Source organism: Sphaeramia orbicularis, chromosome 14 (genome assembly GCF_902148855.1).
Source record: "Sphaeramia orbicularis chromosome 14, fSphaOr1.1, whole genome shotgun sequence".
NCBI lineage: Eukaryota > Metazoa > Chordata > Actinopteri > Kurtiformes > Apogonidae > Sphaeramia > Sphaeramia orbicularis.
Genome location: NC_043970.1, coordinates 35795044 through 35867132, shown reverse-complemented (window position 1 = coordinate 35867132; position 72089 = coordinate 35795044). Strand labels below are relative to the sequence as shown.

At 37.5% G+C, this 72089-nt stretch overlaps 1 protein-coding gene across 2 annotated transcripts; it reads left to right on the top strand.

Moving 5' to 3' along the window:
* Positions 1 to 31579: 31579 nt before the first annotated feature.
* LOC115433441 (WSC domain-containing protein 1-like) lies at positions 31580 to 69684 on the top strand. 2 transcript variants are annotated; one of them, XM_030154863.1, is made up of 9 exons: positions 31580 to 31833; positions 33163 to 33779; positions 48316 to 48430; positions 53787 to 53971; positions 57033 to 57154; positions 59153 to 59345; positions 63740 to 63904; positions 65315 to 65515; positions 69007 to 69684. In XM_030154863.1, exons 2-9 carry the CDS (start codon positions 33383 to 33385, stop codon positions 69357 to 69359), a joined length of 1731 nt encoding a protein of 576 aa, XP_030010723.1. In that variant the 5' UTR covers positions 31580 to 31833; positions 33163 to 33382; the 3' UTR covers positions 69360 to 69684. The 2 variants fall into 2 exon arrangements, with proteins under 2 accessions (XP_030010723.1, XP_030010722.1); XM_030154862.1 differs by having other exon boundaries at positions 33151 to 33779.
* Positions 69685 to 72089: the final 2405 nt, after the last annotated feature.

The following is a 72089-nucleotide window of genomic DNA, read 5'->3' as shown; positions in this document are numbered from 1 at the left end:
GTAATAATTTCCACAGATGCGTCTGTTCATCTGCTTTTGTAATAAATGTGTTGAATTGTCACAAGACTTTATAGACACCCTGAATAAACACTAAAACACAATCAAAAACCTTCTTTGGTGGTTAAACTCTAGAACACCCATTTCCACACATGTAAAAATGCCTTTTCCTAATTTTTTGCAGAGTGCAGCTTTAATCAAAAGCTCTGTTTAATAACAAAATGGATAAAAATACTCAGACTACAGAAGCTGGTGTTCAATGCTCAGGTCCGGTGATTTTTCAGTTTTGTAAAAACACCACTTTTCAGCACATGCAGCTCCATTATAGTTTAAGAGCAGTCAACCCTCAGGACATGCTTATTACTGACAGTAATCTTTTTTCACCTTCAGGCAACAACAAATACAAACTGCAGTAGTACAGTCCGTTATATAAAAACTATTATATTTAAAAGGACTTACTGTTTACTGTTTACATCCCCAAATCGGCTGTTTTTTTGTGGTTGGGTTTTCATGAAAAGCCTCACATTGTGGGGATGGTAAATGGGGTAAATGGTAAACTGTCCCACCACAGTGAAATCTCTCTTTAAAAGCACCTGGCAGAGCAGATGAGATAGGTTTTCTAGCCAGTCTTTGTATTCTGATGAGTGATTGTGGCGGCGGTGAAGGGATGACCTTTGATGGTGCCAGGAGGAACAGAGGATGGTGAGTCATTATAACCTTGAATGACAAGTAATGCACTGCATTTGCAAAGGCTGATTCAGCCCAAGGTTGAAGAAAAAGTCGGATGAAAAGGAATTTCTATGAATTGCTGCAAGGCCTTTTCTTAAGATTGTGCCTACCGTAACAAGAATGTGTCTATTGTTGTATGAGACTGAATCCTTTAGCCTCCACACTGGCTCGTGATTCAGCTTTGATGTATTCAGTAATCGTTGAACCTGCAAAGGAAGCCTCTACCAGGTGTTTCTACTGTAGCACCCAGTTACTCTCCCATACTCTGAAAAGGTTATGGAGAAAGTGCTTAAATGGTAAGCACCTTCCTGTGCACTCATCCCTCCTCCTGCGCATTCAAGCCTGACTGATTAATTGAAACATCTCGTGGAGTAAAAAGCTGCTGCAGCCCAAGATCATGGACTGATTTAGCGACAGCTATAAAATCCAGCCGTAAAAATAGACTGGAAAAATAGACTTTTGTGTTCCCCACTCCGTCACATAGCTGTTTTTCTTCCCTAGTAACTGTTCCTCTCTTCATTTCTACCTCACCTTTAGTCCTTCAAAGATAAGAAAACCCAAATAGGGCATTTTGAAGTGGCTATGATGTTGAAAAAGGGCGGATAAGTGAGCTGTGGAACGTACTGCCAATCTAGAGGAGTGAAATGTGACGGATTTTTTCACTCAGTGGGGAAAAAAAGAAATGGCTTCTTACTTCAGGCATCTGCTGCACCGAAAGGTGAATCAGGAGAAAAGGTAACGTATATAGGCTGCAATTACACCCAGACATCCACCCATTACACCCGAACCGTATCAATCAGGTTGTATTGTGTTCCTACCAGGCTCCTCAGAAACAGGTCTTTATTGGGCTGCAACATGTCACCAGCTGATTCAATCAGCTGTATATCCTCCCACTGTTTCTGACCCAGGCCATGAATCAGGCTGCTGATTTAGACGACCTCAATATCCCCTCGTAAACCTGGGCCGCGGCCCCATCAGGTACATCATCTGGTATTCATGACAGGAAACCTGCAGATAAAAATAGCCGAGCTCATATCAGGCACAGGCTCCGCTCACAGGTGTGAAAGCAATCCTCACCAGGACAAATAATGACAAATAGTGAAGAAAGTGACATGAAAATAAAGAGAATTTTGCAGCGATTTTCTTTGGTATGACAAGGGAAATACAGTGGCTCAATATTACAAGGCTATCATCAGACTGAGCATTGGCTTGACACAAAACACTTAATCAAAAACCAGAGAAGAGCTGGATATTGAGGAAATGAGAGGCTGGGATAAACATCCTTTATTGCGGGAACATTCTCTTGATGAAATAAAACTCATTCTTTGCTGTTTGTGAAATGGAACTGATGTTTTTTGATATTTAAGACCAAAACTGACAAAAAATTAACAAAAACTAACCAAAATATCCAACAAAATTTTTTAAAAATTATTTTAAAAAAGAATGATTGTCAATAAACTTAACAAAAATGACTAACGTTTTTTTGATGGTTTTCTAAATATTAGTTAATTTTTTGGATTATTTTGTTCATTTTTGTGCTTTTTTCCTTCATATTAGTTCATTTTGTTGATCAGTTTGCTCATTTTTTTTCCATTTCACCTTAATTTTTGTCCATTTTGGTGACTATTTTCTTTATATTTGCTCATTTTCGGGTTCATTTTCTTCAACGTTTTGGTTTATGTTCCTCATCCTTGCCCCTTGTGTGGAATATTTTGTTCCTTTTGTTGATTATTTAGTTACTCTTTGTCCATGTTGTTGATTATTTCTTCATTTTATTGTTTATTTTGCACATTTTAGGTTCATTATTGTCTTATTTGGATAATTCTGCTTATTTCTATCCAGTGTGTTGATTGTTTCTTTATTATTGCCTTTATTGTTGATTATTTTGTTCATTTTTGTTCCATTTGGTTAGTTTTTCCCCACCTTTAAACATTGAAAACATTGACAACACCTTGAAAACATAAAAAAAGTATAAAGTTCGGCTCATATTCGACCTCTGAACGTCTTGATCCTATTTAATTGGACCGTGAGCTCATTACTGCAGAATAATAACATGTCGGAGGAGGAAAAGGTTGAAGATTACACTTTACAGACTCATCATGATCTGATCTATTTTGCCTTTACAGCTTTGTGTTAAATCTGTATGTGCTCACTAGGTCAATAATTTCTGTTTCCCACACCAAATTCTTCGAGATCAACACTAACACAACAAGATCATTGCCTTTGGGTATTTGATGAGCTTCTCTAATGATCTTTTTTACTGAAGTCTGTATGAAATCCCTCTCTGTAGTAAACACGAGCCACAGTACCATGCATCTAACAGTTCATTACGATAATTATTAAATTATATAACATTCAGGAGTTAAAGAATGGTGCTTCCTGCAGAGCATTACTAATTTTTCCATCAGAGGTCTCATTAAGCTCTCTGCAAGAGGGATCGCAATTAATCACAGTGTATTTCTGGTAAACAAACATGTCAGATGGAACAGATATGGTCCAAAAATATAACCAGTCACAGATATTTTCTTGCACTTAAAACCACTTTAAAAATAGTTTATCTGCAGAAACCAGATAAAAAAATCTGAGGGTTCTGTCTGCTATCTGACACTGTTTTGAGTTATGAACAGTATGAATGAGATAAACAACGGAGAATGAGATCTCAACAACAGGTGAATGGATATCAGTCTCCTGGAGAGACGGTGGGGTTTGTGTTGTAATTTCTTCAGCGTAAGAAGAAAAGGTCAGATTTTATGTCGTCACAGTATTTGATGCTATCTCTACGTGGTTTAGTTTCTCACCAGGAAGGAAAAATTATGTGACACAGGTGGAATTATGAAGCTTTTGTGGAAAAAAGTGTCTTCATAAAGGGACAAAAAGAGCATGATTTTAACTTTTCGATCTGAAATGAGAAATATACTCCAATCCTCCTTTCTATTATGATCAGTGACAGACAAGAGAACCCACAAAAAGTATCTAAAAGAACAACAACCAGATCTCAACCAATCAGAACATTATTACCCTTTGTCTAATATTGTATAGGTGCCCCTTTTTCCACAAAAACAGCTCAGACCCAAGGCCTATTGTCAACAATATGAACAAAACTGACCAAAGTTTACAACAAATCCATCAAAAAAACACAAGAAATAGGAAATGGGTCTTTAAAAAAAAAAAAAAGATTTTGTTGACAGTCCTTTTTTAAAAAATTATTATTTTTGGATAATTTTGTTGGTCAGTTTTTCTTCATTTTTCGTTAATTTTTGTCCATTTTCTTCACTGTGTTGACTATTGACTTAATTTTGTTTCAATGTATTCTTTTGCATTCATTTTTAATCATTTTCTTGGTTAGTTTGGTCAGTATTTGTTCATTTTTGTTCAAATACTGACCAAACCAGCAAATAAATAGAACATATTGTTCAATTTGGTGACTGTTTTCTTTATATTTGTTCATTCTGATGATTATTTTCCTCATTTTCAGTTCATTTTTGTCAAATTTTTTTGATCATTTTTGTCATCCTTGCCCTTTGTGTTGAATATTTTGTTCATGTTTTTTGGCTGTTTACTTAATTTTTCTCCATGTTTCTTCATTTTGATGCTTATTTTGCTTGTTTTTGGCTCATTACTGTACTTCTTGTTGCTTATTTTTTCATGTTTTTGATTATTTCATTTATATTTTCATTTATTTTGTTGTTGAGGTGTAATTGTTCTTGCACATCAAGTCACAGTTTTTAATGTTAGATGTAAAATGAGGAGGTGATACCAAACAAATCAGAAGATATGTCGGTTAAGAATTACAAAATGGTTTCAGCGACTAAATGTTCACTTGGTGTTAAAAATATTTATCCCAGTGAAAGGTACCAGTGGAATGAATGAAATATTCAATATCATTACCATTTCTCTGATCGGTGTAAATATGTTAAAACTTAAGTCAAATATCACCAGTGAGTTTTATGTTAATTGTGCATAAAACTAGATGTCTTATAAAATGAAGGATGTAATGCTGGTTGTAGAAATAATTTAAATCCAGTTCAACGGCAGATTCCCTATAGATCCGCCTTCTCACGCTCGGATAATCTCAACAATTTTTCTCCTCTTATCTTCTGTCTCCTACGCACAAAACAGATGAATATGAAGATAAATCACCTGATAAAGGCAGTGCATTTACTGCTTCTGTCTCTCAAGAAGTTGAAAAAAAAAACAAAAAAACAGATGTACTTATTTATATGTTTTTAATATTGTATAAAAGGTCAATTTTATGAATATTCCACAAACTGAGAAAGAAAAAGAAAAAAGATAACAAGCGCTGATCAGTAATACCAACAGCACTGTCTTTTGGGTTGGATATAATATATGGATAAAAGAACTGACAAACCACGCCTGTGAATATCCACTGTTGGATGCACATGGGTGGATACTTTCTGTAAAGCAAAGTAAAATAAAGCTCATTCTTCTCTGACTCTGAAAGGTTTGAAGGGATTTGGAGCTGCACAGATGCATTAAGTCTCATGCCAACACAAATCTAAATTGCAGAGAGTGGGTAAACAAAGAGTGTTTGAAATGTCCTTTGCACTTCCATAGGGTCCCAGAGGCTCCAGGTTTGCATGAACACAGCGTGAACGTCTGTGCACGAGAGGAGCTGGAAAGGTTACACAAGACACAGCAGCTGAAGGGATGCAGACGGCAGGGAACTCACGCTGTGGGAATCCTGAAGATGAATAAAGAGCAGCCTCTTCATGTATAAGTCATGCAGTATGATGCGTAAACACTGGAGGCTATCACTGCAGCTCGGGAGAGCATAAAAGAAGAGCTGAGGAGGGTAGTGAGGCAACGATGAAACAGCAAAGGGCTCACGGAGAGAGATGTTCAAAACATGTCCATCAGCATTCATCCCCGGAGGTCAAGGTGTGACCCAACGTCCCCCTGTCACAGCTGTCACTCACAAATTAAATATTAAAACAAGGCTTTTACGTTTCCGACCGTTTGATATTCGGCTTTAACAGTAGGAAACATTCGGAGCTTAACTTGTGTCTGTTTTTACTTTGGAAAACAGTCATTCAGCATCATGCAAATCCTCACAAATCTGAATAAGTTAACTCCCGAAGGTGAGTTTCAAACTCCAGAAACACTCCCACTAATCTGAAGGGCTGTTTGGTTCTTTTTATCCCAGGTTAAAAAGACAAAGTCCTGGGTGCATCTGTTTTAACGTCTCTGTGGAGTTTAGAAAATATGCTCAGTGTAAGACAGACTGAAATCACTTTGTTTTCAGCATGAAACATGTGCCTAAAAAAAGCTCCAAAAACTAAACTAAGCATCCATTAAAACAGCAAAGTGGAAGATGGGAAATGTATTCAGTCTGGAAATTCACATTTCAGAACAGAACAAAACAGAACATCACTGTAAGTTGAGTTGAAGGTCTGGTCAAATCTGTTAACTTTTACTTTTGGATCAAAATGAAATTAAAAATGTTACAGTTTCTATCTACACTGTTGCCCTTAAAGTTAGAATAGTTTTGTTTTCAGACACATTCCTCTTTTTATTCCTATTTAATTAAGTCCCAGTGTCACTTTATCTATCAAAAATAAATCATATTGTCACAAGGATTTCATAAGACGGTCAAAATGTTTTATTCCAACTTTATGGGCAACAATCCTATATATATGTATATCTATATTATAAAAGCCAAGTGGCCTCTGTGTGTGTGTGTGTGTATGTGTGTCTGGGGACTCACACAAAATCTGTAAAGACCTGACTGCAGTTTAGCATATTTATGTGTTTTTGGTCAAGCAAGACAGTAGCGAAAACAACAAGTTGATAGGACCAATATTTTGGGAGATCGTACTATTTAATGTACGTTCTGTGTCCGTCTGTCCAATCGATGTCTGATCGATGTTGCAGCACAAGAGGGCATTTGCTCGGATTTTCCTCAGCCTTTACAGGCCCGATCGCCGTCAAACTCGCCAAATGAATAGAAACATTACCCGACTATGTACTAGGCACAATTTTATGTCCGTATTCAAATGTTGTGCGGTATGCTGGGCGATTTTAGCCTCTCATGCAATCGTACAATGACACCACAGGTACAATGCTGCTAATATTAGCAATTTTTGAATTCAATAGCCTTACAATCACGTTGCTATACCCAGAATGCTTTGGCGGTGACTGCTGGACAAATGTGGTACAGCATGGACGAATACACAACAGCATAAAAACTAGCACATCTAGAACCCATGGATCCCCACAGGTCAACGTGCTAGTTTCTATGTGTAGTATTAAAACAAAACTGTGGTACATGTTGCACTGTTTAGTGATATCTAATGGTGAGGATGTATATAATGAATAACCAGTGACAGTTTGGACTATTTAATTCTATATTAGACACATTAATTACAACACAAATTTCTCTGAAAAAAAAAAAAAAAAAAAAAAAAAAAAAAGATAATAATAATAATGCCCTTTTACTCTGTAGCTTGTGTCACTATATTTACTTATTACAGAGTTATGACCAGACTCTAGACAGTGTTTATTTTATTTCTGTCACCCATGTTACCAAGTTGGCTTAAGCATCCTACAGATGTTTTCAAGAGCAGAACAAACAGACTCTATACTGTATGACACAGGTAACAAAGTTTCTACATGGGACTGTAGTCTAACCAAGAATGAAACAAATTAACTTTCTGGGTTTTATTTTAGTTTTTAGTCACAGATTAAATTACAGTCAGAGGATTATGACAGACACATTTACTAACGGGTTCTGCACACAAATATATAACTGCATAAACCTCACCTCAACCTCCACCTTTGGCTAAAAACCAAGCGGTTACCTCTGACCTCCAGGGCTGAATACTGAGGGGAATGCAAAAGTGTTAAAATCTGCAGTTCCTTGAATGTCCACTAGAGGGCTGGATACAAAAGTGAGTCAACCCTCATAGTCCTCCATGTTAAAATGAACAACTTTACGGCAGAAATGAACATGTTTGTAAAAGCCCGTATAGGCTATAGTTCATTTCCTCTGTTTGGACAACTGTACAGGAGGTGAATTGTTATATAACACATGCATTTAGATAAACTGAAACCAAAACATTATGCAGAACTACAGTAGTGTCCGTGATTTCCCTTTCATTTGTACATTACGAGCCTTGGCTCATCTGCTTGTATAAAACTGTTTTGTACTGCTTTAAATGTGTTTAAGGATTGTAATGAACTTTACTGGTGATTTAATAACAATAACCAGAGTAACATTAGCTGCATTAGCTGAAGTTCGCATTAATATGTGTTAAATTATATGGTCTGTCAGCTAGCCTGCTAATTAGCACAGGTATCCATTGTTTTTATTATTAGTGTTGATTATTAGTTCATTATTAGTGTTTATACATTTCACAGTTTTGACACAACTATTATTAAAGACAACTATACTGTATGTGTGGATATTAAATAGCTGAATATTAGGCTACTTGATGCTGTTTATTGTTACAGTATTAGTTGATATAGTCTGTGTTTCTAGTACATTCTAATTGTTCCATACAGAGGCTTCAAAAATGCACAAACCAAAAGTTGATATTGCAGAGTTTGCCCATTATTTCTACAGCCTATCCTATATATTAATATATGTAAAATGTATAGTAATATAATCAGAGCTGGTGCTTGGTTTGTTTTTTTCAGGACTAATGTGTAAATATGGCATCATGGTGGTTAAGTTGCTTCATCTGTCTAATAAGCAGCTCATACTAAGAAAAGAAAACACATTGATTCTCATTTTTAGGTCATTACATACTAATAACAGCATAGTTATTAGTTCTATTTTCCATCAACATGTCTAAATCCTGCACACTACACCTTCTAAATGAAAGGGGATGTTTATATTTTCCCCAAGTAAGATTTGGTGAAAAAAGCTGATTCTGAACCGACAGTAAAACTCTTATCGGTGCCAGTATTCAGACATTCAGACTAATCAGGATTAATACAGACTGTCATTATGCATTTGTGGTCAGAGAAGTGTCACAATCCCACTGGCAATAAATCTTGTGTCTGCCTGATATGCTAGCATTTATTGGCGGCATCTCTTCATATATCAGCATAATATATCCAGTTTTTACTTAAGTCAGGATTATTTGTTGACACTATTGTGTGCAGGCAGAACCTCCTCTCAGCGGTGACCCATTTTTCTTCTGTGTTACACACAAGGACACATGAAGCAGCCACAGGGTCGTCCTGAGGTTTTATGAGCGTGTCTTTGCAGTTGTTGTCGACTGGTTTATTGTTGGTGGGCAAACCAACAGGATTTCTCCTTGGATTCTTACAAGGTAATTAGATTCAGACAACTTTGCCAGGTTACAGCTCTGCTGAGCCATAAAAGTGAAAGTGTGTTTGACCTACAAAGTGGATGTAAACACTGCAACAGCAAATGCAGCCGTGAATGTTGCAAAGGGTGTATCTACAAAGACTAAACAAGTGAGAATTTCCCCAAAACATAAAAAGAAGTCGGAGCAGATGGAGCCGTATGAAGTAGTCTGTTTCACATTGCACATGGCGTCATGGATGAAAGTGTGCCAACTACATAATTATCCATGCATAACATAAAATCCCACTTTAAGATCACCAGGAGTGGCAGGCGTGCTTTATGTTTCATGCAACATTAACTGTACAGCAAATAAGGTTTTAAGGCTAATGGCAGCTTAGAAAATATCACTTTTAGTATTTCTCCAGACTCACAGTCACATACCTGATGCTGTAACTGATGTTTAAGGTTTAATGTACACACTGACTGAATGTCAGCGTGTAAATTGTGCAGAACAGATGTGAATCCTCATGTAGGTGCATATGAGGCCCATAAGAGATGCATTATAAGGATCATATCTTCTGCTGTAGCCTCTCCATCTGACTTGCAGAGGGGATATGGGGGGGGGGGGGGGTTCCATTCGTGCAATGATTGCCTGTGGATGATTGAAAGAGGCAAGGCATGTAGAGACATACTGATTGTGTTTGCCATCTCTAAACCTTTAACTGCACAGCCCTCCCAATACCTTAATCCAGTTTATCCCTCTGTGGCTGAAACAGCGAGCTCGCTCATAGTCAATCTCTTGATTGTTCAGTGACCTTGAGCAAGCAAATAATAAGAGTGCTCAGTTAGCATAGGCCATCATTTGGCAGAGCCATATCAAAAAGATGGACACCTGAGAGGAAAAAAAAGGCTCTCTAATTAAAAGTAAAACCTGCAGATGAAATCAGAGGGGTGGGGGGGTGAGAGGAGGAGGAGGAGGAGGAGCCCAATCCTCTATGAAAGCAAGATGGATATAAAATTTAAGAGATGAAAAGCCAGCAGCAAATTACATATTGATATATTAATATAGGAATATATTAAGATCTTGTTTTGTGTGGAGACCCCGCAAGCACACACAACTCACATAGTGCATTTTTAATGTGAATCTAAACTAACAGCGTCTCTTTAAAAAGAATTCGTAAAGACACAGCCAGATTTAAAGAGAGAATCCAGGAGGAGTTAACATTCACTACACATTTGAACATGTCCTTCATTTCTTACATTTACTCATTTCCAAAGTAAGGTCAGGGTTGGATGAAGCTCCTGGAAGAACCTACTGCTGGACATGCACACAACAAGGAGTCTGGCTCAAAGTACAATAATGCTTTATCTGTGAAAAACAGCAAGGAGATCAAAAGCGTTCCTTTTTCCATGAGACAGTCACAGTCAGAGGAGAGGACAGCTCTTGGCAGATATTACAGCAGAATGAACAGCAGAAAGATAGGAGAACCATCTGCATAAAGAATCTGCCAACACTGGTTTTGCTTTACAGAGGCACGTTCGGCCCACAAACCAGAATGCCAATGCAAGTTTTAGTGGAGACACTCAAATGAGCTGCTGGTGAAGTGGGAGCACAAAATATAGAGTTACTGCAAAGTCATTAATGTGTTGAGACCATTTCTCTGCACTCCAGAGTGAAGGGTGGACGTGTCTCTTCTGTGAACAAAGATTAAGTCAAGATTTACTGATTATATACTATTATAGATTCAGAAAAAAGTTTGTGCTAATGATACACTGGCACACACTCAACCATTAAGTTTTCATCTGAGTGAATTGTGCACTCGTTTTGCATCACAGTTCTTCTAATTTCAGGCTTTTCTTCACCTTTCAGCACAGATTGGTCGATAATAAAAACCCTCAAATAACACGGTTTTTAATTCACAGACACAAATGCACAGTATTCTTTCCAGTTAATGCCAAATTTGTCAGTGTCAAAACAGACTCTTGCTAATAATGTAATTCATGCAGGCCTAGAACATGTTCCATTAATGTCTGAGTCTCAAAATAACATTGTTCAAGTGTCAGTCAATGTACTGTGTATGGGAAGTTGTTTAAGTGTGACGCTCAGAGCTGAAAACCACAGCAGGGTCAAAGAACATCAGCCAATGACAGTGTAGCATCACAGAACACCAGCCAAGGAGAGCTCAGCGTCACAGAACGCCAGCCAATGAGAGGGCGGCGTCACAGAACATCAGCCAATGACAGCAAAGCGTCACAGAACGCCAGCCAATGAGAGCTCAGAGTAACAGAACGCCAGCAAATGAGAGTGCAGCGTCACAGAACGTCAGCTAATAAGAGTGCAACGTCACAGAACATCAGCCAATGAGAGCGCAGCGTCACAGAACATCAGCCAATGAGAGCTCAGCGTCACAGAACGTCAGCCAATGAGATTGCAAAGTCACAGAACGCCAGCCAATGAGAGCTCAGAGTGACAGAACGCCAGCAAATGAGAGTGCAGCGTCACAGAACGTCAGCTAATAAGAGTGCAACGTCACAGAACATCAGCCAATGAGAGCGCAGCGTCACAGAACATCAGCCAATGAGAGCTCAGCGTCACAGAACGTCAGCCAATGAGATTGCAAAGTCACAGAACGCCAGCCAGCCAATGAGAGTGCAGCGTCCCAGGACGTCAGCCAATGACAGCACAGCATCACAGAACGTCAGCCAATAAGAGTGCAACGTCTCAGAACATCAGCCAATGAGAGCTAATTGGCAAAGAACATCAGCCAATGAGAGCGCAGCATCACAGAACATCAGCCAATGAGATCGCAGCATCACAGAACGCCAGCCAATGAGAGCTCAGTGTCACAGAACGCCACCCAATGAGAGCTCAGTGTCACAGAACGCCAGCCAATGAGAGTGCAGCGTCATAGAACGTCAGCCAATGAGAGCGCAGCGTCACAGAGCATCAGCCAATGAGAGCGCAGCGTCACAGAGCATCAGCCAATGACAGCGCAGCATCACAGAACGCCAGCCAATGAGAGCGCAGCGTCACAGAACGTCAGCTGGTGGGATGATCATTGTGTTGGTCATAATTAACTATGTACTTGAAGCTTAAGATAATGTCAGAGGGTTGAAATAATGGAATATATAAATAAAATGACCAAAGACTTAACAAACAACATGGATGGACATCACACTATAGCAATATGGCCCCAATCCATATTACATATATAGTATATAAAAATCATCCATTCATCCATATATGTCTACATCCACATTTACCCTTTTCCCGTTCATTTAAAATGACTTTGAAGGTATTCAAAGAGAACAGTTCCTTCATTTGTTGCTCTTTCTGTAGGTTCTTCCAAGAAGTGGATTTTTGACACTATCCAGAAGATAAAATATGAATCCTGTCTCCTCTCACTTTACATCACTCCAGCCAATCATTCTTGTTAAACATGACTCACATCTGTCACCAAGTTATTCTGTTTGCTAATCACAAACATTAGGTGGTTTTTGTCAACTACAGCAACTCATGGATCAATAATACATTTACCCAAATCTCTTGGTTACTACATGAGTACGGTGCCTGTCGTCAGATTGCTTGTACTTTACTTTCCAGCAACACTTCTGACGTGTTAAAGAGCAAAACTGCACTTTGTTTTTTTTTTTTTTATAATAAATGCCTGTCTCCTCATTTAGAGTCCATTTGATGATCCACAATTTGCCCCAAGATAAATTTGGTTTTTAAGAGCTGACTTTCCAGCTGAAGTGCTGCTTAGGAATAATCATTCTCCAGTTAGCCTGGAACTTTAAAAGCATGCCCCCTTTGCTATTCATTCTGTGTTGTCCTTTCAAGCCTTGCCACCCCGCTGCGATCTGAAGCCCCGGTGGAGCGGCCAGGGGGGTGGCATGACTGCTTCCTGTTCGGCTGCAGCCCAGAGGACACCACGCCTCATCAGACATTCACACACACACTATACACTTGTTTTTGCATGTGTGGGCCACATCTGAAATGTTACTGGAGCCGTGACAAAGCAGAGTGACCTGAAGTGAACCCGTGTGCTTCACTTTCTCAATCTCTCACCCAACGGGCGCGACCAAAATCCTTAATTATGCACAAAATCATTGCCAGAGGGAGAGAAATATAACATGACTGGGTTAATTACGCCTCTCTGGAACTTGTAGATATTTTAAAATGTGTGACTAAATATGAGGAAAAACTCAATGTAGCGGAAAACGTATGTGATCGCTAATTACACTTGGTACATGTTGCATGGATGTATGAGCTGATGGGAATATTCTGTTTCACTTGACTGGGTGCAGAACTGTGTAGCTACTACTGGCCTAGATGCATAGCTAATGTGCACAGCCCATTCCTGACTATTTGTCTAAAAATACCTTGACTTGATATATATGACTTTACTGAAATCAATCATCTATCAAAACATAAGCATCGGCTCCAGCGCCTTCTTAAAATAATACCTGCACAGGGAATAAATGCTTAAAGACTAAGGATAATAAGACATGACAGTTTTTTTAAGAGAAGTTTTTTGTCTTTAGCTGAATGATTCTAAATTCTACAAGCTTTCTGTTTAGACCAGGGGTGTCAAACTCATTTTAGCTGAGGGCCAAATTTGGCCCAATGTGATCTCCAGTGGTCTCAGTAAAATAACATCTTAATAACCTATAAACAATAACTCCAAATTTAGTTAAAGTTTTTTGCAAAGAGCAAAAGTGCAATTTCAACAATGTTATGCCTCAGCTTCTTATTTAAACATGTGTATTAACATTTAAAGATCCCAGTGGATCTACAAAGACACAAAACATTGAGTAACAGATATAATATTGTTTAAATTCAGGTTGTTCTTGGTTGTTTAGATTATTCACATTTATTGTGAAACAATTTCCGGAGTTATCAGATTATTCACATGATCATGTGATTAGTATGATCTGATATGATTTATCAGATTTTTGATTTTGCCTTTATTTAAAGTTGAGAACTGATTCTCATTTTCAATAAAGACCACAGAGACAACCAATCACTCTCACATTCACACCTATGGGCAACTGAGATTAACCAATTAACCTATCACTGCATGTCTTTGGATGGTGGGAGGAAGCTGGAGAACCCGGACAGAACCCACGCAAACATGGGGAGACTCCACACAGAAAGGTCCCTGGTGTTGGAATCGAACTCAGGACCTTCTTGTTGTGAGGCAACAGCGCTAACCACTGCACCACCCCGATATACTCGATAACGGCAGTAATCTGATTATGAGAAATCAGATTAACACACCTAGATTTCTCCTGAATACTCTTATGTCTTCATGCATGTATACCTGCTAATCTGATTTATTTTGTTCTTTTACATCTGCACGTGTAAAGATAATTAAGCCTGTTTGAGTCTATCATCACTATGTACGTTCATACTCACATAGAAATCCAACAGTGGACTGAAACGTCTAACCCAGTATTTTTCTATTATCGTTCTGTATTTCTGAAGTGTAAACGTGTCAGATCTGATTACACCCAGTTAATCAAGTAATTTTACTTTTTTCACACTAAAACAAAAAATGTAAAATTTGGAGTTGTCATTATTTGGAGTTCATTATTCTATTATTTTACTATTCTGTGTGTGGCCCTTAAACTTAAATAGTTTACACCCTTGACTGTTATGTTGTATGTTGTTGTATGTTGTGTTGTGTTGTATAAATGTGAGAAGGGGGTGGGATTTAATAAGTTTTCTTCTTCCCACTCCTTTTCGAGCAGTACATATTGAATTTATTTTGTTATTACTAGAGTACATGGCAGTTACTATATTGTCTCAATCACCTTTATTTATTAATGTATTTGCTCTGCTACTAGTTCTTTGTACACATAAAAATGTTTTGTTTTTTCTTCTGTTCGAAATAAATAAATGAATAAATGAATTGTTAATAGCTTCAGTGTAATCTTCATCCCGCAGGCCGCCTTGGAGCATTGTGGCGGACCAGCATCAGCCCACGGGCCACATGTTTAACACCCCTGACTTAGGCATTGACGCCTTTGTAGCAATTATTCTTTACACATACCTCATCTTGCTTTTGGCTATGGTCTGATTCAGCGTGACAGTTCCCTTGCAGAGTGTGCTGAATATATTGGCAGGTCAATAATTGATTCAATATCCAGGTCTGCAGGAAGCCAAGCAGCTAAAAGTGTAACGGTTGCTGTGTTTCATGTCGCAGGCCCTTCCAGCTGAGATAATTCTCCTTATTGAAGGCTGTAAAAGCAAACCAACATCATCTGTTATGCTTATTGCGATCAACAAATAATGACAATAAAGAAGGTGTGCCTTTAAATCTGCATTGGAGTTTTAGTTTCATGCTTCAAGGTCATTATTTATTTTATTGCTCTTATTAACTACGAAGTTTTTCATCTGATGCATGGGTGCAACGTCTGATTCTTTGAGATAATCCAGAATAACTGCAGCCTTGGTCTTGTTTCAGGTCAGAAACATTTCTGTATGCTGCACTTTGCTGAAGAGTTTGTTCATGGTCAGAAGAAACACGCAAATCAGAAAAGGTTTTTTATTTCGTTGTTAAATCAAAGAAGACCCTTTGAATCTTCACTGTAGGTTTTATGTTTTGTTTGTGGCAGGTCAGGAAGATGTTAATGCTCCTGTTTAAGTCATATTATATAAACTTCTAGTTTGATTTCTAAAGCATCCTCTAGATCAGGGGTCTCAAACATGCAGCCCGGGGGCTAAATGTGGCCCACCAAAGGTTCCAATCCGGCCTGTGGGATGAATTTACAAAGTGCAAAAATTCCACAGTCAAGGCTGTCAAACTCATTTAGTTGTATGTATGTATGTATGTATGTATAGTATGTATGTATGTATGTATGTATGCATGTAAATACGTATGTACTGTATGTATGTATGTAAATACATATGTACTGTATGTATGTATGTATGTACGTACGTATGTACATATGTATGTATATATGTATATATGTATATATGTATGTATGTATGTATGTAAATACGTATGTACTGTATGTATGTATGTATGTATGTATGTATGTACGTACGTATGTACATATGTATGTATGTATGTATATATGTATATATGTATGTATGTACAGTATGTATGTATGTATGTATGTATGTACATATGTATGTATATATGTATGTACAGTATGTATGTATGTATGTATGTATGTACTATATGTATGCATGTATGTATGTAAATATGTATGTATTGTATGCATGTATGTATGTAAATATGTTTGTATGTATGTATGTATGTATGTAAATATGTATGTATGTATGTATGTACTATATGTATGTATGTATGTATGTAAATATATGTATGTATATATGTATGTATGTATGTAAATATGTATGTACTGTATGTATGTATGTATGTATGTAAATATGTATGTATGTATGTATGTTTGTATGTATGTATGTAAATACGTATGTATGTATGTATGTAGATATGTGTATGTGAAGATGAGAAGTGAGGTTAACTGATCCAAGGGACTCAATTTTTCATATATTACATTGATAGGAAGCTAAACGATAGACTGTTTTGTGGCGAAGGGGTGGGATTAAAGTTATATTTCCTCCCACTCCGTTGCGAATATGCAAATGAAGTCATACTTTGTTTTCATGTATATGTACAGGTTTTTGTTTTTATTTGTTTTGTTTTCTTACACTAAGACTAAGTGGGATTACTTGGTTTTATTGCATATTCGAAATAGATAAATAAATTAAACTAAACTAAACTAGTTCAGATTTCACATACAGACCAATATGATCTCAAGTAAAATAGCATAATAACCTACAAAAAATAATGAATCCATATTTACTTCTTCATTTGATGTGAAAAAAATGACATTACACTATGCCTATAAATAATGACAACTTCAAATTTTTGTCTCTGTTTTAGTGCAAAAAATAACATCAAATGAAAATAAATGAAAATAAATAAATGAAAATATTAACATTTACTAACTATCCTGTAACAAAAAAATGTGAATAACCTGAACAAATATGAACAACCTGAAATGTCTACAGAAAATTCAGCACAATTTTAACTGTTTTCTGCCTGTTACTAAGTGTTCAGTGTCTTTGTAGATCCGATCCATAATGCACATGTATAAATGATAAGTTGAGGCAGAATATTTTTAAAACTGCACTTATTTTTCTTAAGAAATTTCTTTTTTTTCTGGTTATTTACATCTTTTTTGTTTGGATAGTTTATAAAAGTGAGTATTTTCATAATTTGGTGGGGGGTTTTTGCACTGAAACAAAGACAAAAATTTGGAGTTGTCATTATTTCTAGGTTATTATGTTATTATTTTACTGATCCGGTCCACTTGAGATCAAATTGGGCTGAATGTGGCCCCTGAAAGAAAATAAGTTTGAGACCCCTGTTCTAGATAAAAGATGATTCAGGTTTATGTGACTGCTGTAAAACCGAAAAACTGAGGATACAAAATGAAGATGCAGATCTCTAACACACACATCAGTTATTTAGTTTTTATTTCATTTACTGGTGGAATGAATGGGATTTTAGTGTTGGTTCTATTAACACACTGAGAATAAACAAAAAAGAATGATTAATGTGATTAAATTATCGGGTTGTGGGTGAAATCACACTCAGGATCAGTTTTTGAAGGTCATGGCCTCGTTTCAATCTTGGCTGCATTTGAACTCAAACAAAAACAACTCAGGATTTTTTTTTTTTAATACCAGTTGAGAACACAGCTACAGGGATATCACTGCATTTCCTCTGCACTGTCTGATTTATTTGCTGATATCAAGTATTATAAGACAATCATCAATACTAAGATAACAGCAAACATTTCTTTTAAGGGTAAAATTTGTTGCTGACTCATGATTTATGTTGACAAAACACTAAAAATACATGACTACCCTCCGGTGAAGCACCTTAATCATTATTAATTCAGTGTTATGATAAGAAAATGAACTGGTTTGGTTCATTTGGAGTTTGACCTGATGTTACTGGAGTAAATGCATGTTATGGAAGGGTGACTGTGTTCATTAATGACTCTACTTTTTAACCAAACATACTTTTACTTTTCTTCTTCCCATGTAAATAATCACCACCAGTGCAAAAAGACTCCCATCTAAAAACATGAAAACATTATAATGGGTCTCAATGAAAATAAAGCATATTACTCAAGGCTTTCACATGGTAAAACATTGCAAAAATAAACCTCATCTTGGTCTGTTCTGGTCTTTTAGTCTTGGTGTCATCCTGCCAAAGTCTCAGTCCTGATACACTCCGGTTTAGGTTTAAGTGATCTTTACCATACTACGACTACGTGACAATTTATAGTATATTGTAAATTGTAGAAAAAAGTATAAATATAGAAGTAGAAAAAAGTGTTTGGACATCCTTAAAATTCTCCTAAAAAAGGTGTGTGTTTCAAAAGGTGTGGATCAGACAAATGCATTTTTTTTTTATTGTTAACCAGAAAAAATAAAATTAGATTCTTGAGAATTTCAGTATGTTGTGTCCTGGATGTGTTTCATTATCTGCTGAAACATCCTGTTCTGATCTCGATGGAACAGAGCACATGCAGAAGGGAACATGTGGGTTTAGAGAATGGAACAAAACTCGGCAGAAACCAATGACTTCAGAGTGATTTTTAATGCAAAATATCACACATGCATGGGGTGAACAAAAACCTTTTTCTTCTCACTGTATCTTCAAAACTAACTGCCAAATACTACTGGGTCTGATGAAGCGAAAGTGAACATCAACATGAAAAAGTAAATTTGCACACATCATTTTTCAAGTGGGCTCATTTTTTAGCTAAAGAGCTCTATTTTAATGAACTGTTCTCCTTTTTAAAATACCCCCTGCAGAAAAAAAAGTTACAACCCAATTTTATCAGTTGTACTTTTTACACCGTAACGCCATGCCTCAGACATAAAATATAGCTTGACTTTGATGCTAAAAATTATATCCAAAAAAAATTTAAATTTATTCAATCTGTCACATTTAAAAAGACTATCTGTGAACTGTTACCGAGAAATTACTCCTTACTTGTAATTTACCTTTATCAGTATGGACCACCACAAGTTGTAAATAACACTGTGTTAGTATTGAATGCATTACATAAAGCATTGTGATTATATCTGACTTGTTGTTTTAAAAAAACAACTCAACATTTTGGCTGATGCATATAATGGTGAAGCGTCGTCCACGTGTTACTATGGCAACCTGTAAACGTGTTACCACATTCTCATGTCAATAAAACAGACACTTTTCAATATTTTACTCCAAAATGTATTTTCAGCATAGTTGAACATAATATCTAAAAGGTTTTGTCCTACTTGATATCAATTTCTTTCGAGAACTGCATGTTTGGAATGTTTGCATAAAGCTTAAAAAATGTCCGTTTCAAGTCCACGTGTTACTGAGCAGTAATTTGACATTTTTCACCTAGAAGTTTTATCTCCCCAAATTTTGTTATGCATAATGTTAAAGAGCTTATAAATACCTACTCAAATACGTATAATACATGCATATAAGTTGCTCCGATTACATGACAGAGACTGTTGAACACCAAATGTGTCCACGTGTTAATGCTTGACTGCAGATTTACAAATGAAATGAAAATATCATTTTCAACATCATGCTGATAAATAAATAAATAAATAAATAAATAAATAAATAGACACTATCATGCAGCATTTGTGTGATTTTATTCAGAACACTTCCTGTATTAACTTCCAGGATATTGTCAAAAACTGCTTTATTTTCTAAAGGGGATGAATCCTATGAAAATGCTGATAAGATCCAGATTTAAACCCTCTTCTTCTGTTCTTAAAAACAGGTTCAAATAGATGGCTAAAGAATAAAATCGCCAATCTGAAAAATGCACTTTTGAGAAAAATTTAAATATCTTGTGGTTTTCTTGCAGGGCGCTGTTTGTAAAAAGTAATATATTCTAAAAACAGTGAATTATTTATTGGGATTTGATGCCGAATAATCTTCTGCGAGAAAACAGCAAGGGTAATGTCCACAGTACTGATGAAGATCTGGAGTCAGTCCCTGAATGCCTTCAATGGCAGCTCACTGCAGCTAATGCGCAAACTGCTGATGCTACATACTGTGTGTATTATGGGTAAAATGCATAGACTGAATTTCCCTACAGGGACGATAATGTGAGTTAAATGTAAACCATTTGGAGGACTGAAATATGATTGACACTGTGTAAAAATGTCATGTTAAATTCTGCTGTAGCTTTTTATTTCCAGGTGCAGACGTACAGGCAGAGACAGATCTGTTTGCAAAAAGAAAAAACAAGTGATTTTCATATTAGATGTATTTGACAAAGCAAAATGTTGCTTATATAGGCAGTCTGTAGTTCAATGACAGATCAAGCTGCCGTGGGGCTTAAATATTTTATCTTTTATCTCTTAACCCATGCATTGATATGCATGCATGCTGACTGTCTTAGGGTACAGAGAAATGTGCTGACAGACATGTAGGGAGGGAAAAATTCACACATGAATAGTTCTTAAACGGGAAAGAACATGATCAGATGCAAGTACACGGGGGAAGGTAGGAGGAAAGCCAGACATGAAATGTTTCAGCAGGATAGAGTTTTCAGTTCAGACTCAGAGACAGGAAGAGCCTGTGTAGTGTTGTCAGGGGTGGGGAGGTCACGGGTCCACCGGGAAGACACGGGGAAACAAGCTGAGGTTTGGAATTCAATATGAGCAGCTGGAGAGCCACAGAGAGGGGAATGAAACGGGGGAATTTAGTGTGGATGAAAATGAGACGCTGCAGCCTCCTGTATGACGATACAGAAAGGTCTGTTGGGAGCTCAGCCAGGAGGGAGTTATAGTAGAGCAGACAAGTGATGAGCACAAGTTGGAAAACAAGAGGATGGAGGGAGGAAAAGGAGGTGGAGGAAGAGGCCGATAATGTCATCTGTCCAGTTTTTTATGGTGTTGGTACTGTGGGAGTCTTCCTTCTTATCAAAAGTAGGGATGGAAATTGGTAAGAATTTTGTGATTCTGGTTCCATTATCGATTCCATTATCGATTCTCATTGTATTAGGGAATAAATGGAAACTCAAAAGGCTTTATTTGCATTAACTCTTTAATGTTAAATGTAAACTAACATTTTGCATTTGATTGAACAAACCTCATAAAGGGTTTTAAAGGGGTATTTAAAGGAGTGTTAGATCTACTGACTGCAGCCTCTGAGCCTGGTCATCAGTAAATGTAATTTTAGGACACGGAGATAATTTATATACAATAGTTAAAGCAGATTGACAGTGAAATGGTGTGAACATTAATAGTATCGATAGAACCCAGAGGAGTTTAAAGGGGTCATATTTTGCTAAACCCTCTTTTATTAGTCTTTGATACATTTATTTGTGTATTTGGACCCTAATAGTTCCAAAAGTTTGAATTTGAACCCTCCAGGTGCTGCAAAGCTATCTTTATATTCATTTCGGCAAAAATCGAGTGGCTTTCTACAACCTGTTTCAATTCCTGCTTAATTTGTTGTGTCTGTAACTAGTTACAACACAACATTTGCACATATAAGGTCAAGACTTCTGATGAACATTTCTCCGAGTACGACATAATTGTTTGACAGCAGCAGCAGTTGTAGTCCATACTGAAAATATGTCCAAACTTCCAGCGATTACCTAAAATATTCAGTTGTTGGTTGAAACAGGACAGAGCAGCACAGTCAACAACCTGGAGGGGGTGGGGGTGTGAAGTGGCTCATTTGCATTTAAAGGGCCAGTGCTCAAAACGACCTTTCTGGTGTCATTACTCAGAAATAGGTTTGAAGATGGACCTGTGGAGTTGAATTAATGAAGAATTCAGACCCAAGCATAGCATTTACAGTTTATGTAGACCACAGGGAGATGTTTTAAAATGCATAATTCAATTTAAAAAAAAGCTAAATATTACTCCTTTAATGTTAGCAGCTGTAGGCTGTAGGCTCCGCCCCCTTCCCTAAGCAGCCAGTCAAAGACGTTCCATTGGTGTGGTTTAACCGGATGCTGTGGTTAAATGTTTCTACATGTTGGAGGCCCTAGTGTCGCCTTTACGGGTGAAATACAATCATAATTTAGAGGCTTCTGAACCAAAACACGAAAATGACCTGATGACGTGTTTGATGTGAGGATGTCGCGGACTTGAAAATCTCGTTAAGCAAACAGATAAACGATTCCAAGGCACTGAGACACTGGGAACTAGTTCTTGATTCCCATCCACAATCAAGATACCCGACTGTCTGTGCAGATGACTGTGTGGTGTTGTCAGTGAAATAGAAGGTTTCCACAGAAGGTAGACTTTACTGAGAAAAAAAAAAGAAAAAGAAAAAAAGAACTGTTGAGATTGATGTGTCTGGCAAGCATCCAACTGCAGATGTCAGCCTGGCAAGTAGACGTACACGCCTCAATATGTGCGTCGATAAGGGAAGAGGTTAGCCCTGTCAGCATTAACAATGGTCAAAAAATTGCTAGATGTGATGCAAAAGCAGGAGTAAGAAGCTGCAGAACGTGGGAGTGAAGTGACAACAAAGACCCTGAGAGTAGAAACATGTTTTATGAGATAAATCCAAAGAGACTTTTTTGGAGACGGAGAGAAAAATCTGATGCAAATAGTGAATGTGTGAGGCAAAGACGGACTAAGACGAAACTCTATCTGATATTACAGAAGAAGAAAGAAGGTCAAGAAAGGAACAACAGTCTCTAATGGTGAAACAGTTCATGTCCATGTTTCCCTGTAACATCTGTGTGAACTTGCAGCTGGTGGTTGGTTGGACTGGATCATGGAGCTCAAGACCAGCAGCACCAAGTCCAACACCCTCTTATGTCTCAAAAAGAATACAATAAACTGCATTCTTTTTATGGAAATAGATACATTTTCTTTGAATTAGCAAAGATTTTCTGCCTAAAGATGCCATGATAAGATAATCTGCCTCAGATTAGTTGTTTTCACTTTGGAATCTTGTCTCTTTAGTCCTAAATATAGTTGGAATTAATGTTTTAACGATTAATGATTTGTGCAGCCTCCAAAAATCAAGGCTGGAAGTGGTCGTGTTAATGTTTGAGCCATGTGTTTTGGATATTGCAGTCCATTCTATTTGGCCACAGTGTATTTTTTAACCCTTAAAGACCTACAGTAGAACTAAGTAAGAAATTTTCTCCACATTTAACCTTTCCTAATTGATCTATCACCATTTATTATTACATTATCCTCTGCATTTCTGGTGAAAATCATGTATTTTCTTGTATTTAACTGACTGATCATGTAGATGTTCACAAAAGCCCAGAGTGAATTGAAAGGTTATTATATCAAAACAGAAAAAACTGTAGACACAGAGACTGTTTCAGCAAAATACATCATTAACTAAACATAAAAACAAGCATCTTCAACCACTGTCATTGATCCAACTCCATGGGTTTTACTGGTGAATCAATGTTGTAGAAGATGGTGTTTCCTTGTTCACTACGGAGTCTCTAAACATCCAAACGGGTCAAATCTGATGACCATGAAAAGAAGACAAACTGCATTTTACATCAATTATTTACATGTATTGACAGGATTAGTGGTTGAGTACATATTAAGCATTTTAGATCAGTAGATGGTTTTGGACGTTAGAGGTCTTTGAGGGTTAAAATGCTGAAATCTGTATCCTATGTTAATGTTTGTATATTACACTGTTAGTCTCTATACATGTATTTATCATTATTTCCATGGAGTTCATTGTATCATTGCATTAAAGAGCTTCCCTTGAGCAGTTTGATATGTTGTTACAAACAAAAACTGACAATGATAAAGTGTTTTCTTGCTCTAAGTGTCTGAATAGTCCTTTTCTACTTAGGAAAATCACCCAAAAGAAATAGAAGAACTGTGTAGAATTCACTAAATGTAAAGGAAATGAGGATAGACTGGACCATCCTTTAAGAAAAGACGGAATGACGACGCACAATTCACTGCAGAATCAACATTGATGGACCCGAGAGTTCACTGAAACAAGTGACAAAAATGACAGACAGGACCATCATTTTCATCTTATAAGACTCATAGTTTTTCGACTTTAAACACTTTCTGGTGTAAAATGTGATGTTAATGCAGCAGAACATGTGCTTAGTTTGCATGAGTTAGATCTTCATTCTGAGTGTCGCATCAGTCTGTAGGAATATCATTCATTAATGTTTGGCTCCGTTACAAAACTATAACTCTATAAAAAAAATGTACTATATAAAACTGGGCTGTAAACAGTGAACTGGAGCTTCAATAGGAAGATAAAGGGAGTCTTTACATTTTAAATATAGGCATTAGTTAGTATGTGTTTTTTTATTTATAGTTTTACACACAGTTCCTGTGGAAACACTATCATCTTCTGCAACACTGATTCACCAGTAAAACCCACTGAATTGGATGAATGACAGTGGATGGACACACTTGGTTTATGTTCAGTTAATTATATTTTACTGAAAAAGCCCCATTTTTTCAGTTTTCTGTGTTTCTGATATAATAACCCACAACTTTAATTTGAGCTTCAATGAACATCTACATGATCACTATATACAAAACACAGACCATAATATTTGAGTAAATGGTGATAAATAACTTTAAAAAAAAAAAGTTAAATATACAGAAAAAAAACTATTTTGGAATTGCCATAAAAGTATCACTGGGTCTTTATGGGTTAAATTTTCAGTCAGTGGGAAAAATCAGTGGACAGAGGTCATAACTGCATGTTTATATTGTTTGGACATTTAACCAACAGGTATGACCATTAAAAACAGCATTTAGAAAAGGATAACAGACACATTACAACCTGAAAATGCGAAATGACTCTAATTTTCAGCCATTTATCCAGGTCTGGGTTGTTTGAGCCCAGACCTCACCTTTCTTTGCCACCTCCTGTGTACTCTAAGGCCATTTTCAGACTGCGTATCCGAGTCCGTTGGACCCCAAAGTCCACTTACTTTTATCAGTGTGAATGCAAATGTTCCAAACGTGAGTACCGTACCCGAATCCAACTGAACATTGCCATGTGAAAATAATCTGTACTTGAGACCGGAAGTGCCTAATCACTACTCCGACACCGGAAATGACCTAATCACCATCAGACCATAGACGGTGCTCCTGTTGTCTCCTGGAAAAGCCTCGGATCCACACAGCACGGGCTCACCTTATCAACCGAACCACTTTATGACATATCAAGGACAACGAAAGTCACTCTTCTTCTCTTTGCCTCAAACAAGCTATCAGATAGAAAAATATTATCTGAGAACATAACAATCACTTGGCTGATGACGTAAGGGTTTGTCACTTCTGCGTTTGTTGGATAGCAACTGAATTCCTTCCACACTAACACCCACTCGTTCTCGGGCATGGGCCACAGTATGTGCTTGTGAACGCAACATCTGTGGGAAAAGGTGTGATCATATCCAGGTACAGCATGGATCCAGATACCCAGGCTGAAAATGCCCTGAGAGGTCACCAAGGACCTAAACACCTCACTGAGGAGGCATCCAGGAGTCCAGACAGACTCTAAACCAGATACCCGGAGCTCCTCAACCTGCTCCTCTGGATGTGGAGGAGCAGCGGTTCTTATGACTGAACTCGCCACCCCATCTTTAAAATGAGGTATAAACCCATTTCCACTGCTTCCACCATAGATTAACCGCTAAATTGCAGGCTTCACCTTTCGACTCAGCTCTGTTTCACCACAACGGATCAGTACAACGACCACATTTTCCAGGTGAGACTCATGGCCTCAGTCTTGCTGCAAACAGCCCCCGTATACGCTGTAAATTGCACCTTCCAATTGACATTAGAAGCTAAAATATGCCTCTAAAGAATCTTGACATTCAGACTTTTGGATTTAAAACTCTCTCATATACATGTACGTGACAAAGCATACACTAGAGGTCTTTACAGAGGGTTGGCTTTATCAGCAGAGGAAAATGGAATAAGGAAATAGGGGGAATTAAAAGTGCTAAAAGAAAGTCACCCAGGCCACATTCTTTCACTGATGTGGAGCCTTTTACAGTTACTCTCGCTGGCTGTGAGAGGAAAAGATGACAGTGAAGGTCAGGAGAATAACAGAGGACACACGCTGAAGGAGTAATGCAGAATACAGTCTGTGCTTTTTACTGATAGTGTGAAGTGAAACTAAATAAGAAGGGTTTGCCGAGTTAGGAACATAGAGGACAAACTGATGGTGACCGACGTTGGTATACAACCCAATAATAACCTAAAGACATAATAACCTATCCTTCTCGGTGTTTTAGTGCGAAAAAACTAAAATCATATGATGAAAATACAAATAATCTGAACAACCATGAACAACCTGACATTTCTTAAGAAAAAAAAAGTGCAATTTCAACAACATTATGTCTCAGCTTTTTATTGACACAACTTACAGAACACAGTGGATCTAAAAATACACAACATATTGAGTAACAGGAAGAATATTGTTAAAACTGCACTTATATTGGTTGTTATTCACATTTTATTGTGAAAGGAAAGTTGTTCAATGTAAATATTTGAATAATGTAATTTTACGTTTTTCACATTAAACCAAGGAGAAAATTTGAAGTTGACTTTATTTATAGGTTATTACCCCGCCCCCCCTGAAGGGGAGGTGAGGGGTATTGTATTTGGTTTGGTTTATTTGTTTGTTTGTTAACACTTTAGCAGCAAATCTATCAGTTGAATTCATACCAAATCAGGTTTATAGATTGCCAGTGACCCAGAATAGATGTGATTAGATTTTGGGAACAGTATAGGTCAAAGTTCGAAATTTTTTAAAGGAATTTTTATAATTTTTTTTTCTTCTCCCATTAACTTAAAATGGCTGAAATTTGTCTATGCTGTCTGTGTCTATGCTGACATCAGCACACACAAAGACATGATGACATCAGCTGGATTGATGCCAAAATAAACTACAATACGTGCGAGGGGCAGGGTTTGATGTGCCTGGCACCACTTCTTATGATTGTCTTTTACTTTCGATCATATTAGTCTGTATGTGGCCCCTGAACTAAAATAACTTTGACCCCATTGATGTTTAATGTCTTCAAACATTTCAGGTTCATATGTGTTTAGGTCATTCATATTTTCATTTTACATTAATTGAACAGATACATTTGGAGTTGTCCTTAATTACAGGTTATTGTGATAGTATTTTACTGGTCTGACTCACTTGAGATCACATTGTTCTGTATGTGGCCCCTGAACTAAAATGATTTTCACACCCTGCCAGTTAATATCTTCAGAGTAATTTTTGCATTTCATAAATTCATCCAACGACTGGCCAGATTGGACCTTTTGGCGGGCCAGTTTTGGCCTGCAGGCTGCATGTTTGACACCCTTGTCTACAGGGACATAAGCTGTAAAAAACAAGAATCTGGAAACAGTAACAGAAGCATAATCATGTAATGTAGCCAAAAATTAAAGCAAAATATAAATAATTTCCTTGTGAAAATCTTCAATTCGGGGTGAGTATACGCAGTGATTCATAACCAAAACTGTGATAATGAACAAGCAGTGTAATTGAGAAGGAGCAGGAAGGGTAAGAGCAGACTGGAGGGAAGTGTGGAGCATTGTACTGCAGAGAGACAGCAGCAAGTGTTTCTGTCTTGTCTGAGGTGATCAGTGTCTGAGAGACAGCACAGAAAGGCTGAGATGAGAGAGATGAGCTGTGGCGTCGGGGCCGTTGACTGACAGCTCCGGCTCTACGATGGTCTGATTGGCGAGCCGACCCATAGGCTGGAATAAGGTTAAACCCACTGCACTGTTGGGGACAGATGGCGTCATCCTCTGCTGAAGCAAGCAGGGGGTGAGAAGAGAGATAAATGTGTGAGGAGAGGATACGACGAAGGGGAAAGTAATCACTACAAACAGGCAGACTCACTCTGTCCTCCCACAATGGACTCCTGTGGTTTAGCTTTGTTGCTGTTGTGCATCTGTTCATCCAAAGAAGGGCACTTACACTAAGCTGTGACTCTATAGAATATCCATGGGAGAAAACCTGAGGCCAAGCATTATTAATGCTGATCAGAAAAGAAGTGTTTAGCTCAGCGGGGGAGGCAGTGTCACTCTATATAAATGTATGTACAGCAAGACACATGCCAACTGCAAGATAACAACTCACTAACACCACTGGTAACACACAGAGACTCACAGCAGATCATAGTTATAGAAAAGGAAATATTAACAAAAGGAAATATGTGAAAACAAAAAAAAGAAACAACTATTGCCTTCATGTTTCTTTTCCAGGTAATTCAGTCATTTAAATTTCATCCTCGTTCTGCTTTCCTTTTATTTTTCTCACCATTTTTGGACACATTTCTCATTACATGCATATTCATGGTCAGGAAATTTAAGTGGTTTCATGCAGATTTTACTTTGTTTTGGGGAGAATATTAAGTCATTCAATGTCAAGGGGTAAAAATATAGTTCATAAAACTCAAGAAATTCCTAAAAATATTATCACGCTGTATTTTGTTCTAGATCAGATATTGATCATAATTCTGACAAATGCTTAAAGGTTACGTTTAAAGGCAGAAGCTTCTGAGTAAAAGTTGAAAAAACTGGATTGTTTGATTTGAGTTACAACATAATCATGGTCAGTATTTTTGTTGCAATCATGTTAGTGGAGCCACATTTTTACCATTGTATACTCATGTACATCCTTTATTAAACAACACCAAGATGTGGTTCTTATCGTCCATATTCAGAACATTGTAATCTCACCTTCATTAATATGAGTGCAGTCGGATTCTCTATATTTTTTTCATCATCACATTTTCCATCAAGGTCAAGAAAAAAATGCTTAGAAAAAGTAAATAGAAGGTCACTTTTTGGGACTAAATATTTTTGTGGTACAGCAATGACCAAGTGATGAGATTATCCACTGGAGGCAGGATGATTCTGAGATTTGAAGTGAGAAATAAAACTTTTTTGCCCGAAGGCAAATCTCAGTGTCTGTTTATCTTTGGATTTAACACGTGGTGGTACAAACACACATTTCCAGTCAAATCTGAAGGTTATTTACTACTGTTTGACTGATTTACAACATATTCATGGTAGGGAAATTTAAGTGGTTTCATACAGATTCTTCTTTGTTTTGAGGAAAATATTGAGTCATTCAATCTCAAGAGGCAGAAATATAACTCATAAAACTAGGCAACTGCTAGAAATATTATAAAAATACTATCACGCTGTAAGTTTGTTTTAGATCAGGTATTAACAAGTGGTGCCAGGCACAACAAACCCCGCCCCTTGCACTTATTGTAGTTTATTTTGGCATTGATCCAGCTGATGTCATCATGTCTATGTGTGTGCTGATGTCAGCATATCAATTGCCTCTATATATGTGCCAAGTTTGAAGTAAATTAAAACAAAGTTGATGTTTTTATAGACATGTGAAATTTCGCCCATCATAAGTAAATGGGAGAAAAAAAAGATTTAAAAAGTTCATGAAAAACTGAAACTTTGACCTATTTTTCCCAAGATATAAAGACATCTATTGTGGGTCACTGGCAATCTATAAACCCAATCTGGTATGAAATCAACCAATAGTTTTGCTGCTATAAACATTTGAAATTTCGCCCATTATAAGTAAATGAGGAAAAAAAAGATTTTAAAAATTCATAAAAAAATGGAAACTTCTACCTACTGTTCCCAAAATGTAATGACATCTGTTCTGGGTCACTGACAATCTATAAACCAAATTTGGTATGAATTCAACAAATAGTTTTGCTGCTAACAAAGAAACAATGAAAGAAACAAACTGAACCAAAAACAATACCCCTCACCTCCCCTTCAGGCCGGGGTGGGGTAATAATGATTCTGAAAAGTGTTTAAATGGTACTTTTACAGGCAGAAGCTTCTGGGTAAAAGTTAAAGGAGCTAGATTTTGTCAGAGCAAAAACTTCTCAAACTTTCCATAAATCTGAGGTCAAACCAGCAACTGTGTCTGTAAATAAAACAGGTTGTTTGTTGGTTATTGTTTTATTTACAGACAGACGACTGTGACTGGATATTACGTGGTTATGTTGTATGGTTAATTGCCAACACTAGAACTACAACTGCAAACTAACAACTCAGTACTGCAACAGCTAGTCCCACCTCTGCTAACACACAGAGCCTCTCAGCAGATAATAGTTTTTTTAGAGAAAGGAACGTTAACAAAAGAAAAAAAATAAATAAGAAAAGAACAAATGCTAGAGGTTGAACCACAATTCATTCTGGCATTGCCTTCATGTTTCTTTTCCAAGTAATTCAGTCATTTAAATTCCATCTTAGTCCTGCTTTTCTTTTTTTACTTTTCTTACCATTTTTGGACACATTTCTCATTAAAAAATCCAACTGTTCGGGGGTCAGTTAAGATCTAACATTCTTCACAATAGTGCATGTTTAGAAATACAGAACATTTGAGGAGACATCAGTTGGATTTTCTGCTCACTTTAGTGTATTTCTGTTCATGTGCTCCATGTTTTCTCTTTATAAATGAATAAAAGGGCAGTATTGGAGAAATGGTTGGTCCTTGATGTTCATTAATCATTATTAGTATTGCTTCTGAAGAACTACTTTAAGGGGGTGAATTATGTTTTATTGGCTTTTGCATGAAAAATACAAATACAACAAATCTGAAAAGTTAGAAATATTGACCATTTCTAACATCACATCTCATCAAATGTTGTACAATAAGGGGGAAAAGTAAAGTGGTCTAAAAGCGATTGAAGATTTCTTCTAATATTTTATGAAACATAAGTTTTTAATGTCTAGAGATTCAGACCTGATTAACATTTTAAGACCTCTGCAGTGCATTAAAAGACACTTTTGACAGTCAGCACGATTGAAGGCGTTAGAACACTAGTATCCAGACCATATACATGATGAGGTGGTCTTTATAGTCTGATGGTCTTTATAGTCTGAGGGGTCTTTATAGTCTGATAGTGGTTGATGATGTTCATTTCCGTTTGTACGTGACAGGAGCTGTTCATGGTGCTGAAATGGAGTCCATCAAAACGCATGGCCACGTCTATTTAACATGAATCAAACTTAGGCAGAAGCATGAACAGATAATGTGACAAATCTTTAGTCTTGATGGGACCTCAGAGATTTAGATTCAGCCTCGAAATGAACCAGTGAATAATAATAATAATAATTAAAAAAAAAAGAAAAAAAAAAAAAAAAAGACAACCCCAGAGGACATGCGTGAGAAGACTGGAATGTCCTTCAAAGAGAAAGAGCTGCTGGTTTTTGAGAAGTGACCCTTTTTCCTCACACCTCTCGGACATTTCCAAAGTGATTTATGGCAAGATCGTGGTCCAAAACGTTCCAGAGTCGTGAGAGGTGGATGAGAGGTGAATCCACGGTGCTTCTTTTACTGTAAAAACCGACGCGAGCTGTGGACACTGGACACGATCCTCTTTTTTTTTGTGCACAGTGGAGGAGCTGTGACGCGCTCAGATCACCAATGCAAATGAGAGTGACTACCCCCCCACCCCTCCTCTCTCTCTCTCTCTCCTTCCTCCTCCCCCCTCCTCCCCCATCACCTCCTCACACCACACACACATAGACACACACTCGCTTGTGCTTTATATCGCCGTGCCAGCCTTTCAGAGCGACGGAGAGGCTGCCGAGAGAAGCGAGAGGAGAGGGAGAGAGAGGAGGACCGCTTATATAACACCAGCACTGGGAAATGCTGAGATCTGAGCAGACCTTCACTGGACAATAAGCGGGAAAACACAGATCTTAACCTGCCATAAACTGATAAGTGATCGCACGATAAGAGGATTCCGTGCGTAACACTCCTGCGCTAAAGGTAAGCCGCATAATAAAACATCCTCTACTGTAAATGGAGGAAGCACAGTGAGAGGGCTTTTTTAAGATGGAAGACCTCGGTTTCTTAAATAGGTGATGCGTGTTTACTCCCGCTGTTTATTCCCTTAAACCTTCCCATCCATCCGTGTTGATAAACCTCACTAAACAACAGGCAGGTGTTCGGGAATTGCATTGTGATTTTTGCGCAACGCTCAAGTCATTTTACGCGTAAATATTTGGAGTTCAACATAACTTGGGCACTCGGACTGATCATTGTGCAAACTGTTGCTTCTATCCTCCGGAGCACCGCACCCCTACTTTTTGGGGAGGGGGTTGTGGTAGTGGTGGTGGTAGGTGTAGGGGCTGTACATTGTGTCGGCTCTGTTTCCAAAGAAATAACATAAGAGGCCTGAAATGAAAAGTAGAGCTGAAGGGCATGACGGTGCGTGATGGCAATGAGGCATTAGTGGATCATCTGAAGTGAAAGAACAGGCATCTATGGACTTAGAGGAGGAGGGTGGTGGGGGTGGAGGGTGGTGGTGGGGGGGCAGTGTGACACAAACTCAGGTAGAAAACCCCCTTAAGACCAGGTCAGGGATCCACTTCACTGCTCTTATCTTCAGTTCCAGTATCAGGATTGAGAGCAGCATAAAAACTGCAACTGTTTTAGATCATCTTTTCCTCTGTGTCACATTTAGCCGCACTGATCTACTCATCTTTGTACGTTTTTTTTTTTTTTTTTTTTTTTTTACTCATCACTTGTTCATCTCTCCACGGATGAGGACAGGAATATTCTGTATACTGCTATGATGATAATCCCCATTTCATAAGCGCCCATAATGCGCTCTCCAGACAGTTCTTTATCACATGATGTCATTTGACTCTGATAACTGAGTCTTAGATTTGTTTTAAGCTGCCAGATATTGCCAGTGTTAGAATTAATATTATCTGACACTGGCAATGTTTAAAAAGAATCCGTGGATTGAAAGGCAATCTATTTTGTGAGCCACGTTATTAAAGGTTGGTGGTTTTATTGGAGAGCATTCAATTCCCAATTTTACAATACATTTCCCCACTAAATTACAAGGAACTGCAGAACACACAATTTCGGCTAAATACAAATGACTGGAATGAAAGCAATGAAGCAGCCGACACAGAGGGATGTGTTGCAAGATGCTGCAAGACAGAAACAAGCCCATATGTCAACACGAGCTGTGCGTCTAATCCCCCAGGCGTACACCCCTTTTCTCTTTGATAGTGCTCACACATCAAGAAATACTGTTTTAAATCCAGCTGCCTGTGTTTTTTTGTGCCTCAGCTTTTCCTGAAGGATCATCCTGGATTCAGTGACCACATCCTTGGATATTAAACCCCCTTCTGGAGGAGGAGTTGTGGCAATGAAGCGCAAAGTCTACAGTCTACGCAGGGTTCTTCTCAAGATGCTCCGGCTGTTTCTGAGATTATGAAGCTCTAAGTTGATCCATCTCCTCGTTCCTCCTCGTCAGTGAAATGGCCTTCCACTGAGGTTGGAGGCGGTAAACGTTGTGGGGATGGTGGTGGTCCTCTACAAACTGCACTGCCTCCTGAAGCGGGCCCAGATGCTGCTGCTCTGCCTGGGAATAGCCTATCTGATGGCGGGCAGCATCCTACTTCTGCAGCGCTCCAGCATCCGAGTAACGCAGCCAAACCTCGCCAGCCTGCCGCCTCTGCTGTCTCTCGCAGCGCCACCCACCGCCTTCAGGACCGCCGGCCTGGGCGTGAGGGCACGCTCCAGATGGGCCGCCGCTCAGGCTCAGGCTGCGTCTGGAGGGGGGGCCAAGGCGGGGCGACACTGGCCGGCGTCCCGGAGCCTCGGGGTTCAACACTTGCATCGGCGCTGGTTTCACAGTCTCCTGCCTGAAGGTCCAGAGCAGAAAGCTTCAGTACACAGGAACGGCAGACACAAAGGTAACTACTGAGGCTGTGCAGCTCAGTTCACGCACTTTACTCACAAAGCAACTAAGACAGAAGAGAGACAGGGGAATAAAGTAAAGGAGATGGAGAATAAAGGCCCAGAATATGAGTCTACAAGCATAGGCATATGTCAGGGTTCCCACACATCCTGGAAAACCTGGAAGATGATTGACCAATTTTCCAGTCTTTAAAAACATATGGAACATGAGAAAAAAGGTCAAATGTCCTGGAAACGGTTAGGTTATCCTGGAAAATGATTTATCCTTCCCCAGCCTTGTGACCTTGTGTGCCTAAACTGAGATGAAATAAATGAAATAGTTTTTCAATGATTTACTGAAAATATATAAATATTTTTAGAGGAAGTGCAGGAGAGAGAGTAAGACGAATAAGAGTTGGATGTGAATAAATTTTTTTATATATAGATGGAGTTACAGAAATGCATTTTTTACTGCTTTTTGTATGTTTTAGTTTTTATTTATGTCTGTTTTTTTAATGATAATATCAGCCTACCCAGGGACTACAGGTGGAAATTAGCACTAGTGTTACAACCTGGCACACTACATGTCTCCTTTTTAAGGTTAATGTATATTGTGCATTGTCCCTGTCTAAATAAATAAATAAATGAATAAATAAATAAAGAGAAGAGAAGAAAAAGTTGAGTTGGGAATTGCCCAGCTGAACACTGTAACTCCAGTCTGTCAGGCTAATGAAGTAATCTGTGGGTGTGTTTGTTTTATTCTACGATACATTTGTTGTAGTTATTTTATAGCCATAGATTGCAAATTAAATGTCTGAGTAATAAACATAGAAACAATCTGGGTAAATGCAAGTTACAGCTGTAGAAAAAGAACACTTCCAAATAATGAGGGGGACATGGGGAATGGATTAGTGTATGACGGGATAACTTGTCTTTGTAGCGGCTGAAAATGTTCTGGAAACTATTTTCAGGGAAAGAGTGGGAACCCTCTGATACATTACACACTATTGTCGGTTTCTTTGAGTGTCGTACACCGCATGACACATGACAAATTGTGACACACACTTCCACAAATCCCAAAAAACACATTTTACAACCCATCAACGTACAATGTCTTCTGTCTCAATCGCCAAACGTCTATTTCCAGAACAATCGTCTCTATAGTAAAAGTCAACTCATCAGCATCAGACAAACATGTAATTCAAGATCATTCCGTCAGATCTTTTTTAAGCACAAAGGGAAATGGAATGAATGAAGAAATTCATCCTCAACAACAGAAGCATCATAAAGAACACACAGGAATGTCTATATGTAAGTACGAGGTGTAAATGGAGAAAACAAAGACCTACGAGCCCAGAAAAAGAACAAACTAATAAACTAAACTGAAACATAACCTAAAGGAAACTCATCAAATTTACAAAATGTTTATTCCTTTTGATACTATAGGAATACATGATAAATTGACACTACTGTGCAAATTAATTGGATTATAAATGGAGTAAGTTTACATTTCAAACCATTTTGATTTTTCAAGCTTATATTTTAATAACTGTTATAGTCTGTTTCTTGAAAATATACGCAGATGATGGCATATATATAGTTTTAGTATAAAAAAAAAACTTGCACATTTAATTGTTTTTTCCAGGAATTTCTACATATTCTAGATTTAGAGCTGCAACAGTCACTTGAGAAATAGATTAAAGTTGTCAGCTATCAAATTAATTGGCAACTTTCTTAAAGTGATGATTGGTTTGAGTGATTTTTTTTAACAATAAAATGGTCAAAATTATCTTATTTTCACATCTGAAACTTTAATTATTTTTGGTTTATGTGACCGGAAATTTAACATATTTGTGTTCTGGACCAAGCATGTCATGATGTCATTATGGGTTTCTGGAAAGACTTTTTCATCATTATTTGGCATTTTATTTTATACACCAAACAGCTGATCAAATATTTGAGAAGATAAAGGGCAGATTAAGAATGAAAAAAATAGTTAGTTGCACCTTTATAACCATAATATAAACATGGACAAAATTAATCCCTGTGATGGTCAATTACCTCCAGAGTCATTGTCCTCTTATTGTCTTTTCTTAAACTTGAGATACATTCACTCAGAATCTTCTCACATTGTCGTGCGAAAACCTAAGCTTATTGACTCATTTGGAGGTGAAAAGTTTAGACAATTTGTTTTTGAGAAACAGGCAAGAAATGTTAAATTATACCTAGAATTAATAATACACACAGCTTTGGAAATAATTATTAGACCAGCTGTGAAATCCGGTACATTTACATTCTGACCTGTTGATATTCTGTTCCTTGGATATTTACTGTTTCTATGTGTCTTGTCAGTAGGAAACAAGCTTAATTTATATGTTAAAAGAGGTCATTTGTGTTCTGTTTTCATTATATCTTTATTATATTTCTAAAACATTAACGTATTTTGCCTCACATTTGTACAAGAAAACGCTGATGGTTTCATAAGTCACATTTATGACGAATGCTGACTGTTTATGACTCAAAATGAGGTGGTTTTATCATTTAACAAGCAGTGTATTCTACTTTTTCAAATAACTATATAATTAACGGAGTAAAAGTAATAAAATGGCAAGTTTTGCTCTTCCTTTGTCAGAAATGAGAGCGAAATTTGTGAAAATATGTCAGAGTTATTTTGTTTGCAGATTTACTTCTGCCCACAGTTCAGACACAGCACCATTGTTCAGGATAAAGAACGGTGTTGTGAAACATTTGCTAAAGCACAAGTTTAAAAGTCTCCTACATATACCAGCAGTGAAGCGTTTGTGTTTGGTAGAAAAATAACAGTGGCACCACATCACAAAGCAAGTGCAGGAAAAAAAAATCAGGTGTCTAAAAAGTTTGTCACAGTTATTTCCCAAGCTGTATATAAAAAATATACAAATATATTCAGCATTAACACGTTTGAAGATTAGATTTTAAGATTTAACTATGTACCTTTGTGTTCTCTTAATTCTTACATAATCAGATTATGTGAGATAGTTATGAGTACTTTATTGATCATCTATTCATCTGATACAAAAGCAGATGGTTAGGCTGACAGGAATTACATATTTTACCAACATTTCTCATCTTGGTTTCCATTGTTTGACTGTTTATTGCACATTTGTCTTCTGCTGTGATGAAATATTGATCTGCTTGCTTATTTATCATGTAAATGCACATATTACTGATTTGTAAATCTTAGGTACAACTAAAGAGAAAATGGTGACTATCGTTAAATGATATACATGTATTATAATACATATTGTGATATATTTTATTAAAATTTTCTTTTGTCTTTTAGGTTTCAATATTTGACATTTACATATGTTTCATTTCTTTTTGTTCTTTCATTTAATTTTACTCATGTAATTAGAAATCAATAATTATAATAAAATATGCCGTGTTCTGTTTAAAACCATAACTGCCTCCACTTTGAAGAACCAAAACTCAGCTTTATACGTCAACAAAACAATGATTTATCCTTCTAGATACTGATATAAACTGATATTTTTCTCATCTCATCCAAAACTAATGTGAAGTCAAACATACAAAGTTAACATTAACTGACATAAAAAGTACAAAAATGTCAAAACTGACTTTCAGTTTGCCTGTTTTACACTGAACCTCTCACACTCTTCTGTCACTAATACACTATATGGCCAAAAGTATTGGGACACACTGAATTCAGGCGTTTCTTTTCTAACAGGGGTCTGGGCTACAAAACAATAACAAAGGTCATAATATAGATTTATATAATGATAAATATCATTGTGTTGCATTGGTTAGTTTTCTTTAAATTGTTATCTTTGTTTCCAAAATGCCTCAGAGGTGGTTTTTACTTAAAGGGGTCATATTTTGCTAAACCCACTTTTAACAGTCTTTGGTTCATTTACTCGAGTATTTGGACCCGTATAGTTCAGAAAGTTTGAATTTGAACCCTCCAGGTGCTGCAAAGGTAGCTTCATATTAATTTTGGCAAAAATCGAGTGGATTTCTACAACCCGTTTTAATTCCTGCTTAATTTGTTACATCTATTACGAGTAACATCACGACATTTGCACATATAAGGTCAAGACTTCCAACGAACATTTCTCCGAGCACGACATAATTGTTTTTCAGCAGCAGTGGTTGTAATAAAAACTGAAAATATGTCCAAACTTGGAGCCGATTACCTAAAATGTTCAGTTGTTGGTTGAATGGGACAGAGCAGCACAGTCAACAGCCTGGAGGGGGTGGGGCGTGAAGTGGCTCACGTGCATTTAAAGGGCCAGCGCTCAAAACGACCTTTCTGGTGTCATTACTCAGAAATAGGGTTGAAGATGGACCTGTGGAGTTGAATTAATGAGGAATTCAGACCCAAGCATAGCATTTACAGTTTATGGAGACCACAGGGAAATGTTTTAAAATGCATAATTCCATTTAAAAAAGCAAAATATCACTCAATTAATTTCTCTCAAAATCGATTTTTTTTATCCATGGCTATGATGTTAAATGTTCTACCTCTAATTTTCTATAACATTTTTCATATTCTCACTGTAAATAATAATTTTCTACCACAACCAACACATCTACTTTCTTCACATCTCACTTACTAAAAAAAAAAAAAAATGTTTTGTTTATGTCTTAAATCAACATGAACAGGACATCTTACAGCTGTAGCCATGATGTATCCCAGTGTTTTTTTCCATATAGTTTATAAACATCAATATTTCCTCAAAGTTTAAGAGGAGATTTTTCTTACTAAGTGAGATGTTACCAAAGAGACTGCTGCTGTGCATCCTGATGTTGGTTTATTAAATGCCCTTGTACTGTATGTTTGTATCTGCAGCACTGGAGTTAGATATCATTGAAAACTCTGTGAGAAGCTGCCTCGCTTTAACTCTATCTCCTCATCTAAGACAAAGCAGTGGAAGGTAGGATGTGGAGATAGAAACATCCTGGTGAAGGTGCTGTGGTTTTCCTTGTGAATAAAAAATGAAGGAGCAAACATACAAGTTTATTTTCTATTTTGTGATTTGCTTACTAACCTGGGATGCCCTGCAGCTATAAAAAACGGAAACCCACTCACTTACAACGTGCTTCGCCGTGCGTTCGTAGTCAGATAACCTTGACCTCGGTACATTTAGAAGAGCTTCATTATACATTTATATGGGATTTTACGTCTGGATGCGTCAGATCTTGTAGATAGGCCTTCGTGTTCACTGATCCCCTTAAAACCAGAGGGGAAAAAGCAGGCCGCCACCAAAGTAGTTTCTAGAAAATAAATTAGTAATTATCAAGATTAAAATGATTTAATCCCTGCTTGTACTCTCTTAAGGAGTCTTTGCCATTACATGCACTTGCAAATCTCCTCTGAGATTTACTCTGTTGTTTAATAGTGTCTGGCACTGCTTTTGCCATTTTGTTGAAATGATGAATACAATAGAATTACCTCCAGTGGAACATTTGTTTCTCCAGCTCATTTTTGAGAAGCACCCTACAAGAGCTCTTAATCTTTTTTATAAACAGACACTGCATAACCGTTCAGTCACTAAGTAGGGTAATACAGATGACAAATGTTCAAGGCAGGGATGAAATCAGTTTCAATAATAGAGATCTGGCAGTGGTTCTTTTTTAAGAAGTATTACCCTGGATACACAATTAAATTACCCAGGTCTACTGTGGCACATATAGAGCCAGGCTGAAGGTCTTTGTCAGGAAGTAAGTGGTTGACATTTGTGCTCATATTCATGACCTCATGCAGGCTATTCATATTGTCTGTATTTAGGTTAAGCCCATTCACAGTTCAAACTGATTTACAGCATATGCCAGTCTGTGGACAATGAGAACGTCCAGGATCTTGTACCGCGAGATTATTTTTCGATCAGACCCACTTTGGTTATTATTTTCTTTAATCTTTTTATAATCCTGTTTAAGCTTCTTCATCATTTCCCGGCATTGCTTTGCTGTGTGGTGGATGCTTAAGCTAGAAATTTGTACAGAAAGGCTGAAGATTTTAATATTTCACTTTGAAAATTGCACTGAATATATTTGCATATAGGATTAAATGGTTCTATGTAGTGTTGATATTCCAAACTCTGAGCAGTAGGGGTCAGTCTGGTACCAGAACACACTTAGGACCAAAACTACCAATGAGTCAATGCTATATAATCACAGACTGTGTCAGTCACTGAATAAAGCATAAAGCTCATTGCTGACACAACTATATTTATATTATCATTGAGTTTTCTTCTTCCATCTAAAATTCACAAACGCTTATTTTAACAGTCAATCAAAATAACACTCTCATAATCTTCGCATGCAGCACCAGCTGATAGTTTACATTATAGCACTGTTACAGCCACAGTAAAACCACAATTCACTTCTGTTTTCTCCAAAGTTTGTCTTGCACTAAAGAACTGTTAGGAATCGTCCCAACAAGGTCAGAACTGTCACAGTTTATTCTGAACCGTGAATCAACAAATGGAAACTTAGCAAAGACAATAACATCCCATAATATCTTTACACCATCATAAACCTCAAAATCAAACTCACCTACGTAGAAGAAATGCTGCCATTTAAGCATCAAACTTTATTCTTTTCATTTAGAGCTGTGTCCAGTGGTGAAAACAATTACTCTATTTTTATCACTTCTTTTCGTGGACTCTGACAGTTGTTTCTTACTGGTTCTCGTCCTCAACTTGACCTTGGCCGGTGGAGTGACTCACTACTCCCTCTAGTGGTCAAATAAATCCCCTGGCCCATCCCTGTACATAAATTCAGTTCATATATCTACAATCGAATACACAGGCATCTTTAGCAGAACGTCACAGATCTTAATTCTAAACAATAATGAGAATTTTAGGTCATTTTTTAAATATTCAAATGTAGAAATATTACATATAGACCCTTGAGTAAAGACTGGACTTTATTGTTGGCCCATTTTTGTTGCTTTGCTCTATTTTTAAAGACTAATAAGTCTTTGTTTTAGCAGCTGATTTATGGTTTACACAATGAGTGTACCTAAAAAGAAAATAATGCCAAGACATGAACATCATCCCAATGAAAAGCTCTACTGGTACCGGAGTAAGATTAGAAAATATCTCAACAGTTTAGCTTCTGTGTTAGAGTTTACTTCATCACGCCCCCCCCCCCCCCCCGCAATACCACCAAAATTTAATCATTTCTTCCTTGTGCCAGTAGCAACATTTCCTGAAAATTTCATGAAAATCCATCCATAACTTTTTGAGTTATCTTGCTAACAAACAAACAAACACACAAACACGCGCGTATGCACGCAAACACACAAAGCAAAGTGATCACAATTCAATAGGCAATAAATGTATAAGTGCATAATGTATATTAAAGTCACTGATAATACCTTTTTCTGTATCCTACAAAAAGTTTATTCACATCCTTTCCATAGTGCAAAAAACCCACATGAAAAACCCATATATGCTATTTTCCAAGGGGAGCCCAAGTTTTGCATAAACTGGACATAATTTAAAGAAATAATTTTGTTACTTTATTTGGTAGTGACTGTGCAGATTAACAAATGTCTGTACTGAAACAACAGCAGATGTAAATAGGGCAGATTGTCACTAAAATGCTAATTAGCGTCCGAACCAACGATTAAGAAAAACAGCAATAAGCATTTATATAATGTACAGAGGGATGATATTAGAAAATAAGACCCTGGTGTAGAATAATACAAATATACACAAAGAAAATAAAGGGAATAGACTTTATAGATTTTGATTTAGTTGTGAATCACTGTCATGAATACTAAATATAAATGGCATCTCTGTAGTAATGTTTATAATCAATTATAATCAACCTAAATTTCCTTGACTATTTTCAAATATATGTAATCTAATATAATAGTAATATAACTTATAATATACTAAACTAAATATACTAAATATATGCAAGTAAATATGTGAAAATCTGTAATTATATTAAAAGAAAAACTGAGAGGGACTTATTAGCCATAGAACCATCGCAGCTGAAATAGTCACTAACATCGGAGCTAAACTGGCCTGAAACCATGAAACAGGAGCTAAAATAGACCCTTAAAACCCCGCTTTAAGAGCTAAACCAGCCTTAGGTTCTGCAGGATGAACAGAAATATAAAGACAGGACTTTCTCCAGCAGTCCTAAGGTTCCTGTAGAGCAAAAAAGCAGAATTGTAGACTCCACGCATCGAAACCACCTTAAAACTACACAGCTCGACAGAAAAGATCTAATGGTGCAGCATCAAATCAAAGCGGATGTATGAGCTGTCAAACAGAAACTCACTGCATGAAAAATGAAATAACACCGTGAGATAAAAGCCCATCATTATTCCATATTTTTGGTATTATTGTACTTTGCGTTCAGTATATATTGGTTCACTGGTGGGTTGTATTTGTACAGTCGCTTGTACCAGTTCACCATCACACAGCCTGGTGGGAAGTTTCCAGTTTTAGACATTCAGAAACTATTCAAACAGTTTAGAATAAAAGGAGGAACGGAGTCTGACTTTGTGCCTCCTGCTGGAAACTTTATACCTTGCAGGGATAAGTTCCAAATTCCTTGATATGTAAAACACTTATCAGAAGTTTTACACGCCCAGAGATTTACAAGGGGATCAGAAGTAAGAAATGTTACGGTGGGCGTCGCAGTAGGAGTCAAACTTGCTGCGTTCGGTTTTTCGGCAGGTTTTAATTTGTTTTTGGAAGTTTTGTTGATTCTCCAGCGAAGTTTCAGCTGGTTTGGAAAGTATGAAGCTGATGCAGACACGATACCAATTCAATCCAAACCATTCCATATAATCATAGATGTATTTAGTGTTATTTTTCAGTGATTTCACTACAGTGGGTGTCTGTTTCAGCTGTTGAGTTTGATGTTTTTGCAACACATTGGCATTTTCACACTCAAAGCAGTGACACATTATAATAATAAACCCTTTTACTGTGATTTTAGAGCAAAATATCAGTAAATAAATGTAAGTGCATGCAGCGACTGGATAATATTTACATCTTTATTGTTTCACTCTACTTCCCTATGTATATCTATAAATGGGCTCAATACCACAGTAAATACAATATTTTTACAGGGTTGCATTAATGTTGCTAGGCTATCAAGTTCAATTGAACCTGTAGGAGTTAATATTTTTTCTGTCCTGCTTACTGTTACATACATGCTTTGCAGAAGTAAAACACAATATTATAGATTTGTTATGTTTTGGGAAGTGGGAAACGCATTGGTTCATAATCCACTGCATATGTGGTAAATATAAACCCATATAAATACAATTAACTATAGCTATAATTTATAATTATATACAACCTTCCCTGTGATTTACACTATATATGACAATCTAATTATGATTTTTATATAACTCACATCTATAGTTGATACCAATACAATATATATTCTTCCACAGACTAGCAAAGCCATCTACACTACACTAAAACTACTTTTCAGTCATGTTCAACTGTGGTGTTTTTTTTAATATCACTTCCAGATATTAACAGTGTTCTTACCCCGCCCCTCGAAGGGATATTGTTTTCGATTTGGTTTGTTTGTTAACACTCTAGCAGCAAAACTATCGGTTGAATTCATACCAAATTGGGTTTATAGATTGCCAGTGACCCAGAATAGATCTGACTACATTTTGGGAAAGTAGGTCAAAGTTAAATTTTTTTAGTGAATTTTTCAAATCTTTTTTTTTTCCCATTTACTTATGAGTGAAATTTCAAATGTCTATAAAAACATCAATTTTTTTTCAATTTACCTCAAACTTGGCACATATATAGAGGCAATTGATTTGCTGACATCACCACACACATATATAGACCTGATGACATCAGCTGGATCGATGCCAAAATAAGCTACAATACGTGCGAGGGGCGGGGTTTGTTGTGCCTGGCACCACTTGTTAGATTGTGGTACTAAGAGATATAAGAATATAATCCTGAAATTTACCCAATAATAAAACTTTTTGATTCCAGTTTGGCAGGTGGTTCATTTGGATTCCATGTTTTTGAGGTTGTTTTCTCCAGCAGTAAACACTGTTGAGGTGATCCTCTCACCCTGTTTCTTTCCCTCTCTGCTGTGTTCCTTCTTATCTGAGCTACTAAGGAAACTTAATACCCTGCAGAAGCATTATGGAGCCTCTTCAGTCCACTTAACTGGACACAGACACTGCACATGTTACCCATGGCAGTGGCACATGTCCTCATACTGGGCCTCCTCCGTCCAATCCTGCAGGGAAGAATCAGCTCCAGTGCAGCCATCTGTCTTGCGCCGTCATTTCTATGAAGTCTGAGGGTTTCAGCTTCTTCCCTCCATTAACCCTCGGCTGCGTCTGCCCGGGGCTTCTCCTTCACTTTGATTAAAGCAGCGTCCTGCCCCACTGGGGGTGGGGGGGTGGGGTGGGGGTGTTCCACCTTGGGTGATGTCTCTGGAGATGCCACACATTTTGGCAGCCTCTGTCTTGGTGGTTTAAGGCCACAGCTGCTGGTGTTCCTCAGTTTTCCTCCTGAGGCACAAGTGGCGGCTGGTGAGTCAACCTCGTCTCTGCACAAGAGGTTGGACCGGCTTCAGAGGACATCACACACTGATTGAATCACAAATTCGATACAGTGATGCTTGGCCTGCCAGAGATTTCACAGTCCATTGCTCGCTTCCATCTTGTCTGTGCACTTTGCTGCTAGGGATGGAAGTTGATAAGAATGTTGTGTTTCCGGCTGCATTATCGATATCACATATCAATCGAATTCTCTATCGATTCCCAATTGATTCTCGTTGGATCGGGGAATAAACTGTAGTACAATTTAACTCCTTTATGTCAAATATGCACTGACATTTTGCATTTGATTTGAACAAGCCTCATGGAGGGTTCTAAAGGTGTATTTAAAGGAATGTTAGATCTACCTGTTGAAGCCTCTAAGCCTGGACGTCATCTAAATGTAATTCTAGGACATGGAAATTATTCATAAACAATAGTGAAAGCAGGTTGACACAGTGAAATGATGCTAACAATAATAGTATCGATAGAACCAACAGAGGATGCCTTGCTGTAGGCTCTGCCTCTAGAGTCACCGCCCCCTTCGCTAAGCAGCCAATCAAAGATGGAATCAAAGGAAGGGATGTTGGGATCCGGCTCGAAGGACCAAGTTGATAGAAAAATTCTGTGATACACGCTGAGACAAAAGATGGAGTCACTGGATTCTGAAATCAGAAGATTTTACTTGCAAGGAGTCAAGTACATACAGCGAGATGCAGCAGTTGACTGACTAACAACAGGAAGTTTAAGATCTTATGAAAGAACATGAATATTACAACCATTGGACCAAGTGTACAAATGTAATGACGTTAATCAAGTTCACCATTGGCTTGGGTATTCAAAACACGGTGATGCATGGGTTCAGTGACCGCGTTTGTACTCTTCTCCCACCCACATTATGGCCTGATCTCCTCAAGGGCAGCAGCCCACTCTGGTCCCAAACTGGATGGACAACAAGTACGCTTTGGTCCCAAATTGGAACAAAACAAGCAGATAGCAAAGAAATGGTAGACATATCCTGAGTGGATATGTCTGGGCATTCTTGCAAAATACCGTATGTCATCATAACCCATACGTGACTCGTGCTCTGGACACCTGGTATTTACAGGATATTGTCTAATATTAAATTTTTCTAACAGTTACATTGATGCAGTTTAATTGAAGGCTGTAGTTAGATGTTTGTACATGTTGGAGATATTTCCCCCATTTGTCGAAACAGAAGCTCTGCAACTGTTGTCAATGGCCCTAGTGTCGTCTTTACAGGTGAAATACAACCATACTTTCTTTCATTCATTCATCATCTGAACCCGCTTTATTCTCACTAGGGTCGTGGGGGTCACTGGAGTCTATTCCAGGTACTAATGGGCAAAGGTGGGGTTCAACCTGGACGAGTCACCAGTTCATCACAGGGCTGACATATAGAGACAAAAAAACAATCACGCTCACATTCACACCTATGGGTAATTTTGATTAACCAATTAACCTATCAGGGCATGTCTTTGGATGGTGGGAGTACCCGAAGAGAACCCACGCAGACACGGGGAGAACATGCAAACTCCACACAGAAAGGTCCCACCCACAACCATACTTATTCAACCAAAATGAGGAAATGACATGAGGATGCATTTCATGTGATGATGTTGCAGAACCGATAAGTGGAATCATTAAACAAACAGACCAATAATTTCAAGGAATTGCTCTATCAGTTCTCGGTTCCCATCCCTATTTGAGCTCCGTCTCCTCAGTCTTCATAGCGTGCATCTTCTCCAACACTTCTTCAAATCCTTGTTTTGTCCACTCGGCATCAGTCTATTTTTATTCCGGTTGTAAACATCAGAATGCTGTCTTCTGTGTCCTTCAGACCTTTAAAATATCTATGAATAGAAATGAACACTAGGGTTCATAAAATAAACCTTAAAACTAAACTGCTGATGAATTGTCGACATGTTCTCCAAAATGGCTCTAACCGTTCACAACAAGCACTTTCTGAATGTATGAAAGCATCCAGCATATAACTAGAAACTGGAAAATATAATTGTCTCCGACCCCTGGGGCAAGATGAAAATGATGTCTGCTCACAAAAGAAATGCATATGCTGCCCTGCATACAGTGGCTGGTATTTATAAAAGAGCACTTTAATGCGTGAGCTCGGCTGAAAGCTTTGAGTTTGATGTAGCACTGAAGCAAAGACAAGGATAACATCAAACAGTGAATTTGGGTGACATTTTATATACAGCCTTAATCTTGTCAGCACATCATAATAGTCTGTCGTAGACTATTATGCGTTACATCCTTCTTTCCACAGGCATCATTTTTATTCCAGTGAGAGTAAATAGGTTTACATATTGTCACCCAAATTGCTCAACAATAAAAAAATAAGAATAATCACCGGATGATAAATTAGACCAAGTCGAACGCAATGCATTAGTTTGACATTATGCCTGTGTGTGTAATTATTGTGAGTAACTGATGACACAGCTTTGGCATCACTGAGGACACTTCCAGTGCCAGCGTTAAGACAGAGGAGGACTGGTTTATGTCCAAATCAAGTTAGCGAGAAGAGAAGTGTGTCAACATCCATTTACGGCCGATTATGGAAATTATGGGTGTGGGCTTTGTGCTCATACATATGAATGCAACTTTTGATAGGAGATGCAGCACATGGAGACGGCACAGAGACAAAAGGCATCAGGCATGAATATTTTAGGGCCAGATTCTGGGTTTTATCTGGTTTGTGCAAGTTTATTATAGAGGCTGCGAGGGAATGTTCTTAACCTGTCAATGCTGATACGAACAATATTTCCCAAGATCCAGGAAAGTAAAAGTTTGGGCTTTTTTACATTAATAATTTTCTTGATTAGAAACAGAATTATTTTTCAGATATTTTTTTAATGGACAGCATTTTTGCCCTGCACCCCCGAAAGGGAGATAATTGCTTTGGTTCAGTTTGTTTCTTTCTTTGTTTGATTGTTAACACTCTAGCAGCAAAACTATTGGCCAGTGATCCAGAATAGATGTCATTACATTTTGGGAAAAATAGGTCAAAGTTCAAATTTTTTATGAATTTTTTTAAAATCTTTTTTTTCCCATTTACTTATAATGGGTGAAATTTCAAATGTCTGTAGCAGCAAAACTATTGGTTGAATTCATACCAAATCAGGTTTATAGATTCCCAGTGACCCATAATAGATGTGGTTACATTTTGGGAAAAGTAGGTCAAAGTCCAAATTTTTAATGAATTTTTTAAAATCTTTTTTTACAATGGGCGAAATTTCACACCTATAAAAACATCGATTTTGTTTCAATTTACTTCAAACTTGGCACATATACAGAGGCAATTGATATGCTGACATCAGCACACGCATAGACCTGATGACATCAGCTGAATCGATGCCAAAATAAGCTACAATACATGCGAGGGGCGGGGTTTGTTGTGCCTGGCACCACTTGTTAATACTTGATCCAAAACAAACTTACAGCATGATAGTAGTTTTATAATATTTTTAGCAATTGCCTAGTTTTCTGAGTTCTATTCCTGCCTCTTGAGATTGAATGATTTAATATTTTCCCTAAAACAAAGAAAAATCTCCATGAAACCACTTAATTTCCCTACCATGAATATGTCTTAAATTGGTCAAACCATATCTAAATAATATCTAATATCTACCTTCAGATTAGACTGGAAATGTTTGTTTGTGTTTTTTTAAGTAAAGCTGTAAAACTCTTATCCATTATATAGAACAAAAATGCATTGCTTGTTTCATCCGAGGTATTAAATTAAGACATAAAGCTGCAGGTGTATTTGTTTTTGTGTAATAAGCAACGATTTTCAACTGATTATCTGCTTTGCTCAGTTAATTGTCTCACTATTGATTCATTGACAGATCAATCTACATGTACACTTTGTAAAATTGCCATTGATTATGTCAGGACACTTGCTGGGCGACAAACACAAGCAGTGTTTCGACCTGAAAATCTGCTTTGTTTTGACTGTTTTGCAGGAACGTACATGGGCTGCTTTCTGCACAACGCCAGTGATCAAGCTCTGGGCGGAACCATGCTTTATGACCTGCGCAAAATGACCAGTTCTCTGTGTCAAGACACCTGCTCAGAAAGGTAATGCATTCGCGGCGGGCCCCTCTGAAGGGACCACAGAAGGCCTGCTGTTTGAGTAAACGCTTTGGATCTCAGTCTCCTTCATGAATGCCTCCTGTGTTCACGCCAAAGGAGAGCCAGGTGGCTGGATGACAGTAAAAGATGAGGGGGTGAGCGAGGGGAGCGCGCAGAGCAGGCCAGGACAGAAGGCTTGATCTGTTGCAGAAGAAGGAAGGAGGGAGGTGTGGATGAGTTAGGAAGCTTAATGAGCTGACTACAGCAGTTGCTGAATAAATCAGAGGTTGGAGATGTGCTTTGCTGTGGTAGAAAATATCTGATCAGGTTGATACGAGACTAGATACAGAGGCAGGTGGATTTCTTTGAGCTTTACCAGGGTTTACGCGCATCTCTGATAAATAAAAAGACCTGAATTTGTAGTAAAATTATCTCAATCAATCCTCTTTTGAGACTTTTTTTCTGTCACTGCTGCTTAAAATCTCAAAATAACATCTACGCATTAGAAGTCAGAGTAAAAAGTAACAATCAAAACAGAAAAAATAATAATTATGAATGACAATGTATAACATTAAATGCGATATGGATAAGATTCAACTACAAAATGGATTAAAATAACATGCTGCACTTCATAAAATGTCTTCAATCAATCTTGACATAATAGGACACGTAGAGGAAGGCTTTATGAAACCGCTTTGAGCCCTGTAGTCTAAAATCTCATTGAAGCACCTCTTCTAAATCATTTATGCATCATGTTTGCAGATCAGGACAATAGACACAATAACACTCACACTGAGTTTGCAGCTATAAGGCTCAAAGTAGATGCATGGGTCTGTATCTAGTGATGGCATGGAAAAGTACAGATTTTTAAACTGTTTCTGTCTGAAAAAGACAAACCGAGACAGAATTTGATGGATGCAGCTGCATTTTAAGATATAATTCTCAGCCTTTTAACTAAAGACTCCTGATTTTCATGCTGTGTGTTCCACTGTGGTGTAGAACTGTGAGAACATACAATTTTCACGCTATTATGGTGTGCAATATCACAGCCATAATTATAATTATCAGTCACAATAAGTCTTAAAAGGACTGAAAACAGTGCTTCTTTTGGTTAAAAATGATTGAATCATGAAACTACAGTGTTTCTAAATGGGTCATATCTGCTGACAATAAAAAGATGACAAACTGCATTTACACCAATTATTTACATGTATTGATGGGATGGATGGATCAAAGGGGTCATATTTTGCTAAACCCACTTTTATTAGTCTTTGGTTCATTTATTTGTGTATTTGGACCCTAATAGTTCATAAAGTTTGAATTTGAACCCTCCAGGCACTGCAAAGCTATTTTTATGTTCATTTTGGAAAAAATCAAGTGGATTTCTACAACCTGTTTTAATTCCTGCTTAATTTTACATTTTCACAATGTTACATTTTATAACTAGTTACGTCACGACATTTGCACATATAAGGTCAAGACATACAACAAACATTTTTCCGACTACGACATAATTGTTTGTCAGCAGCAGCAGTTGTAGTAAAAACTGAAAATATGTCAAAACTTGGAGCCGATTACCTAAAATGTTCAGTTGTTGGTTGTATTAACAAACACAAGTGGTTGAACGGGACAGAGCGGCACAGCCAACAACCTGGAGGGGGTGGGGCATGAAGTGGCTCATTTGCATTTAAAGGGCCAGCACTCAGAACGACCTTTCTGGTGTCATTCCTCAGAAATAGGGTTGAAGATGGACCTGTGGAGTTGAATTAATGAAGATTTCAGACCCAAGCAGAGCATTTACAGTTTATGTAGACCACAGGGAAATGTTTTAAAATGCATAATTCCATTTAAAAACGCAAAATATCAGTCTTTTAAATATTTTAGATCAGTAGATGATTTTAGTTAGTGGCTACTCTTTAGGTCTGTTGAAGGGTTAAAGTAAATACATGACCAAAACTGTCCCAAACCATAAGTGGCATTTCTTATATTTCATCTGACTTTAAAACTTCTTAAAATATCTTGATAACAGACAGAATGTGCAGTCTGAATTATCTTGAGAAGACAGTGTCACCCAAACTCAACAGCAGAGGACAGATGGATGCAGTCAGACTGAGATGAGACTAGGCATTCACATCTCAAACCCACTGAGCCCCCCCCCCCCCCCCCCCCCCCCCCATCCCCCTCCATCCCCCGCTTCAACCCCCTTACCCACCCATCCACATGGAAAGCAGCCTCGCTCGTTACCTGAGCGGGCCAATTACCGAGATGAGCAAAAGTAAAAAGTCAAAGCAATTTATGAGGAGGCTTCAAAGGACATATATGAAAAGGTCAATTTTGATGAGGTCTCAGTCTTTCCCAAGGAGGGAGGATAAAGACGACGAGGAGGGATGAGTCACATAAGCCTTGATATGTAAAGTACAGATCAGAGGTGAAAGAGGCAGCGCTGGATGAGTGCAGGGGAAGAAGCACTGACAAATATCACAGGGGACGCAGCTGGGTGGAGACAGAACGCCATCAAGTTTGAGTTAAATGATAAGTTTGAAATGTTAACTCATATCCTGAGGGATGAGGTGTGTGTGTGTGTGTGTGTGTGTGTGTGTGTGTGTGTGTGCAGTGATGTACTAATGAATAAGATACTGTTTCAGCATAGTCATCACCGTAGTGCAGCGGTCTCATCAAAGGATAAACATGTCAGTGAAGGTAAATTCACATGTCACGCTGAAACCAACAAACATGAATGGACCGTGATGCATCGTACACATGGAGTCTGATATAATGTCGTTTATTCTGAATTATGTTGCAAATGGTATTTATTACAAACTTTAACCTCATGTTTACGATGTTTAACCCAAACATCCACTGATCTAAAATGTTTACTTCCTGTTGATCCACTAATCTTATCAATACATTTGAATTATTGGCGTAAAATGCAGTTTGTCATCTTTTCATGGTCATCAGATATGACCCATTTGAACATTCAGAGGCTCCGTAGTTACCGTGGAAACACCGTCATCTTCTACAACAGAGGTCTCAAATTCAATTTCTTTCAGGGGCCACATTCACCTGATTTGATCTCAAGTGGGCCGGACCAGTAAAATAATAGCATAATAACCTATAAATAATGACAACTCCAAATTTTAGTTTATGTTTTAGTGCAAAAAACCCCATGAATAACCTGAAAAAACTGAAATTTCTTAAGAAAAATAAGTGCAATTTTAACAATATTATGCCTCAACTTATCATTTATACGTGTGCATTAATGATCGGATCTACAAAAACACTAAACACTTAGTAACAGGCAGAAAATTGTTAAAACTGGGCTTAATTTTCTTTAGACATTTTCGGTTGTTCATATTTGTTCAGGTTACTCACATTTTACTGTTACAGGATAGTTTGTAAATGTTAATATCTTCATAATTTAATGTTATTTTTTGCACGAAAACAAAGACAAAAAATTTGAAGTTGTCATTATTTATAGATATAATGTTATATTATTTTTTTCACATCAAACGGCGAAGAAAATATTGAGTCACTATTTTTTGTAGGTTTTTATGCTTTTATTTTACTGTAGATCATATTGGTGTGTATGTGGAACCTGAACTAAAATAACTGAATAAAGCTGAACTCTAAATTAAAATTCGACAGCCTTGACTATGGAATTTTTGCACTTTGCAAATTCATGCCACGGGCCGCACTGGAACCTTTGGCGGGCCGCATTTGGCCCCTGGGCCACATGTTTGAAACCCCTGTTCTACAGTATCACCAGTAAAACCAATTTAGTTGGATCAATGACAGTGGATGGAGACACTTGGTTTATGTTCAGTTAATGATAGATTTGCTGAAAAAGTAACTTTTTCTGCGATTTTCTTCGTTTCTGATATAATAACTCTTACCTTTAATCTGAGCTTTTATGAACATCTACACGATCAGTGAATTAAATATAGGAAAATACCTGATTTTCACTGAAAAAATGAGAAATACAGAGGATAATATTATAACAAATGGTGATAAATCACTTAAGAAAGGTTAAATACAGAGAAAAATCCATTTGGGAACTGACATAGAAGTATCTCTGAGTCTTTATGGGTTAAAGAAAAATGTAACTTTCTACAAATGCAACACTTCCTAAACAGTTTCATACAATGTGTTTCACTGGATAGAATCCATTCATTGCTTATTTTGCAAATGTTGTGTTCCTGTCAAGTTCATTAATTTCACTTTGGTATTTAGACACACACACTTTCAGAGACAGAAATCAGACAATAACACTTAAGATGAGAAATGAGAAAAAACAAAGTGTTGAAAGTGGAGTGAATATTATGTTTAACCGACACACACAGATTTATCTATATTATTATTATTTTTATCCTTGACACAAGCTCGTAAGTGACTACCAGATTTTATTTGAAGAAATACTACTACATGGATTTGCAAGAATAAAAAATAAACATGACATTTCTGTTAAAATAATTATTTTAGCAGTGATATAGACAAACAAAACTACTAGAGCTGCACAGGATACTGCTTCAGCATCATAATAGAGGTAGATTACAACTTATATTAACAAACATGCATGGAGCACAATACATCTCACACATGAAGTCTGATATAAGGACGTTTACTTTGAATTATATTGCACTAATGATAATCATGTTGGTAAAAATCACATGGAGGATCTCGGTCTTAATCAGTTTACAATCAAATCTTTCATCTAAAAGTCCTGTTATTTTTTTTTTTTTATTAATACTAGTACTACCATACCAGAGTTACTGCATTAAAAAAAGTATAATATTTTTCTAATTGTATGCGGCCCTACAAACTGTTTATAAACAAGGAAAAGTTCAGTTATAGTTTTTCTTACTCATTTTCAAATATTTATTGTACATCTTATGTCTTTTGTTTAAATGTTTTGTTTATTTATTTTTCTTCTTTTTTGACATTCATAATAGAAATAAATACATCAATCAATCAAAAGTAACGAAAAGATCAGGAGTCATCGTAATGTAATGAATCTATTTCAGATAAAGAATAAAAAACACTGCTCTGTATGAAACAGTGGATGAAAACAGGTTGTGCTTTGGAATGTAAAGATATAAATATTATTTATCTTCAAAGAGGAAGTTAATTCAGAAAAACCTGCAATTAATAATCCATTAATTGCAAAGGGGACGGTGCAAAAGGGACGTAGCCGGGTGGAGAGTGAACACCACAAAGTTTGAGTTAAATGATAAGTTTGAAATGTTAACTCGTGTCCTGGGGGATGTTTGAGCCTGAGGCCAATGGCTGGAGGCAACAGACGACCTTGGGGTGGGGGTGGTGGGGGTGCTGCTGTAACTGACTGGGTGTGTTTGTGTGTGTGCAGTGGGTACCAGTTCGCCGGTCTGGAGTACGGGGCCGAGTGCCACTGCGGGAACCGGATCAGCAGTCCCCGGGCCCCCGAGGAGGACTGCAGCCTGGTGTGTCGGGGCGAGAGGGGGTCTCCCTGTGGAGGCGTGGGCCGTCTCTCCATCTACAAGGTGGAGGAGCAGCTGCCGGGTCACAGGAAATGTGAGTCCACTTCCCTGAGGACAGACACACAGGAGCGTTTTTTAGTTATTCTCTGCTCGAGCTGCACTTCACAGATGGGCGTGTGTGAGTGCTGCCCCCCCCCCCCAAACCTAACCAGGAAATATCCAAGGCCTAGAGTCATATGATGCACAAGCTGCGCAAATATACAGCTCTTTAGTTTTATCTCTTTTATATACAGCGTGTTTGAGTATAACCTCCAAAAATGACACAAATGTGGTTTTATTTCCTATATTTCTGCAGTGAATTAAAGGTTCAGAATAGAGCTGCACAATTCATTTAATCATAATCACAACATCAGGCTGTATAATCACAAAATGCTGCAATATTAAGGGCAAGATTTAGGAGAATTTAGATTGATTAAACTGCACAAACAGGGAAAATATAAACAGACCTCTGCTGTCTCTGGTGATATTTTTGATTAGTGACACTGAGCACAAACAGGTTCTGTGTAAAATATAGAAAATTTTTATTTTTTATCCCAGTTTTTATGATTGAGTTAAAAAAAATACTCAAGTAAATCACAATATGACCTTTTCACCAAATCGCAGGTCTATTCTAGTAAAATTTAAGAGGGTCTGGTTAAAGAACATGAATGTAATTCTTAGATTTCTGTTTTGTTTTTTTTGCTTTTTTTTTTAGCATACAATGATAAAAAATATGAATCCATCATGTTTCCATAGTAGATACAATAGATTTCCTTTTATTTTCCCATTTTATAGCAGGTTTTGTCCAGGGTTCAGATACATTACTGGATGTGAACCAAAGTTAACATACCTTTGAATAAAAAACCCAGAATGGACAAAATAACATAAAAATAGGAATTTGTGTTGTGTTAATGTTATTTAGTATCAGAGTCAGAATTTGTTTCTAATTTTGTCTGTTGCATAAGCACACATAATAAGTAGAAATGGTTTCATTTAGTAAAAAACATTTTTCTGACCTTGAGTTATGAGTACAGTACAGTGCTTTGTATAAGAGGTACTGTAAGGTTCTTTTCTACAAATGCAAAGCCTCCTCAACTGTTTCATAACAAAAGCCTTGCAGTATTTCACAGGATAGAATCTAATTGCTTAATAGAGGTTTAATTGTGTAAATTATGTGCTCCTGTCATGTTCTTTATTTTCACTTAAATATTTAGACACATACACCTGTAGTGACCGAAATCAGACAATAACAATTACAGATTATATCACTAATTACAGACAATAACAGATGAGTGATTAACAAAAGAAAGGTTGAAAGTATTAAATTCAAGTTGTGTTCAACTGACACCAGAGGTTTATGTCCATATTATTATTTACCATTATCTATTGATAGAAACTCAGCTCATAAAGGTTTTATTTGATAAAATACTGCATATGGGTTTGCAAAAGTAAAGAAAAATGAACATATTTCTGCTAGAATTATTATTTTAGTAGTAGACTGGACTGATCTAAATGAAAAGTTACTGGGACTGCATCATTGTCACCATTGTGCAATAGTCGCATCACATAAATATTAATGAAGGTAAATTAAAACATCATGCTGAAACTAACAAACGTGCACGGAACATGGTTTTCAATTTCGATAAAGCATCTTACACTTGAAATCTGATATGACATAATTTATTTTATGTTTAGATCCGTAGATATAGAGTATGTTAGTAAAAATCACATGTAGGATCTAATTCTTAATAAGTCATTATGTAAAAATCCCTGTATTTGGTTTTTATACTGTTTTGTGTAACAAGAAAAAAAGGTTTTTATACTGTTTAATGCACTCCATAAAAACAGTGCAAGGTTTTTCCAATACTGTGCAACCCTAAAAACTGTTTATAAAGAAGGAAAAGCAATGAAAAGGGTCAGCAGTCATCAAAAATACGACGGAATGTTATTGTAATATACCAAATCTATTTCAGGTAAAAATTAAAAAACACTCATTCAAGCATGAAATAACAGCGGATGAAAACAGTTTGGGCAGTGGAATGTAAAGATAGAATTTTTTTCTCTTTAAAAGGAAGGATTTGAGAAGTTAATTGAGAAATACCTGAAAGTAATAATCAATTTATTGCAGAGATAAAGAAAATAAAACCCCTTTTTGCCATCACAGACGTCTTCCGCTCAGTCAGTGTAAGGCATTTATTAAAAACTCTTCACACTTCAACATGTAACAGCCCTAACAATCTCAGTAAGTCGAACTGAGCTGTATTTCACTTCATTATCTCTTGCGCGGAAACTTCTCTGTGAAAATGTAAAATAATTAGGCAGAGAAGATGAGTCAAGTCGTCCAGGTGAGCGATGGGACTGCTCTGTTTTCGCAGTTAATGATTTCAGCAGATAACACAGGTGCCTTTTTGCATAAATTCCTGCTTAGTGCAGCTGTAAATTTTGATTGATAATGCTTATTGAAGAATTTCTCGCTGTAGAAAGTTTTTCTGAGGCGGCAGCTGCACCGTGTCTTTTTTTTTTTTTTTTTTTTTTTTAATTTGAGTCGGAGGATCTATCTCGTCTGTTCGTCTGTCCACAACCTGCAGAGAAATGAATCGGCGCTGTGTTGTTTCAGTTGTCCACAGCCTCCGTCACTACTATGCTGCATGTTTTCTCCTTCAATAAGCTCCTGTGCTAGTAAACCCGGGCGAATATCAGCGATCTGAACTATATTAGAGCCGAGTGTTTGCCCTTTTTAATTCAACTCCCTTCATAATAACTTCACGGTTCGCTTCAAAACACTGATCTCATAAAACGTTTTCTATTATTTAAATATATGCACCACCTCCTCGCTGTTGGCAAAGTCAAATATTTTATATAAGGAGTGTGCATCAGATACTGTGTTAATATTCATGGTGGGAAGGTTCAGAGTCTCTTGAGGTTTTTCTGCTGAATTCTGAATTTATTATACATGACAATTCAAGTCAAGTATAGGAATATCATTATGGGAGACAGGTTTGCCATTTAATATCGACCCCCATGCTAAATTGCTTGATGTTCTTTTAATTTTAATGTCTCTGTTTGTGGATTTTCTATCTGTCATCACTATGAGATTCTTCTGTTTGTGTTTTCAGTCAGAAACGTTCACTACCGCGGTTGTTTCCAGCTGTTAAAGAACACCATCAGCACATTCCCCATCCACTCCTTCCAGCCCAACCTCACCGTTCAGTCCTGCATCGAGACCTGCACAGATAAGGTTTGCATTACCTAATGGTGACCTTCTTGCGTTTTTTCTCTGTACTGTTCTGGTGGTTTTCAAACCCTTGAGAGGAGATTGTTTCTTTCTCATGAGATCAAATGGAGGAGCGTAGCAATCCTTGAATTGTGCTGAATATTTAAGCTTTAATGGGTCTGTAATGGGATGTCGACAGTCTGCAGATCTTACCCGGTGCAGCTGTGTCTCCTCTGAAAACAAACGGCTTCTGCAGATGGATTCATTGTGTGTGTGTGTTTGTGTGTGTGTTTGTGTGTGTATCAGTGTGTTTATTGTTGTTGTAGTTGAGATCATTTAAACCGAGGCTAAGACCAGAGTGTATAGAGACTGAGACAGGGCTGAGAGAAGACCAATAAAAGACCAAGATGGCACCAAGACCAAGAAGAGATAAAACCAAGTTAAGACAGCACCAAAACCACGATAAAATCAAGACGAGACTCAGACCAAGACGACACCAAGACAATAAATAAAACCAAGATGAGACCCAGACAAAACCAAAAGAAAACAAGCAATAAAATGAGACCAAGATGAGATCAAGTCAAGTTTAGGACAGAACAAAACAAGATCCAGGCAAAGACAAGACAAGAGTAAGTTGAGACCAAGACCTAGACAAGATTAAGACAAAGACAAAATAAAGTCCTAACTAAAACAAAACCAGGAAAAGACCAAGACCAGACCAGGAAAAGATTAAGACAAGACTATAACGAGACCAAGACTAACATCAGGCAAAAGCAAGACCACACTAAAACAAGACTAGGAGGAGACCAAAGCAAGACTTGACTAAAAAAAGACCAAGTCAAAACCAAGACCAGACCAACATCAAAGACCAAGACAAAGATGAGACCAGTATTACACCAATGGAAGACCAAGGCCAAGATAAAACCAACACAAAATCAAGATCAGATCAAGAAAAATGTAGAAAAGACAAAGATAAAACTAAGAGAAGATCAAGACTAGACCTAGACAATATTAAAATGAAATTAAGACTAGACTAAAGTGAGACCAAGAACATGACCGAGACAAAGATGAGACCAATATTAAAGCAATGGAAGACCAAGGCCAAGATAAACCTAATACAAAATTAAGACAAGATCAAGAAAAACTCAGACAAGACTGAGATGAAACTAAGAGACGATGAAGACTAGACCCAAACAATACTAAAATGGGATTAAGACTAGACTAAATCGAGATTAAAACTAGAATAAACCGAGACAAAGATGAGACCAATATTAAAGCAATGCAAGACCAAGGCCAAGATAAAACCAACACAAAATCAAGATGAGATTAAGAAAAACTGAGACTAGACTGGAATTAAACTAAGAGATGATCAAGACTAGACCCAGACAATAGTAAAACGAGATTAAGACTAGACTAAAATGAGATTACCATTAGACTAAATCAAGATTAAGACTAAACTAAAATGAGACCAAGAACACGACCAAGACTAAAACCAAAGCAGGGTGAGGCTGAATCAACGCTGAGACCAGACTAAATGCAACAAGGCACTATGGGTATTTCCACTATTACAGACTGATATGTTCTGAGGGATGATTCCTTTCAGTGAGCAGCAGAATGAGGCAGTGGAAAGAAATATTTAAAAAAAATCCGCAAAGGTTTTTTTTTTTACCTCAAACAAATGTTTGGAAGATTGTTTTGAAACTCCAGAACCGCTGCTAACAAATAAATCAGAAAATACTCCAGAGTCCAGGATCCTCTTTGGGCGATACAGAAACAGGACCTCTGAGTCTACTCTCCAGTTTGTGTGATTGTGCATTGCTTTCTAAAATTTTCCCTGCTGTCCGCTCTGGCAACATCCTGTAACTTGAAAAGTGAAAACATACATAATGCAGCATATTGTGAGTATGATGCAGACTTTGTTGAACTGGGTTGACACATCAACCCCGGCTGGAGAGAAAAAGTATGATGAGTCATAAAAACACTACGCCGACTTTCTGTGCTGTGTTTTTTCTGTTTTTGCAGGAGCTCCCGCTGGCGGTGTTCAGCAGGCCTCAGTGTTTCTGCACATGGACGTCGTCTCTGTTCAGTCTCAATCAGCAGACTGACAACCAACAGTGTGAGGAGAAAACCAGCCTGAACCACAGCAGTTCGTCCACGGCGCCGGCAGCCAAAGCCCGACCTGACTACTACCTGGTTTATCAGACGCCCGTCCTCGGTGAGATACTGTCGACCACATGGAGGTTATCTTTACAAACTCGTACAGATTTGTTTTGCTAAAACTGCAAGAGACAAAACTGAAATGACTAAATATAGATGAACCTGACGCCGCTGTGGAAAAGAGAAACACTTTTCTAAGCATCTGCATCAAGCACTTGACTGAATCTAAACAACAGTCACTAAATACATACCTGTGCATACCCCATACCTGTCTGAAAACACTGATGAGGGGCCAGATGGTTCTGTCAGACCACATAAATTATAATATCTCGAAAGTTAATTATGAGGTTATGATGCCAAAAAGCTATCAAGTACCTCTGCTTCCATTTTGTTGATGCCAAATAACTGTTAAGATCTTTGAAGAGGTCATATTTTGCTAAACCCACTTTTATTAGTCTTTGGTTCATTTATTTGTGTATTTGGACCCTAATAGTTCATAAAGTTTGAATTTGAACCCTCCAGGTGCTGCAAAGCTATCTTTATATTCATTTTGGCAAAAATTGAGTGGATTTCTACAACCCGTTTTAATTCCTGCTTAATTTGTAATGTCTATAACCAGTTACGTCACGACATTTGCACATATAAGCTCCAGACTTTCAACGAACATTTCTCCGAATGCACCATAATTGTTTATCAGCAGCAGCGGTTGTAGTGAAAACTGAAAATATGTCCAAACTTTGAGCCGATTACCTAAAATGTTCAGTTATTGGTTGAATGGGACAGAGCAGCACAGTCAACAACCTGGAGGGGGTGGAGTGTGAAGTGGGTCATTTGCATTTAAAGGGCCAGTGCTCAAAACAACTTTTCTGGTGTCATTCCTCAGAAATAGGGTTGAAGATGGACCTGTGGAGTTGAATTAATGAAGAATTCAGACCCAAGCAGAGCATTTACAGTTTATGTAGACCACAGGGAAATGTTTTAAAATGCATAATTTCATTTTTTAAAAAAAAGCAAAATATCACTCTTTTAAGTCATTTGTATTTGACATGATTATGATTTAAGTCACACATAAATAATGTAAAACATTAACCCAGTCACTACGACTGTGCATTGCTGCAAAACAAACATATGTACACTCACAGTCAATGAAAACTTTGAGACCATATTTTTCGATCTTATTTTTATTTTGAAACCCTAAGCTGGATTTTTTTCATATGAATTATTTGTTTAGGATATTGGCATACACAAACAAAAATCAAAGGTTTCAAGAATAATTTCAAAACAAAAAACTTAACAAAAGAAAATGGCACCTGCCAAACACAAAGTCACAACAGTAGCGGTACTGGTCGGGAGTTGTCACTCTCTCTCGCCCTGGATGTGGTCTATGGTCAGCAGAGCCTGTGGTGTTGTGGCGTTCAACCAGGTTTGTGATTGTGCGTTGGGAACAGCCCATATGCCTGGCTATATCACTGTAGCTCAAACCAGCCTCCACCATACCCAGTGCCTGGAGATGTTGTTCACATGATAGACATGGCATGATGCCGTTCACTGGACTAACAATGGTGGCCGTTTTTTTGGGCCTTTATATAGGTCTTCAAAACCAATCCTCAAATTGTGCAGATACCCACTGAGTATTGCTCAATGTGTATTTGGTCCACTTTTGCAAAGAGACCAACCCATGTGCAATGAACCGTGACAACACGACAACTCATCATTATCTCAACTACCCGAGCACTAAGGCATCAATAAATTCACAATGAATAATTACAACCCCCCTACAAGGAGAAATATGCATACATTTCTACCTCAAAGTTTCTATTGACTGTCAGTACATAATCGCAGCTGATGAAAAAACATATTTTATGTTACATTTCTAAATATGGGCTCATTTTTGAGATATACAAAGCAGCACATCTCTCAGAAACTGCCTCATTAGTAAACTTTCTAGGGTCTGTAGGAGATAATTAAAGGTAACAGGACTTGCCTTAAAGTTGTTTAATGTAGTATTGATGTTCCAAAGTCTGACCAGCAGGGGTCAGTCTGGTACCAGAACACAATACCAATGAATCAACTCTATGTATCCACAGATTGTATCACTCACTTAAATATAAAGCTCATTGTTTCCACACATCTGTATTATAGTATCGAGTTTTCTTCTTCAAACTAAAATTCTGACAGTCACTCAAAAGAACACTGGGTCTTATTATCTTCATGTGTGGCATCAGCTGATAGTTTACATTATAGCTCTGTGAGCTTAGCTCTGTTTTTAGACAGAAAACAGCCACAGTAAAACCAAAAATCACCTCAGTTTTCTGTTCAGTTGTGTTGTCAGTAGCTGCACTAATGATCTGTTTGGAATCGAACAAACAAGGTCAGAACTGTCACAGTTTAGTCTGAACCATGGATAAACAAATGGCAACTTAGCAAAGAAAATAACATCACTTTATACCTTCATAAGCCTCAGAATTAAACTCACCCGTGTAGAAAAAACGCTAGCATGTCAGCATTAAACTCCATTCTTTTCATTTACAGATGTGTCCAGTGGTGAAAACAACAACAGTGCTTCAAGCTTAAATCACAGACTCACTTTCATTGACTCTAAAAGTTGTTTCTAAGTGGTTCTCATCCCATCTGGTCACTCTCAGATACTCTGGTCAAAGGCCCCATGGTGTTAGTTTTCTTCACCATGGGAGACTGGCAGAACGACTCACTACTCCCTCTAGTGGTCACTTAAATCCCATCGCTAGAAAATAAATTCACTTCATATGACTACAATCCAGTACACTGGCATCTTTACCAGAACTTCACAGCTCTTTTTTGTAAACACTAATATGAAATTTAGGTCATTTTTTTAATATTTGAAGGTAGAAATATTAGCTATAGCTCCTTTAGAGCAGAGTAACATGCAAAAGAAATGAGTCATGCTTATTTTGTTTTGTAATTTAATCCTCATCATGATCTTTTTAAGCCCTTTAAGTCACAGGAGTCAGGTGTGAAGTAGTGGATGTCATCTATATTGTACATGTAATGACAGCTTTTTATCTTTTTTTCTGCAACTAGACCTTATATAATTTCATATGCAGTACAATATGCAGTAAAATACTTAAAACCGTCTAAAGATTAAAACAGAATACAGTTTTTACATAAGATTAAGAAAAAACAGAAGGGTCCAATCAAGCGGTAACACGTCGACACATTTTGTGTTCAACAGTCTCTGTCACGGAAGCAGACTAACTTATATGTATGTATTATACATATTTGAGTAGGCATTTATAAGCACTTTAACATTATGTATTACAAAATTTGGGGAGATAAATTTTTAGGTGAAAAATGTCAATTTTGGAGTAAAATATTGAAAAGTCTCTGTTTTATTGACATGAGAATGTGGTAACACGTGGACAGGTTGCCATAGTAACACGTGGACGACTCTTTACCATTGCATGCATCAGCCAAAATGTTGACTTATTTTTTCAAACAACAAGCCAGATATGATAACAATACTTTATTTAATGTATTTAATACTAACACAGTGTTATTTGCAACTTGTGCTGGTCCATACTGATATAGGTAAATTACAAATTAAGGGTTATTTCTCGGTAACAGTTCACAGATAGTCTTTTTAAATGTGACCAGTGTATGAATTCACAAACTTCATCATTCAGAATTTTAATTTCTCTAAGTAATAGACAGTCTTTTCCATGTCTTTTTGTTAATTTAATGCAGCCTAACAGAAGGTTTAGAACTTCTCCTGTACTGTGTAAGTGGTATTTTAAAAAGGAGAACAGTTCCATAAAACAGAGATCTTTAGCTAAAAAATGAGCCCACTTGATAAATGATGTGTGCAAATTTACTTTTTCATGTTGATGTTCACTTTCGCTTGATTGGACCCTGAAGTGCTAAATAGAAAAGAGAGAATACAAAGATAATCCCAATAGAACCCTCTTCAGCAGCAGCAGTTTGATTATGCCACAGTGGCGTACATATACATACATTCTTTATGCATTTTCAGTCTGATTTAAGGAGGAGATTGTACAAAACATTATAATAATGTCATTATCAGACTGCCTGTATTTTAATCCAGTTCAATTCCGCCACTGTTAGTGATTTTTCTGAATAATGAGAGCAGTTAAGGTTCTAGATTCAGCTTCAATTCTGTAAAACCACCTTCCTATAAAACTATTCCATCTATAAATACTGTCATTTCTCCATAGAATTCACGTCACTCCCATTAAAACCAAGACCAAACCTAAAACTCTGATCTGTTTCTTTGTCCATGCGAACGTCTCACAGTTAGTGTCATTAAAACTCACTCCTGCTCCACTTTTGTCATTAAAACAAATTCATTTCAGGCTTGGGGATGTGTAGATTTTTTTTTTTTTTCCATGTCGTCTGATTTGGCTGCGGTTCTGCTCCATTTCTGAACTAAATGATAAGGAAAACTGTGTGTTTCAGACTCCAGGTGCAAAGAGAGGATGTTTCTGCCTCAGAGATCCATCTCCCTGGTGGCTCTTTCTAGTTTTCCTGGTGCAGGAAACACCTGGGTACGGCACCTGATTGAGCTCGTGACCGGTTTCTACACTGGCAGCTTCTACTTCGACGGCACGTTGTACAACCGAGGTGAGAGGGAGGGGGCGGTTGAGGGTTTCGGTTGGTGCTGGGGGGCAAGGTTATAGTTTATTGCTGGGGGGCAAGGTTATAGTTTAGTTTTATTTAGTTTTGACTTTTTTTTTTGCTCTAATTCAGTTAGTTTTGATTAGTTTTTAGAGCAGGATTGCTAATTTTTATTAGTTTTCTTGTTTTTCTAAATGCTTAGTTTTAGTTTTTTCATATCTTTTATCTTCTTCGCCGTCGTATTCAAAGAAATCCCATACAGGACTCTGCTGCTTTCTCCCAACTTTAGTCTCCATGTTGCCTGGTAGAGTGGGGATGAGAAGACAACTCTAAACGACAAGTAACGAGAAGTGACGGACCGTGAAGTGCTGTATGGTGCCGCCAGCTAAAATTGCTCAAGCGAAATAAATCGATTTCATATCAATCCGACATTGACAAAGACAAAAACGAAGGGAACTTTATCCATAATTTTTATACATTTTAGTTAGTTTTGTAAGCACACAATACAGTTTCAGTCAGTTATTGTTTTTTCTTTTAACCCTTTCATGCATGACATAGTTTAAGCTCACTTTCCAAAGGGTTATAAAGGCAATATTCTCCAAACCACATGGGGGCTGTCTCTATAGATCCTAGGCAATACAATGAAAAAAAGGGTCATCTTAGTTTTAGAATTTGGACTGCTCTGTGATCTCATAAAGTTAACCTCCTAAGATTCAGCTGTGGGTTTTCTGTCCATGTTTGTGGCAGAAAAAAAAACAAAAAACTGTCCAGCAGAAAGGACATTCCATAGAAATTAAAAAAAAAAAAAAAAAAAAAACATCTGAAAAACTGTGGCATCATAATGTTTCCAATATGGGCAATTATTTAATTTTCAGAAAGCCCAGACTTGTTCTTTCCTGGGTCCTAAGATGTTAAATATCTTCTTAACTATACCAGATTTTAAAAAAGAAATTCAAAATGCATTTCAACTTCAGCCTAATTTTGTGTTATAAAATCAATCTAAAAAAATCGAAATACGTTTTTTCATAACTCATGCATGAAAGGGTTAATTATAGCCCTAACCCTAACCCTAACCCTAACCCTAAAAAAAAAAAAAAGCATCTGAAAAGCTGTTGCATCATAATGTTTCCAATATAGGCAATTATTTAATTTTGAAAAAGCCCAGACTTGTTCTTTCCTGGATCTCAGAAGGTTAAATATCTTCTTAACTATACCGGATTTAAAAAACAGAAATTCAAAATGCATTTCAACTTAAGCCTAATTTTGTGTTATAAAATCAATCTAAAAAAAAATCTAAATACTTTTTTCATAACTCATGCATGAAAGGGTTAATTATAGTTTTTATTTATTTCAGTCAATGAAAATGGAGGGGGGGGTTTGTGTGACTATTATCAATTAATGTATTTGTTTGTGCAGGTTTCAAAGGGGAGAAGGACTACTGGAAGAGCGGCAGAAGCATCTGTGTGAAGACCCACGAGAGCGGCCAGAAGGAGATCGAGATGTTCGACTCAGCCATCTTGTTGATTCGAAATCCTTACAGATCCCTCATGGCTGAATTCAACCGAAAATGCGCTGGACATTTAGGACACGCCACCGATGCGCAGTGGAGAAGTAAAGGTAATCCAGCCCTATCTATAGACAGAACGGCCCGGCGGTTATGACTCCACTAAAGGATATAAGTGAGGCGTAATGTCCTGATGTGGATGTTATAGCAACGGTACACCAGAGGGCATTTGTGATTATGACTGTGAGTACATCATGATGCAGTTACATTCTCCTATTTATAGCGAAGACTGCACTCTCTTGACTATTACAGCTTTTATACAGCCGGAGCTAACTCACATGTGCTGTTTGAGAGGTTTTTTTTATTGAGCAGCTCATAAATAGAAGAATGTTGCTTTCACACAAAGTTTCACACTTACAGTAGGGAGTCAAAAAGCTCAACTCCAGAGAGTCGCTGTGTTGCACTGTGTTTACACATGAAAAGGAAAGAAGTAATAGACATTTCCGCAGAGGACATTCTGATGGAGCCACAGTGGCAGAGGTGTTAATAATAAAATGTCCTGATGTTGCGGAAGTCAGGAGGCGGGTTTCTATCCACATTTCATACTCTTTAGCCCAATTTATGCCAGTGTCTGTCCACTGGAGAGAATATCAAGAGCTCAGAGCCTAAAATTTTTGCCAGTTAAATGGATTTCTTCAAACATTGCGATCCTAACTGAGGAGCTGATAAATGTAAAGTGGTATTTTGATAATGACGCTTTGGATCGTGCCTGTATCCCTTCATACACGGTGATATTTTGTTGCCATTTTCCATCCAATGTGACATTTCTGTTAATTGTTTGCATGCTACAGTCTTCTTATTGATCCATACATACACTTGTCTGCTGAAGCCCCACCCCTTCTGCTGTGCATCTTGGGGAAAAAACAGGAATGAAGGTCAATGGCGAGATTTGAATGATTTATTGATCCTGATTGATTTGTGTCCTCATTTACACATGTGAGGTTTGTTACTTTTAAAGCTAATTTGATGAGTCAAGAAGGTCAACGTTTGTGGTTCAGATAGCTATGAAACATCTGATTCTGTGTTGAATGGCTGAATGGACTGCATCTTTTGTCAGAGGAGATACAAGTCATCAACATCAAAACATCTGTTATTATATTTCACCTCGTTCTTCAACAGCGAGTTGAAAAAGTATTAAAAATAAAGGCGAAAATGCATGAGTTCTGGTCATGTTGAAGCTGCACAGACCTTTTCAGTTCAGTTTATTCTGAACAGATCATGGAGAAACATCTGTGACTTTCAGGTGTGTAATTACATTTTCACACTGATTCTTCAACAGTTTTACAATTAACTGACACTTTATTTGCTTGGGAAATTGTTTGTTGAACTGGTAAACTTCATATGTGTAAATGATGCAGTAGTACAAACAGGATGAAAAACTTACTTGGCTGTAAAACAGTGTTTCCAAAATTAGGTCCCATGATGCACAGGAAAAAGAAAGGGCAGGACTTAGACTCTCTTCACATTAGCTTAAACGATAACTGTTTTCTATTAAAAACAGGTGGATGGAAACATACCTAGTGTCACATTTTACCTTTAAAAATGAAGTATAGTTCATGTTCTGCTCATTTAGGATTTATGCAGCAATTATACAAATAATATACCATTATTGTTCTAGTGTAAGTGTGGGATGTTAACCTTATCAGTAAAATTAGCCTTGTAGATTAAATTTCTTTTTGTATTTAGGTCAATAACACTGAACTATTGCAGTAAACTTATAACAATATGTAAAAAATAGAAGCAATATGATAAAGATAATGTATGAAAAGGCATATTTTATAGGCTACTCAAGCATACTCATACTTTAATTGTACTTTGACTACTTTACTTGAGTGTTATTGTTATGTATATCTCATAAAGAATTGACTGAAAGCTTCAGTGGGAAGAGCATGAGTTTTACTTGAATATCATTGGGCTACTTTGTTAAAAACAGTCCAATGAGGAAGGAATATTCTACTTTAATTTGAGGTATTCAGTTGTTTTGGTTTATTAAGTTACTGATCATAGAATTACCAGTTCTTTTTATTGTTCTTTGACAACTGTACAATGCTGGACCTGGATAAATACTCTGCTCAATGTGTACAAACATCAATAAATTAGTCTTGAAGAAGTTTTCTGTAAGGGACCTTCAACCTAAGAGAGATGTAATTTGGTTATTATTACTTTAACATATCATTATATATTAGGGCTGTAATGGCACAGAAAAATGTCGGTTCGGGGTCTTCGGTGCGATACATTTTTGATATGTTTTTGGTACAGTGAAGGAGACCAGTGTGTGTGTGTGTGGGGGGGCTCCATAACTACCGAAACCCGAAAGTGAAATTTTCCGTATTTTCCGTATTTTTGAGCGCACCTGAATATAAGCCGCACCTGAATATAAGCCACACCCACCAAATTTTAAAAGAAAAAAATATTTGTACATATATAAGCCACACCTGACTATGAGCCGCAGGTGTCCACGTTGTAACATGAGATATTTGCACAGAAAGATGGTCAACAGAAAGATTATTTAAATATTTATTTCCATACCTGAACTGCTTTTTTCCAAACAGTGTCTGTAACACGGCAGTAAAACGGCTGGTTCAAAAACCCAGAAAAGTCATTGATCGCTATCTTCATCTTCCTTCTGTGCATTGAAACCACTGCAGTCGTCTTCTTCAGTGTTGGAGTTAAACAGCCTCAGAAAGGCTCCGTCACACAGCTTCTACGTCTCTCTTCCGTTGTCGCTCTCAATGGCACTTAGGTGCAGCAGCTCTATTTCCTTCTTTACAGACACATCGATTGGTTTTAACTTCAAAACTGCATCATATGCATTTCTTTGTGTGTTTTCCATGATGGGGGTTAGTGCGTGACACGCAAAATGATTGTTGAAAGTTTAAAACTTCTCTTCGCATCACCTCTTCCACCTGTCTCACTTTTGCGCTTCATGCTAGTGTGCCCCCTGGAGGCCGTTAGCCTGTAAAAATCTATACTTGAGCCACATCGTTGTATAAGCCGCAGGGTTCAAAACGTGAGAAAAAAGTAGCGGCTTATAGTCCAGAAAATACGGTAATGTGCTTCGAGTGTCCGACCCAGCTTCTGTGCCTCTGTTATACTCTCTGTTGTCATGTTTACCCCTCCTTATTGGCACCCCAGCCTCAGAATAAAGGGTGAGGGGGGTGCAGCTGCACTGAGAAGTCAATGTATATAGAAGAAAACCCTGCACATGGGTTCTGCTTGTGCCCACCCTGCTTCCCGAGTGTTTGCGTTCTTCACATAGGCTACATGAATTCATTCAGTAAACTCTGTATTGTATCAAAGGTCCTGAACCAAAACGATACAAACAAGTGCACCATTCCACCCCTATTATATATTGTATAGCAGGATTGCCTTTTGGCCAAATTGTGATATCCACAAAAAAATTACTCTTCTAACACTGCTGCTTAAAGTTACGTAGATATTACAATTTGGCCAAAAATATGGCTTAGGCAGTTAGGCTACAATGCTAACGATATGTTCGGAGGCTACATCGTCTTTTCCATTAACCGTCTTCTTCCGATTGCAGAATGGCCTGAGTTCGTGTCCAGCTACGCCCCCTGGTGGGCATCCCATGCTCTGAGTTGGCTGAAGTTTGGCCGTCGCCTCCTGGTCGTCCACTACGAGGAGCTGCAGAAGGCCCTCCTCCCCCAGCTCCGCCTCATCACCGCCTTCCTGAATATAACGATGACGGAGGAGAGGCTGCTTTGCGCCCAAACCAACCAAGATGGACATTTCAAGCGTTCGGTGTCTCAGCGGCCGTCCTTCGACCCGTTTACCCCTGACATGAGGAGGATGATCGACTCCTTCGTGCGTACCGTTGACCAGGCGCTGCAGAGCAGGAACTTTAGCGGCCTTCCACAGGAGTACGTCCCCAGATGATGATAGGAAAAGGTCATCCACACATCCTCTGACTGACTGGTTCAGCAGGGGTTTGTCGACTGAATGCTCTGCAGCTGACTGTTTGATGAGACGGACCCCCTGTGAACGGCTGCAGTGTCATGGAAACAACGATGAAAACATGACAATTCATCGTGAAGTCTGATGAAAGCCTCGGGTCCACATGACGAACACTCAGAGCGGATTTGATGTGATCTGCTGCCCTGCAGACTTGGGATTATCCAGCAAAGTGCCAACTGCAGAATGAGTGTTAAAAAAAAAAAAAAAGAAAAAAAAAATCAAGGACACACTTGTTTTTCTTCAGCCATTGTGTTTTTAATATACAGCCATGTTACACTAACACAGATGACAGCCGCAGAAGCATTATGCAGATTATTTCTATGTGCATTCAATGGGTTTTTTTCACACATTCATGGATGCGTTGAAGCCTCAAAGCTGCCGAGTGGCTTCATGAGCTCTCATTTGATTGTCTCAGAACTCAGAAGTGTGTTGATAAAAGTGAAACTGCTTTAAAATGTTTATGAAATCCTGCTGTTTCTATGAATATTTGATTCCATTAAATCCATTTACAAGTGTTTTCTCTCTGTTGTGGTCGACCATGAGTCAGAACTCTATCTATGATGATGCTTTTAAAACCATCTATGGGGTGTTTACCCAGCATTCAATCTGTGTCTACAAACAGAGGCATGGAAAAAGCCATCTATTTTCCCCCAAGCAAACAAAAACTCACACATTCAGATATAACACTAGAGCAGACACTTACAGATTATACTGTTTACTATAAAACATGCTGTTTTACACGTACGTACATCGGTTGAATAGGGACATCTGGTGGTAAAAGTGCACATAATATTTTACATTCCAGACTAAATCATACGCACCTCAATCTCTTTTTTATGAAAGGTAATTTATATTCAGGGAGACAAATTTAAAAGCCGTAACGCTGTCAGCAGGATTTACTGCTGAAGTCTGGTTAACAACACTGAAAAGATATGAAGGGAAAACTTATAGGTGGACTTTATCACATTGGAAATGGTTTTCAGATAACAAATAGAAGAGGTGTACCAGCAGAGATGAGTCAGAGGCACTGATAGAGTGAAATATTAATTTTTACTTCCTGTTTGTGTGTCAGTAAACCATTCAGGGTGTCTGCAGGTATCAATGGTTGCAAAATTAATCAAAATGTAATATTAGTATGAGCTTGTGCAATGTATAACAGCAAAAAGCTGCATTTTAAAGGGTCCATATTTATAATTCAGGGTAAAATAAAGTTGATATATTAGTTTTAGTGACACTGAGCTGACAGAGGTACAATGTAAGACATGCAATATGAAAAATAACATGTATTTTTGTGTGTTTTATGCTAATTTAAGTATGCAAATTCACATTGAAATTTTGTGCATTTACTAAATAACCAAACTCAAATTACCCACCTTTCAAAAATATAATTTTTCCACTAAATCATACTTCCCAGGTATCAGAGTCCATACATGCAACGCTTTTTAAAAACTTTTGGAAGATTTTAACTGGGTAAATCATGGATTTTCTTTTGATTTTCAGAGGGTTTAGGTGCTGTCTAAGTTATAGCATCTTTCCATTGTTTTTTGAAGACTTAGACATATTAAATGTTAAGCTTTTTCAGCAAACATAAGAAGTTTCACGTAACTTTCAGTCATTATTATTGCCAGATTTTAGAAATACATAAAAAAAAAAAAAAAAAAAACTGGAGGAGTACAGTGTAACTGCCTAACCCTGCTGTTTTTCATTTTTCCTTTGTATTTTTCTGAAAACAAAAAAATAATTTGAAATATATTAAAAGAGTTGGAACAGATAAAAACAATCCAAATCTTCAAAAGAAACGGACTTGGAACTTGGGTCTTTTCATATGACTGACTCATGCAGTGCACATAAGCCTAATAATGTCGAAAAATACTGATATATTTTTCAATCAAAGATTTCAAGATAAATGATATGATAAGATGAAGGCTTTATGCTTGAAAATGAGGCTGATTATTGTACATTTTACCAGTTAAGTTCAAGTGCAAAGTAAAAAATGGTTAAAGCCTTGAGCTGTCAGGAGTACAGCTTAACAGACTTTGAACAAAAGAAATTAAAATATGAATAAAGTAAGTTACATTGAATATAAGTGGCAATTCAGGTCTCACAAATTCAATAAATATTCATAAAACCTGCACTTTAAGAACCTGCAGACAACTCGGTATTCTATTTTATGTGCACTTAAACACAGTGAAAGGCAAATCCTTAACTCCGGCCTCTAAATTCACTCCACAGTTGCATGAACATCTTTCAGTAGTGTCAGAAAAGTGAACGTTAAAGTGTTGCAGAGCTAGGACTGATTGCAGGGTTTCAAAGCCCAGTTTCCAGGTCTCGCAGGTAAAGGATCAGCTGCTCAATCACGAGGCCGAAGCCCCTCCTGAGCTACAAGATATGAGATTGAATGTCACACCGGCGTTCAATCCCTTGAAGGAGCTTCAATCCGTAGATTTACGAGCTGCTTCGGCGACCCTGCTGACAGACAGTTTCTCATGCCATTCGCACAATCTGTGTAACTGCAGCGGAAAGCAGAAACAACTCTGTTCAGTCCTCGATATAAAACACACAGGGTCCTGACACATCTGGAAAACAAATACTGACTGAGCACGACGAAGACGCATGGAATACTTGATCTCCGGGGAAAATCAGCCTTTTAAC

Bases quoted from the DNA above. Each gene is read 5' to 3' on its own strand.
- LOC115433441 (XM_030154863.1), top strand. From the start codon at position 33,383: ATGGTGGTGGTCCTCTACAAACTGCACTGCCTCCTGAAGCGGGCCCAG. The intron at 53,972-57,032 runs GTGAGTCCACTT...TTGTGTTTTCAG, and splicing joins GCTGCCGGGTCACAGGAAAT to TCAGAAACGTTCACTACCGC. The intron at 65,516-69,006 runs GTAATCCAGCCC...TTCCGATTGCAG, and splicing joins TGCGCAGTGGAGAAGTAAAG to AATGGCCTGAGTTCGTGTCC.